Source organism: Dermacentor andersoni, chromosome 5, assembly GCF_023375885.2.
Source record: "Dermacentor andersoni chromosome 5, qqDerAnde1_hic_scaffold, whole genome shotgun sequence".
Classification (NCBI taxonomy): domain Eukaryota; kingdom Metazoa; phylum Arthropoda; class Arachnida; order Ixodida; family Ixodidae; genus Dermacentor; species Dermacentor andersoni.
The window spans coordinates 155,117,931-155,190,019 of record NC_092818.1 but is presented as its reverse complement, the minus strand read 5'-3'; the positions used below and the strand labels follow the sequence as shown (position 1 = coordinate 155,190,019).

General features: G+C 44.5%; 2 protein-coding genes and 1 long non-coding RNA gene across 3 annotated transcripts; 1 reads left to right on the top strand and 2 right to left on the bottom strand.

The window, feature by feature from the left end:
- Positions 1-20,414: 20,414 nt before the first annotated feature.
- On the top strand, positions 20,415-31,559 carry LOC126531424 (uncharacterized). Its single transcript, XM_050178943.3, has 4 exons — positions 20,415-20,555; positions 22,499-22,613; positions 28,533-28,832; positions 31,333-31,559. The coding sequence occupies exons 1-4, from the start codon at positions 20,452-20,454 to the stop codon at positions 31,501-31,503; spliced, it is 690 nt and encodes a 229-aa protein (XP_050034900.3). The 5' UTR covers positions 20,415-20,451; the 3' UTR covers positions 31,504-31,559.
- Positions 31,560-37,234: 5,675 nt separating this feature from the next.
- LOC129385111 (uncharacterized) lies at positions 37,235-50,735 on the bottom strand. The gene is made up of 5 exons (XM_055071158.2): positions 49,754-50,735; positions 44,932-45,047; positions 41,729-41,861; positions 40,336-40,635; positions 37,235-37,557 (listed from the first exon to the last, which is right to left on the bottom strand). Exons 1-5 carry the CDS (start codon positions 49,937-49,939, stop codon positions 37,393-37,395), a joined length of 900 nt encoding a protein of 299 aa, XP_054927133.2. The 5' UTR covers positions 49,940-50,735; the 3' UTR covers positions 37,235-37,392.
- Positions 50,736-54,893: 4,158 nt separating this feature from the next.
- Positions 54,894-57,817, bottom strand: LOC129385112 (uncharacterized). Its single transcript, XR_008612671.2, has 3 exons — positions 57,375-57,817; positions 55,952-55,975; positions 54,894-55,236 (listed from the first exon to the last, which is right to left on the bottom strand). It is a non-coding gene; the product is annotated as an uncharacterized lncRNA (long non-coding RNA).
- Between the last annotated feature and the right edge of the window lie 14,272 nt (positions 57,818-72,089).

Here is a 72,089-nt window from a genome sequence, read left to right as displayed (position 1 = left end):
GGACGAATGACTAGAAATCAATAATGCTATTTTATTTCAAGGTCTTTGTTAATTCTCGTGAGAAAATGGTCTTGCTCTCGCAGTGAAGGAACAGGCTTTTTGGCAATGGACTTTGTACGACTACACATGGTTTCGTGCCTTACGATAAATTTCTAGTAATGCTTAGTCTGATGAAAATCCTTTTCGCAAAAGATAATCTATAAAATGACAGCTCTTTTTCGTAATGAAATCTCAAAATGTTAAAAATAAATCGCAGATTGTCGAGCTTGGTTCGAACGTCCAAGGTTGGGACAGTTTGGATAGGGTAACCGAGATGGAAATTTATTAAGACAAGTGAAGGTGCCAATATCACTGGCTAAATAAGTCTCAATTTGTAAGAGTAAGCAGAATATTGAACCAGTTTTGAATTATTTCAATACATCTAATGTTCTTCTGGTGATTTGGTTTAAGATGTAGTAAATATACAAGCACTAAGCATGTTTTGAATCGTCGAACAAGAGCTAGCCGTATTGATACCAGAGAAATATGTAATAAAACGATTACAATATCACTGGAGTCACGGAATGTTCTGCTATCATAGGGCATTTGAGGAACTAGAGGAGCTTCTCAAAAATAATTCGGCAATCCTTTATTGGCACATTCTTGTGGTCATTCTATTCTTTCGCACTTGCTTTCTTTTACTAATAATTGTTCTTAGTGCCTTTTAATGTAGCAGAATGCATTCGGCAAAAACCTCTTAAATTGGCTCGTTAGGGATGAATTCAATGGTTGCGACCTAAAATGTTCGCTTAATTTGCTCGGATTACAAATACAACCTAAAAGATAATAGTCATTGCGAGACTCATAAGTAAAGAAGTCTAGCCTTGGTGTAACAGTCGTACGAAATCTGACACTGAGATATCTTCTTATAAAAAGTTAGTGCCTGATGTATCTGCGCACTGTTCGCCAGCTGTGTCAGCAATATTTTGATGCTATGTATTTTAGCAGACAGTATGGGCCTAATCAATCAATCTTGGCCTTAGTAGTGAAATAATTTTTAGTACTGAAATAATTTTAGTAGCCAATCTGGGTCTAATCAGGCTAAAGATCTGGGGTAAATGTGAAACATGAACACGATCGGAGCAATTTTTCAAAAGCTGTCATGGCGAGATATAGCGTTGGAGCATGAGCGCATAACCTTTTCTTGTATTTATTTATTTATTTATTTATTTATTTGAACATACTATCAGCCCTTTACAGGGCCAAGATAGGAATGAGTACAATAACGTATTACATACTGTACACCAACAAACACTAAACACACAGCAGTGCATATGATCAGGTATACACAAACAGTATTAAGAACAATTCGTGACACTTAGTACATCAGCTTGTGGTACTTAGTACAGCACTATAGGGTAACAAAAACTGAAATCACCAGCAAACTAAGAAGAGTATTGTTGAAGTTGGGCCCGAAACTGCTCGCAGTCTCTCGCGCTTACCACTCTCTCCGGCAGTTTATTCCATTCTCTCGCAGTTTGCAAAAAGAAAGAATATTTAAAACAATCCTTAGAAAATCTACCTTCTTTCACGTACTTTGAATGTTTATTCCTTACTACACGCGTCGTTGTCTCGGTTATGTAGCGTTCCTTGTTTACCAGCACCATATGATTCATAATGCTGTAAAAGAGGCTCAGCCTTTTCTGTTTCCTTCGCATTTTCAGCAAAGGAATGTTTGCCTTTTCATAAAGTGGTGACACCGAGTCTTGTCTTCGATATTTGGAAAAAATGAAGCGCAAGGCATGCCGTTGCACACCTTCTAATTTTAGTGCGTTCTTTTGGTCGTAAGGATCCCACACTTCGCACGCATATTCCATTATAGGACGAACTAGCATTTTGTATACAATAAGCTTAGATTCTGTGGATGCTTGTTTGAAAGTCCGCCGAATAAATCCTAATCTTTGATTTGCCTTGCCTACTATATTGTCAATGTGGGTATTCCAACTCATATTTGCAGTCAAAGTTACGCCCAAGTACTTGTATTCGGTCACTCGTGTTAGTGGGGTACCCAATAGGGAGTAGTTGAACTGTAAGGGGGCGTGTTTGTGCGATATTGTCATGCATACAGTTTTATCCAAGTTCAGTGACATTTGCCATTTTCTACACCATTCATGTATTTGATCTAAGTAAGAATTAAGTTTAAATTGGTCAGCTGCGGAGGTTACTTCAGTGAAAATAACGCAATCATCTGCAAATAATTTGACTTGAATCGATGGGTCTGCTATCAGGTCATTGATAAATATTAGGAATAGCAGGGGTCCCAGCACAGAGCCCTGCGGCACTCCGGAGACGACCTCACATATTGTAGACTGGCTTTCTTTAACACTAACGAACTGTCGGCGATTCATTAGAAAAGCTTCGATCCATTGGACGACTTTGCAGTTACCTAACACGACTCTTAACTTCAATAATAATTTCGTGTGACTAACCGTATCGAATGCCTTTCTAAAGTCTAGATAAATGATATCTACTTGGCCTCTTCGATCTAGCACTTCACAGATGAAATGCACTGTTTCCACAAGTTGGGTCACTGTCGAGAGGCCGCTACGAAAACCATGCTGAGACTCACTGAAGAAATTTTTGCTCGTCAGAAATTCTCTGATGTGTTTGGAGACAACGTGTTCAAGAATCTTACATGGCGTTGACGTTAGTGCAATAGGTCTGTAGTTGGAAACACATTTAAGATCTCCGCCTTTTGGTATTGGGATTATCTTACTTAATTTCCAATCGTCAGGTAGGGCCCCCGACGACAATGATTTTTGAAAGATAACTAAGAGGTATTTGGCCATCCACTCCGCATACCTCTTTAAAAATGCATTAGGAATTTCGTCAGGTCCAGATGATTTACATTGTTTTAGATTGAGCAATAGTTTAAATATACCTCGCTCGGAAAGCTGGAGTTCGCCTAGAGGAAGGAAGCAACGAGAAACACGAAAGTCGTCTACTTCGCCATTGTCTGTAGTAAAGACACTGGAGAAGAAGCTGTTAAGCTCCTTTGCAATATCTTCTTCATTAGTAATAAAGCCTTGAGTCGTACACAACTCAGAGATTGCCTTTTTATCTTTTGAAAAGTGCCTCCAGAACTTCTGGGGTGAGTCTTTAAGGAACTTTGGCATTGTAACATTAAAATACTTCTGTTTGGACTCTCTTATCTTATCCTTCAACACTTTTTTGAGCGCAATAATCTGTTCTAGCAGATCTAGATCGGGAACACGTTTGTACCTTGCTCTGCATCGTTGTATCCTCCTTTTCAAATGGATAATTTCGCGTGATATCCAGGGGTTATGCACACGTTTCTTTTTTACCCTCAAGGGCACAAACTGGGCTATGCATTTGTGTACAAGGGCTTTAAACCTTAGCCAAACTTTGTTTATATCCGTATTTTGTTGGAGACAAAGCTCCTTAAAGCATTCAAAAGAAATGTCCAATTCGTCAAGTATAGCAGTATCATCGGCCATATTGTATTCCCTGTAAGTCGAAACACGTCTGGATATATTTCCATTTTGCTGCAACGTCAGTGTTAAGCCAACGACGAAATGATCGGAAATTCCAGAAAAAATCTCAACTTTGTGTGGCTGGAGGAACAACTTTTCACTCAGAAATATAAGGTCAAGGACAGATTTGCTGGCTTGCTGTACACGAGTGTATTCATTGACAACTTGGTGAAGACTGTGCGAAAAACACATTTCGATTAGTGCGGTGGCAGACTCGCATTCCCTACTTCCGGGCAACATGCTGTCCCACAATACTCCAGGAACATTAAAATCACCTGCTACAATAACGTTCTTGTTTTGTACACGCAGGCAATGCATAAAATCATTCAGTCTCTCGATAGGTGCTGCACTTGTCCCAGGTGGGCGATACACTGCACCGATTACAACTTCGGTTACCCCCCAAAAAATTTTACACCAGGCTGTTTCTATATCTAAAGGATACTCAAATACTGTATACTGCAGTCTGCAATCAATGAAAATCGCCACACCCCCACCTCGGCTGCTACGGTCGTTCCTTATCACTTTGTACCCCGGCGGGCAGATTTCGTGATCATAAACTTCAGAGTAAAGCCATGTTTCCGTCACTACATCCGGCTCGTGTTCGGTCAAAACATACTCCAGTTCAACGCTTTTGTTTAAGAGGCTACGGGCGTTAATATTGAGCAAATGAAGCCTGCGCGTCTGGTGACGTCAGTCAGATGCTATCGCTCTAGTTGCAGTTGCGTTCGGGTCTGTCTTTTGCTGATACATTACATAACGTTGCTTTTTCACGTCATCCCAAGCGTAAGCGGTGCCGTCAATCTTCATCTTGTCGTAAACAAGAATAACTTTGTGCCCGCCCTCTCTATCCCCCAAAGCACTGTTCCAAAGGTTCCGTCGCTTCTGTCTAACATCTTTTGAATAGTCTTCATTAATAAAAATACCTGTCCCTTTCAGCTTCCGAGCACACCGAAGTACAGCCTGCCTTTCATCAAAATTAGTAAGACGCAAGAATATTGGCCTTGTTTTGCCTGAAGAATACTTTCCAATTCTGTACATGCGTTCTACACTCGTAACAGGAACATTTAGCTTCTCTAGAAAAATTCTGCCAACTACTTCACCTTTCAATTACTCTGACGTTTCATTTTCTGTCTCGGAGAGTCCCATTACGATGAGGTTATTGCTTCGACTGCGGTTTTCGAGAACTTCGAGTTTTTTCTGCATGCCATGCAAACACGTACGTAAGTTAGAAATTTCTATTTCTGATTGTTCTATTTTCTTAGTTAGCTCAGGAATACTAGACACAACAGTCTCAACCTTAGCAACTGTTGCCTTTAGGTCGGTCACATCAGTCTTCAACCCTTTGATTTCAGCCAGAATTTGTTCTAGTAACTGTCTTTCAGGACCCGGATTCGTTTCAACGTCCCCACAACACATCAATTGCATCATAACATCCAAACATTCACTGAAAATTGCACAAATGGCTTGTGGGCTCGGCAGCACTAGCAAACCAGGACAGTCGTCTTTGAAACAAGCATAAGAGCGTTTGTCACCAACCTGTGTGAAGAACAAAACTGAGTTTGTCAGTCCTTTCATCGCGGTGCCGCCAAGCCCACTGTCGCCGCAGCGATAGCCCATCGTCGAAGAAATCGCCCCATTCGGTGATATCGATGACCTCAGTGCTTCCCACGATGCAGTCAATGCCCGGGTGCGCATTGGCAAGGTAATACTTGTCACAAACCCAATACAAAGGGCATTGCCTTTCTCTCTCTCTTTATGTATATATACATTCACCACTTGAGCTAGAGTTGATGTACGGAGCATTTGTAGAACAACAGGCATAAGTTACCCATCTTACAATAAGTTCCCTATAGTCATATGCATCAGGTAGTATTAATGCAGTGCTGAATGTAAGGGGTGGTAGGTGCTTCACTATAGTAGGAAGATAAAGTTCACCTTGGTTTTTCTGAAATCTGCTTGTTCACTGCTAATTGGTGGAGTTGGAATTTTAGACCAAGTGCCTATAATGTACAGGGCTAATATTGCTCCTAGGCGATGTGTCGCCACATGGATAGCATCTCAGGACTAGAGCATTAAGACTGCTAAAGTTGGGCGTATTCTGCTTATGTAAAACTAATAGTCATGAGGACGTATTTGCCCTTATGTGCTTGCTTTTCTTGCTTGCGTTAGCTGTTGCAATAGCTCTAAATTAACCCGGAGGACGCTGCCGAATTTCTCCAGCGGAGCAAGCAACGATGTCCACCCGCCGGAGCGGAATGATGTTCTGCGTCGTTGGCAAGGATTTCCACGACAAAAGTATTTTTGCTCGTGGCTACTGCGACTACGCCGTGTATCCAGACCTCATTGCAATGAAGGGGACGTTCCGGTCGTTCTATGGAACAACGAGTTGGAACACGTTCATCGAGGTCTGTGGCCGTGCCCTGACCAGAAACGGTCATTTGCTGATTGTTATAAGCAGTGCTTCAGTGCACCTGTTTGCCTTTCGTGTACGCAATTAGGCCACCTTCGGCACTGTCAGTCATGGAAAATTAAAAGGCACCAGCGAGTGGTCTTTCTGAATCGTGGAGCACAATGGGATCACTTGTGCGTCGGCGAAAGAAAAGGTTAAAAAGAAATGCATTACTTTTAGTGCGAGCTATGAGGAAGAGATCGAGTGAAAGAACTCATTGGCACTGATGTGAAACCTGGGTTAGTTGGAGCGAAAGACAGGTGCGCAAGCGGTGAACTTAGGCCTGCCGCCAACCTAAGCTTTATAAATGTTCACCACAAAAATGACGCCACCGGAAGCGTCCAGCCGGGGGCGCCATGCACAAGCTAATCAACGAATAATTTTGCTTTCAAAATCATGCCGTAAGATATATCTATATATTATTGTTTTCCATGACAGACAGCGGACGGGACGAAACAAGCTGAAATGTTTGATTACCGCGAAAAGATACCTTATGTACATGCTAACGAACACCAAATGGTCGAAGTTGTTCCAGAGTACCCAACTACGGCCTGACTTATGATCATATTGGAATTACGGCACGTTAAAACCCCGGAATTCATTTTTTGTAATTTGGTTGATGCAGGATGTCGTTGTTTTCGAGGAACCGAAGTCTGATCTATAGGATAGGAGCAATTTTGTGTTCTGTCAGGTGCAAAGAAAAACAACAACTTGGCAATGAGTGGCCACTAACGCGGAATTTAAAGTAACGTATCAAGGACGCACCGCTACAGGCACGCTTGAACTGACGCTTCTATGTTGCGTGGTCAGGTTGAACAATAATTGACCACCTGACAAGCATAATTTACTCAATTGTGTTCTGCAGCAAGTATTTGCGACTACCAGTGTCGACGGAGCGATACCATGCGAAAAAAAAAAGAAGCACGCTTTTAGTGGGTATTGCAGGTACTGGTAATGCAGAGGCGAGTACTGCGAATAAATTGCCGGAACGAAAGCAGAAATTTATCTTAAAACGCCGGAATCAGGGGTAATGATGCTAGGATTACGCGATGCTTGCCGTCTAGCGTGCGCGTGTGGATACTTACACACCACATGCCTTACTGTATACTCTGCTCTTAGAGTGTACATCCTTGAATGTGCTGTTCCTATTTTACAGAAGGGAGTGTCACAAATGGCAGGATGTCGCCGATTACTCGAACCGCAGTGCATACATGGGCGTTACAGCGGAGGACAATTTTGAGCATTGCTCATACAAACATTCGTTTGGTTGTTTGACTGGGAACTTGGTAACGGGAAGGAGTACGTTACGACGGAACTGCTTGGCGGAGTCAATGACTAGGGGCTGCGGAGTTTTCGTTGTTTTTGTCATTTTGCTTCGCGGTACGTTTTCGGCGTCGCGTTTTGTGGCATAGCGATCATGTTCCTTATCGGCAACACGCTTGTTTTTGGCTTTGATGATGCGCCTCGGTCCCACCAAACGGAGGCAAATTCCACGCACTCACACTATTTGGGTTTTTACGCGCTCACCCCTAGCCAACCTTTCCCACCCACGCGCCCACGTTTTCCGCGGAGCTCCCCGCTACGCGACCCATGCGACTCACGTGACCATGTATTACACTTTCTCCGGGATCGGCCAATGTTTCAATTCGGCTATCTCCGGAATAGGCCCAGTTTTCATTTCACTAGCTCCTGGATCGGCTTAGTTTACGTCTGCACTCTCATCCGAGTTTGGTGCACCTTATACTCAGTGGAAAACCAACAGAACAGATACGCCAAACACCAGCGAAGAAGGCAAATAATGTTTTGTTTTATTAAAGGATATAGACATTTCGATGAGAATTCTGGGTAGCCTTTGTTGTTACACTGCGTAGTTACATAGAGAATTAAAAACCTAGAACCATATCACATGTCCAGACCAATCAGCTCCATTTATTAAAGAAAGTCATTTCCCAATCCAGGACTTCATAAATGGGCTGAACTGGCAAAGAAGCTGTCGCCAGAAGTCTTTAAAACTTTTTGCCTTCACTTAAAAGATGCTGGTGTTGAAAAAACGCATAATTCCGTCACTTTCTTTAAAGTGCAGTAAGAATGGAGCGTAATGAAATAAATGCAGTCTTGCACTGGTCTTACACTAGTAGCAACGCGGTTAGTACTAGTAGTACTGGTAGTAACTCTAGTAGCAGTGTACTGTCTTAACCTAGTAGCCGCTTTGCAAATGTCAGACAAAAAAGAATACAATAAAAAATAACTTAATCAATCAAACCCCTCCCCCTGCCCCCCTCCACGTAATCAAACCCCCTTATGGCCGAACTACAGCAGCACGGCGAAAGCTTGGCGAGAAAAGTAAGGACGCGTTTGCATCGGTGACAGTCATGAAGAGGCGGTATGAATCAAGCTATCTCCTCTTTCCTTGCACTGATATAGTACAGTAATGAAATGGTTACAAATGGAAGCAAGCACATTAGAGGACGGCCGTGGAAAGGGCGGGGAGCTGAAATGAGAAAATTTGTGGGCATACCACGGAGTTAGCCGACATATGACGGTGTAACTGGAGACTTCTTGGAGAGGCCTTCGTCCTGCATGGGGAATAAATTAGGTGGATAAGTGTTGCAAGAATATAATTCTAAGCGCCACTATGCTTCTGTCGTTAAGTCGCAATAGCAGTAGGTCGTGATAAAAAATATTTAGTGCCTAGTTTATAAACACTTCTGGCAGTCGCATGCACAGGTTGAAATATCTACGAAAGAAGCGCCTCCATAGGCTGAATGTTTAAAACCCTCCTTAATAGTTTTTTTTAGCTTCAATGGCATTACAAAGGCCACTTTGGACATCTACTTGGTCGAAAGCATGCACATCGTATGGTGTATAGCTTCCGCGAACAGTCACTGGAGTGTAGTGACGTTGATTTTGGCACGACTTTTTACATGCAGGGTGATCCTCCGTTAAAGGTAGCACTCTAATGTGCGGCTATCACTTTGCTGCACATTTGCCAGAGGGTAAGCTGAAAGTAATGGCTGAAGATGGTGTGAATGTCCTACACAGTGGTGTGTGTAGAAGGGAAGCAGCGCCATCAACCATCAGCCATTTGCTGCAGAGAAGACTGTAAGAAGTATTCTGTAAGAGTCCACCAAGGGGACTGTCCATTTCGGCCGTTGCTGATTGGATGCAGCTGTACAAGTAAGGAGGAGACGAGCGGCCCTAGCCGATAAGCAGCGGCCGAAATAAACAGTCCACTAGGTGGTCTCTTGCAGGATACCCCACAGGGCGATTGTACACTTGCGGGAGGGAAGACTTCGAAAGTTATCACAGTAGGCCGCATTGTACTTGCACAGAGCGTGAGCTAATTGCATCGCAGTTAATTCTACTACGGTTTGTTTTATCGTTGCAACATAATGTTAATAATTGAGATGAGAACGGCCCATGCGAATACTGCGACTGTGTAACCGAAAGAGCAGATGGACGGAGCACGCAAAACAACTTTCGAGCTGTCGACTACTGTAGAACGAAGAATGAGGTTACATGAACTACCTTTCTGACGCCCTAATGAGTAAGAGGTCAGCCAGCTTGTGCTATTCTTGTGCTAACTGCATATGAAGTCCCCGAAGGACTAGTTTACCTGTCGAAAAAAGCCACACACTGGTGATCACAAAGTTAAACGCGAGCCAACGGTATAAGGCCAGAGTGTCGCCAACCTCTTGGAATAGTTCACAACGAGACCACCCCGGATTTCGTCTTTTCCCCGAAAAGAAAAACAAACTAAAGAAAAGTGGGGAGACCCGTACCTACTGAAAGCAATAACGGGTTTAAAGCCAATTAAATATAAAAAATGAGGGGTGGTAACCCAAAGGACGAATTGAAGGTAAAAGCCAATTGGAAAAAGAAATAGTGGGCACGGTAACTGCAGGTGTCCCAATGTTCCTTCGGCGAGGACAGAAAACCCCGCATAAAGCGTTTATTCAAGTAATGTAGAAGGTGACTCGATGACGAGATGACAGAGACCAGGTGCCCGATGTGGGTATGGCCTGGGTCGGCCTGGGACTTCCGAAAGCAGGAAAGACTGGATGCCTGTGCTGAAAAACACTGTAAAACTTGAAAATTGAATCAGTGGTAACTTTACTGGTCCAATATGTATGGACCAGTAGAATGTACGTTGGCGATCAAAGGATAATTAATGAGACAATTCAGAATAGTATGAAATTTTAGTTGGATATAAATGTTTGTTCCCAATAGGAGAATAACAAGGTTGCGTGCTGAATGGGCCACTGAGTTATGGCTGTCCTTTATTGTGGGCAACTGCCCCCCCCCCCCCCCCCCCCCATCCACGCACGGACCAGCTGGGAAGCAGGGCGCACGTGGATGTACAGAGTGGTCGCCGTGGATGGTTTTTTTTTTTGAAGAGACTGGTAATACTGATTAGCCGAGTCGTGATATACGTCGAACTAGCCACTTACTGTAAACTGCACCTATTGTGTCTGTCTGTCTGGAAACAGCAGCTGCCCCTCCCATCCACATCCTGAAAAGCGGGAAGTTAGGACTCCGTGGCGTCCGAAAGTTGTTTTACAATAGAATGAAGAAAGAAAACAAAAGAGTAATGGAAAGAAGTAAGGGATTATCTAGGTGACACACCTATAAGGGTCCGAAGCATTTCCTGAGCTTTGTGCTAAGTGTGGGCTGATTTATGGTCTAGTACGATCAGACCTTATGCAATACATTTGAACAGGTACCCGACTGACACAGCACCGCGAAGCCACCCCAGAGCCCCGCGGCACCGCGACACGTGCGAAACCCCGGCCCCCTGGATGCGCACAGATTAATCGGGCAGGCAATTGTCGGCTGCTGAAGGTAATGACTTAAGCCAGCCCACGCAGGTGTGTAATAATGAGCTCGTTTTGTAGGCATTCGTGCGCCTGTTTGCTCTTGTCATCGGTTTCCTTCTAATGCCCGTCGGGTAGGCGCGCAGCGCGGACGCGACGGCAGGCCCGCCGCCCGCCCACACGAATGAATGGCGCTCGACACCCTGTCGAGATGGTGACAGCAAAGGTCAGCATGGGCCTATAAATTAATTGTAAAATGCGTGTTCCGACGCATTCTGGGTGGGCATTGCCGGAATGCTTTACGAGGGAGATCAGGCAGGAGCTGAAGCCCTGTCTGGTAAGACTTGCGACATAGCCACCATTAAGGTATGGAAGGGCATTCGGGTCGTCATCTGTCACACGTGTGTGAACCTGGATGAGACTACTGATGCCGAGTGCAAGACGAGTAGGGCGTACTCGTAATTGGCCTTTGACGTCGGAGCCGATTAGGCGCCCGCGTGCCCCTCCGAGTCGCTGGAGTAAGGGTCCGCCACGACCCCCAGCCGTCCGGGTACGTGCATCAAGGACTGGAAGAGGTTGGCAGCAGTATGAGCTGACCCATCCCTTTGCCGGAGCAAAGTTGACGGCCGTCCCAGTCGCTGGATTTAGTGTCAGCCACGACACTGGGCATGCACGTCTGGCCGTGCGTTGGCACCCGAGATGTTGACCGGCATACACCCTCGAAATGTAAAGTTGGGCATCCAAAACAGGAGCCTACTGCCTGTAGAACAAGATGCTCCAACCCAGCTGCACTTGGAACTGAGACGCATTCGATGGTATATGTGAGGAAATTAAATTGGTATTCTAATCATTCATAGAAACGTGGGGCAGACAGCGCAACCTACGACGCATCCACCCGCGGGCCGCCCCGCGGATAATCCGGCAACGAGCCGCCAATAAGGTGAGCCATTCGAATAAGAATTGCCCGGTTTCGCTTAGGCCCCAAAATATGCTTGTATGAGGTCGCGTCAAGACGGCCCCCCGGCACGCCCGCAAGCTGCCTCGCGAGTGCCGCCGTAATGTGGCATTCAGTCAGATAATGTTCAAAAGATTGGCAGACCAGCCCACAGGCGCACAAGTTATGGGGAGCGAGATTGAAACGTTTAAGGTAATATGGGAAGCGGCCGTGTCCAGTAATAATTTGAACTAAGGATTTATGAGGGGGAAAAAAGACAGGTATAGATTTAATTTCAGGTGTCCACAAGTATGTAGCCGTACTGGCGTTCTCCGTGGCCCATTCGCTTTGCCAGTCGTGTTCCATCTGCTTATAAAATTTTGTCCTAAGAGAACGGATAGATAGAGGAGCACTGCGCGATACGCCGTATCGCGCAGCACTCGCTGCCGCCTCATCCGCCAGTTCATTGCCTAGTACGCCTGAGGGACCCCGTACGTAGTATAATTTGATCTCTGTATATGTTGACAAATTGCTGAGCACTCTCTTAATATTAACGAGACCACCCCGGCTTTCCTACTCGCCTCCTCTTAAAAATTGACTAAGACACTGGTTTCCATTAAGGAAACACGAACCGGCATTGAAACGCCATATTCACTCCGGTTGTACTCCATTCAGATATAGGACTGATAGACTGCCACGCTTTACTGCAATTTTTAAGCGATCCCGGGCTTAGCTTCCAATAGACGCCTGGCTTAAGCACTAGCATTTAGCTTTGCGTAATATCAGTGTCGGCTCTAGGCGCATTTAAGTCGCATCTGTCGCTCTTACTTCGTAGGCTGTTGCGGTCGCCAAAAACACGGAGGTAGGCCTCGGTTTCACGCTTGCCGGCCTCGGGAAAACTGGCAGCACTGTCGAAGCCATCCCGAAAATGGGCACTCAGCTTACCCAACTTGTGCGCACCATGAACGCATCGGCCATGGGTGTGTTCGACTTCCAGTTCAAGACTGGAATCAATCTCCGCATGCTGTCAGCAATGTTCCAGGCAAGATCTTAGGCCATTCCATCACGGAGAGTTCAGTTTGTATCATATTGTTAACTTGGTTTCACGTGTAGCCGTGCTGCCACCGGAATTTGTAGAAGTTCGGAGTTGGTTTTGTATACGTAACCTCAGTGCTTAATGTCAGGGGGGAACCGGCCCCCTTTCTATTGTTTAAGGAGAGGATCGGACCCCCTTGGCAGGTCAACTGTAGCACTACGGCACCCATTTGATAAGCGCTGTAACTTATTTTATTATATATATATATATATATATATATATATATATATATATATATATATATATATATATATATATATATATATATATATATATATATATATATATATATATATATATATTAGCTATGTGCGTGAATGTGAGCGAGCTTTACCGGTCGCCGCCCTATGAGGGCCGCCCTTTCACTGTAGAGAGGCTAATTCAATTCAGTTATTTCAATTCAGCTTTATTCAACACCTGTCAGATGTTTGGAGCACGGACAGCTCGCATAACCATGCATAAGCCTTCCATAACCCTTTTTGTCACTTCCACACTACTTTCTGCGAGATATTGTACCAGGGATCTGCATTTTCTGCTTGTGCTCTCCCTTATGTAATACCTTGGAAAGGGGCCTGTTGCGTGTGTTTTACAACACACACAACAGCAACAAACACACACATACCACCCACCCACGCATACAGGGTTCAACAAATTGTGATGATGATGACTATGATGACGATAACTATCATGATAATGTTGGCTATTGTTGTAGTTGAATTCATATGCGCCAAACAGCACTGCCACACGTGCAGGCATGTTGGACTACTCTGCTGAGACCTTAGGCCAGATTTTTTACAATTTGCGTGCCTCCCGCTTTATAGGACCGATTCACTTTCGATCGTAAGAAATGCCGCCCTCGTGCGATATCATTAAACAGCTTTTGAAATTCAACAGCGGGAAAGATATTTTAGAAGTCACTGTTTCAGGACAAAATATAGAGTAAATGGCGATAATATTTACAAACAATACTTTCACCATGATCAATAAAGAAGGACGAGTGCATGGTGCCCGGCACCTTTTAAATGTTTACATGGATGTAATAGAGAGAGAGAGAGAGGCACAAGTTTAATGATATGCTAGAGGTAATAGGCCGTCATTATCTCCTGACATGATACTCCAGGAGGCTGGATGACCATTACGATATACGCAGTGATAAATACTTTTACAACACACACAACAGCAACAAACACACACATACCACCCACACACGCATACAGGGTGCTTCACGTAACTTGCACCAAGGATCTAAATGAGGTGGTTAACCGCAGAAGAATGAGATCAACGACATATAGTTCGCCGTGCTGCGGCGCTGCTTAGCGTACTTTCGATGTTCCGCTCAATTAGTTAATTAACTAATATCATTTCCGCAAAATTTTTAATATTCCATTTAGGGACAAGTGCGTATCGTCGCGTTATAGAAGCCATTCAGAAACGACTGATGCAATTTTTTTGTGGTTGGGCGATTTCTTTCTTTTTTTTTCCGTTTAAAGAAAGCTCGCGTTATGTGAAATAAAACTACGTGACTGTGCTTATGCGCTATTTTATACCAGTGTTCTCAACCGTGTTTTGAGCGTAATAACCGTGCGCACGGATCGTGGCGAAGTGAGCGGCCGTGGCTATGGCATCGGCTTCATAGTGCGTCGTTAGAATCTTTGACGGTGGCATAGGAAGCGCCGTCGCCCCTGATAAGCGATAGGCTTGATGCTTGGTTGAGGGCGCTGCAATACGATAGCGCATAGGGTGCCTCGATGTAGCGCGCTGCGGTACAGGGTGCAGGGACTGCCTTCGTGACCGCCATATTGTGGCGAGCGCAGATGCGGCGGGCAATGGAGCGTCGGCCGATATTCTTGTTTAGCATGCGCTTGCGCCTGCAAATTCAGGTGTATAAACGTCTTGCACATTTACTCGCAATCCTAAGCGCTCCTTGGACACAGAAATAAAATAGCGTGTGCTTGCATGCGTAGATCTCAGAGGAAATGACTGCCGTGCAGCTAGGTAGGCTTCAATTCTGTCTGTTTCTACAAATCGGCAACCAGTTGATGTTGAGTTATCCGCGTATGTAGAAAATTATTTGCCTTGTTGTGAATTATCTGCCTTGGTCGTGAAAGAGGCACCGAAAGGCTCCTAAAAGAAACACTTTATTAGGCTGACTTGCGCCTTCTAAGAACTGAACAACTTCGCGGTGGCCATAGGAGCTAACCTGCCCGGCTGTCATAGATGAACGGGATGCCCTCCGCTCTCGGCCAAGCTCAATTTAAAGCCGATAAGGAAACTTCGAGATAACATGCTAAAGACAACGACGAAATTCTGGAACCCGACATAGTCGTGCGCGGCTCGGATCAATCTCGCGTCACAGAAAAACTGATAAATCGGCGTGCCGGCCGCTATAAGAATGATGAAACAAACAAACGCAAGCTTCTTGGCATTATTCTAACCACACAATGCTGGTTCCTAAGAGCGGACAGGTACAATACTCTTATAAGAAGCAGCATAGGTGTTATGGCTTACCTCGCAGATCTTCTAGTTATCACTCGCATTCCAGTCCTTACTCCTCACTTTCGCATCCCATACTTTTCTCCGTTCCTTATGCCGTGGAAAGCGAAAACGGCGCATGCCTTTCTTTGTCGAGCCAGCACACAGCGGTGCACAACACCTTGGAATGCTGGTTCTTGCGGCTGAACACAGTTCAATCGCCCAGCACCTGGCGCAGAACACAGAAGCTTCGCAAACTCCCCAACAATGTTACTTTGCCAACGCTGGAAGGAACGGGCGTAGCAAGCGACTCGCCTCAATATGGCGACCGCGGAGCAAAATGGCGGCGCGGCGCAGGCCAAAAGGTGTCAGCACCCTGTACGGTGGTGCGCTACATCGAGGCACTTTAATAGCGCATGAGCGCAGTCACGCGGTTTTATTTCATATTTCGCGGGCTTTCTTTAAAGGACGAAAAAGGTCACCACGCAGAATGTTCGTGGCCACAAAAAATTGTATCCGTCGTTTCTGAACCCCCTCTACAATGTAACGAAATGCACTTGGCCATAAAGTGAGTAGTAAAAATGCTGAATAATTTATCCAAATTATTAAATTAATTAAGCGGTATATACAAAAAATAATTTGAAGAGAGCCACATGACGGTTAACCATATGTCCTTAGTTTCACACAACGGCGTTTAACCACTCTTTTAAAATCCTTCGTTCAAGTTACGTGAAGCACCTTGTATACACTGCAAATATATTTACAAAATTTCGTTAAGGTTTAAGCTTTAAAGAAACTTTGGCCCACAAGAACATCAGCAGTGATTCCGTGGCGTGTAAGGCGCAAGAGCTGCTTTGCCACGGGCCGAGAAGATGCCGCAGTTCTAAGCTAGAATTCCGTTGCAGGTGTCGTGAAGCCTTCACAGACTATCTATTTGACGAGTAGCGGCAGCAATCGCACAGAACATATTGTAGGTCTTCAGTGGTGCTACATTCAGAGCACAATGGCGAGTCCGTCAGTAGAATCTTGCACTTGAAGTAGTTCTTGTAGGTCACGTTGAGCCTGATGCAGTGAAGGCATGTTTGGTCATGCCTATTGAGGTCTCGTGGCATATAGGAGTGTCCAGATGGATAGAATTCAGTTAGCGATCAGTACTGATGGCTTGCATCTGTCCACAGAGATCGCTGTAATCGTCAAGCGTGTGGACATACCACTGTAGCCACATGGTTTCTCGGGACAGGCATCTGGATTATTTCTCGTAAAGTGTCGTGTCCATTAAGCTTTGGCAGCAAAGTCAAGTTGAACGTTGCCTTGTATACCGCACTGGGAAGGTAGCCACTGTGACACAACGCCCTGATGCCGTTCGCAGGTTTTGATGCATAGACGTCTGATGTCCGTGATGAGTTGTTCCTACGTGCGTTGCGTTCTTCACGGACTGTAGGGTTTCTCTTGAGTCTTGAAGATGATCCAGGACGCAGCACTCTGGTCTATGATGTAAACATAAGCTGCCGGCAGTGCAGCTACTTCAGTGGCTGTAGCTGAAGTGCGACGACTGAGAGTGGCAGAGATGGCAACACTCGCAGACGGAATCCACATATCAATCACAGATCATGTACGCCTAACAGAGCCATCAGTCTAAATATAACGGTGAGCCCCGTAGTTGCTGTTAATATGCTATAGAGCGAAATATGTCCGTGTTTGCCCGGGTATATTTCTCTTGCTTTGGAACACCCAGCCACTGAAGTGACAATTGACCAAGAAGGGAATTTCTATGGCGGCTCCGCCGGCATAGAAGGGCTTTGAGAATTATTCCGCAGTAAGCTCCGAACGACAGGACAAGTGCCTGAAGCAAGCGGATTACGTGGCACTCTGACAGCAAAGTGCATATGAACTCGAAGAAACTCCTGCTGCAGAAGCACTGGAACCGATAGGCGTCTGCTTTCTGAAATGGTTCCTGCACTTGATGTGTCTTTCGGTAGGCCGAGGCACACTCAAGGATTTTGCTTGCGTACCAGGGAACGCTTTCATGTTGGTTTAGGAAATACCCTGCGGGGTATTAAAGCTGTATCACAGGAAACCTTCATCGAGAGCCATATACATACGAAACCGAGCATTCACGCAGCAGCCAGCGCTGTCTTTTTTTTTTTTCATTTCATTTATTGAAGCCTTAAAGGCCCGGAGGCATTACATATGGCGGGGGCAAACAAAGTGTGAGGAACTCTTCATCACGCAAAGGAGGGAAAAGAGGAAGAAAAGATAGACGAAGAATAGAAAAGGAAACAACGCTCAGGAGGGAACCGAGCAAGCGGTACTATCGTCAAAATCACTGTAAAAAAGCTATAAAATACAACAAGATACATACTACATAAATACTGCTAAATACGTACTATGCATAAGAACGAATCACTATCAATTACTTAAAAGGGGTCAATAGCAAATGCACCTTTAACAAACCATTCTAGGTGCAGTGGTTGTTAGTTTCTCACGGAAAGTCGTGTGGTCGGCGGAAGAGACAATACAGTCGGGCAGAGTGTTCCACAGTGCTATTGCATTCGAAAAAAAAAAGAATCCTTCATCGAAGACGTACGGCACTGAATGTGCGTGATTGGACAGCTGTGGTTGAGACGGGGAGAGATTCTAGGCGGGGATTGTAGTAGACGGTGTCTGGCTATTGGGTGATAGTAGAAATAGTGAAGCACGCAGAGACGCGAGATGATACGACGTGATTGGAGACTGGGAAGATCGAGAGTTCAGTTATGCTGGTTTTAGTTGAGTAGTTTGACATGATAAAACGTGCAGCACGATTCTGAATGGCTTCTAATTCGTAGGTAAGATATGCTTGCGAGGGGTGCCAGATAGATGATGCGTGCTCCAGTTTCGGCCGAACGTATGTCTGATATGCAAGTTTTTTAATAGCGGGCGATGCATATTTCAGATCGCGACACAAAAAACCAAGTGTGCGCGAGTCGTTTGCGCATATTGTTTAATGTGAGTAACCCATGGTAATGACGATGTCAAGTAAACACCTAGATGCTTATAGCAGCCTGTTCGTGGTAGTGTAGTTGAGCTTATGTGGTACGCGTAATTTGTAATGCTGTGCTTACGCGAAAAGGGCATACATTGGCACTTATTAAGGTTAAGAGGCATGAACCCTTTTTCACACCATGAAACGATAGTGTCTATGTCTTTTTGTATGTCAATGGAATCAATAGGGTTATGGATGGCGTTGTTGATTGATAGCATACGGAATACAGCCGCGTATGATATTTTTTTTCCTTTAACATTACAACATGAGGTGTCCACGTCATTAGTCTGTCGTTGTCCCGCCCAGGAACTTACGACTTGACGAATACCGAATCGGAGAGTGCGCAACATTTCCCGTGTAGCACGACACACCACGCCAAGTGAAAGAAATGTCATATCTGGTGACATCGTTAGAGCTCTTGCGAATTGAAATTTTTCAATAGAATTGTTAGCCGTCTATGTAGGACACGTCTGTTGATAATAGCCGGTAGACAGCTTGCTCTTTCATCTCTAGGGTAAGCGACGAGCTCAACATTCTCAGTACACAGAACCGAAGACTCACAGTGAGGAGAGCCATAATAAAAACGCGATGCAGTATACTACTAGCCTTTCAATTTTTAGGAACTTAGCAGCTAGTATGCGACTTTAAATTTATTAAAGCACTTGCTGATTTCAGCTACTTGTATATTGAACTCGCAGACACGTAATCGCAGCAGAGAGTGTCCCGATCTCTTAAACTACCGGACCAGTTCCAAGCGTGGCGCAAAGCTCGTTATTTACCATATACTTCACCAGACAAATATCTTTCTTGATCAGGCGGACCCATAGATCAAGCACGCACACCCTATCAGCAAGCATACCGCGACGACGTGCCCCGCACTTACTCAATGCTCGACCGTCGGGAGGGCGGGGATTGGTGTGCTTGGTGGTAAGCCACTCACGCCAACGCATGCACCCGCATCTATCGCCTGCCACTGATGCCATGTCGGCCTTTAAATTCCGTTATAAAATTATTTCAGAGAGAGAGAGAGAGAGAGAGAAAGAACTTTATTGAGTCGAGCTCGACATCTTCTTAGACGGCGTCGATGGAAGTGGCTCCCTCTTCACGGGACCCATATGCTTCCCTAGCCGCCTGGCCCCTGGAAATCAGGACGAGCTGGTCTTCCGGGGCGGGGCTGGTTAGTAAGGTCCCCCATCGCTCGGTAAGGGTGGATGAGGGATGGGGTAGGGTAGTGGGGCAGGTAGGAGGTGGGGGGATTGCCTTGACGAAATCGCATACTCCAATGAGGTGTTGGAGCGTGCCTAACTGAGTCTTCCAGAAGTTACATTAGTTCTCTTACCTTTCCGGGTACATGTTGTTTTGAAGGTAAGGGTGCGGGAAGGATCTTGCCTGTACCTGCCTGTAGGTCGCTTGCTGTTCTCTGCTAAGCGATTTGTGAGGATCGGGGTAACGGCGCCTCTCTGTCTTGTAATGGTTTGTAATGTCCCTATAACTAATTATGGACTGTGGCTCACCTTCCTCTACCCGGTGTTCCATATCTCGGGCGAACTGCTGGGCAGGTTCGTTGTCCTCCAGCCCAGGGTAACCGGGTGCCATGTCCACAGCGCTAAAGTCGTGAATTGCATACGTGTTCTTATGCTGTATTGGCGTTTTCATTTTTTTTTCCACAACTCCATGTTGCTATGGATTACCTCATCTCAGTACTATAAACGCGGCAGTCACAGAGTCAATGGTAGCAATCATATCCTCGCCTTTTACGATTTGATGAACATGCAAAAAACCTCCTCGTGTAATGCGATACGTATCTGTATGCATAAAGGTGGAAATAAAACAGCCTTCTCGAGTTTGTTTTCTTCTCCTTTGGACGCAATAGCCTAAAAACGAACACAAACAAACACACAAACATACAAACAAAAACAAACAGGAAATCACATGCCAACAATTCAGTGGCTAACTGGAATAAATACAACGCGCACATTGAATGAGCGCACATTGCAACTGAGTGCTCATTCTGGAATACATTTTTATTATACTTCAGCTATATTCAGCAAGTGCAAATGGGAAACGACGGGCTCTCTTTGACACTTTTGACTGTATCTCTACGCAGGCCTTGTCGAATGCGGTCAATATGGCCCGGAATATGCGCGTGACCGAACCTATGACGTTCCTGGGCGTGTGGCTTTCCAGCTCTGAGGAAGTCAACAATTTCTTGGCGGAGGTGGTGAACATGCAGTAAGCCCGAGTATATTTTTGCAGCCTGCGGCTGAAAGAAAACGGAGCAAATGAGCACCGCGTGCAGGGCATTGCGAAAGCACGTTGCCTCTTACTTTGTCCTCGTAAAATCAAACAGTAATGGCTGCTCAAGAATGGCTGCTCGCCGTGATAGTTCATTGACTATGGCGTTCTGCAATAACGTTCTTTACTCCGCCACGGCGGCCGCATTCCGATCGGGGTGGTAAGTAAGTAGGTTCGCGTACAGTGGTTTGGTGTCATGTAAGAAAACGCGAGTTTGGCAAAATCAACCCCGAGCCATTGACTAAGGCCCATTACATAAACCAATGTGCAGGTTTGGGATGGTGAACGACATAATTTATTATTTAATGGACTGGATAAATTCTTGTGCATTTGTATCACTGGTGGTATATTTTGTCGAGGGTACTTATGGAGAATATTTATCTGTGTGTCGCCTTTTATTTCGCATAAGATAATTAGAAATTCCACTTTTTGGGACATAACTATATTGTTACAAGGTTTCGCATCAGAAAGCCTGGCAATGAAGCTGGCGGAGTACGCCTACTTCACTAAGAATGGTTAGTGTGTGTATGGTAGTCCATATTTACTAAATGCTTGACTACATTGCATATATTAGCGGTAACGCCAAAGGCAGTGCATTCAGGGGACATCTACAGAGCTCAAAACAGTTTTTTTTTTTCGCGCAGTCATCGTCTGTGCTTTTGCAACACGAAGACCAACTTTCATAAACAACTATATAAAAACAAACTATAAACGTCACATGATAATAAAACACTCATTCAAATGCACAGCGGCAAGTGTATGAAGAGTGACGCATGACGACTTGATATAATGCATGGCGTGTTAAAGCTGTCCTTATTGACAATAAAAACGTCAATTTAATATTGCCGGTTTAAGATAATTCTACGAAGCTGCCCAAGAAAATGCTGGATAAATTAGGTAGCATATAAAATTACTCAAGCCATAATTCGATGGTTACGATTACGTTATGCAAGCCGTTTGCACTTGTAAAACAATGTTGGATCAAACGATTGGCTCAAATGTACCTACAGAAATATTTATTTCATAATACTGTTTGAAATTGTTACACTTGCGTATATGTGCAACGACACCATCGAAGGTAATCAGTATTCAGGACTTAATAAAGATTTCAGACTTTCCGTGGAGGACGCATACTTGGGCATGTCCATATTCGGAAATATGATTACCATACTAACTTGTGTATAATAAAAGAGAGGGAACGCTTCGCCTTCGCCTTGACGTGTTCATGGTTTAGGCAAATTTGCACTTTGGCGTGGTTGGGATATGCCCCATACACGTCGTGCTTAGGTGTGTAGTACCTGTGAGTAAATACGTTAGGAAGGCACTAAAGACCTATTCATATTTAAATAAAAATCATTTTTTTTAGAACTCGACTTTGATTTATTTCACAGAAAAATGCAGAATAGTGCTAAAGCGAATGAAGGCCAAACTTTTTAAATGTGACGCTGTCGCATATCAGTGTGACGCGTCACGGATTTGCAAGTATCTTTCTCGTATTTTCGTCGTATATGTGCAGAAAAAGTTACAAAATGCTGGATGGGTCCAGTATTCGGTTCCTTTAAAACAAAATGTGGCCCTTTGCCGACAAACAGTTAACTTGAGCAGGCGCTATCAAAATCTATGACGTCAGGTGAGCTGGTGATGCAACTTTAGGTTGTTGAAGCTTTTTCTGGCTTAAAATAACTACGCCCCCGTCCCGTTAAGTGTCGCCGTCTTGCTATCTCCGAAGTGTATTTTCGTAATGTCAGTTACCTTATTACTAATCTTCCGTGTTAATAAAAGTTTGCTTAGTGGTAATTGACATCAACGGTTTAGACACTTTTGGTCGCCAGAAGCTAGTGTATTTTCACGTAACTGTTCTCATTTCCTTCTCTCTGTAGGCACGTGACGACGATCATCCTGCAGACTCACCTTTCAGTTGCATACAGAAGCAACGAAAGCTGTTTATCCTTGCCGATATCCTTGCTGAGCGGTTCACCAGGACTCCCTACCTTTGTGAGTTGTAGTAGTAGCAGTAGTAATAGTAGTTGTATAGTAGTAGTTAATAGTTGTATAGAAGTAGTTAGTAGTAGTTAGTAGTAGTAGTAGTAGTAGTAGTAGTAGTAGTAGTAGTAGAAGTAGTAGTAGTAGTAGTAGTAGTAGTAGTAGTAGAAGAAGAAGAAGAAGAAGAAGAAGAAGAAGTAGAAGAAGAAGAAGATGAAGAAGAAGAGGAAGACTATTTCTTTCTTGCATGCATACACAAGAGAAGGAACAGAAAGAAAAGGCGTTTTATACGCCTGGGAAGAACATCTGACGTATCATAACAGAACACCATGAGCGATAACGAAGTTATAGATATATTCCACTAAGAAAAGCAGCTAATGAGAGACAATTTTCGTACAGTAGTAAATAGGAGTGAAAACAACAACAACAACAATAACAGCAATAACAACAACAACAAGAAAGCTATGCACTCGTGGCTACTTATGACAAAAATAATAAAGGGTGCGTTTTTCTTAGCTGCGCCAAACTTTTTAAAGATTGCCTATGGCAGATAGCACAATTCTAACCCTTGATGTAAATTACTAGATAAAGTGACCATTACTTCTACAAGAAATAAAAATGTTACATTAACTAATAAACGTACTTACGCTATTCATTCTTAATTGCTTTGCGCCACATATTTCCATCTACGAATCAGAGCGCTGAGTTCGCACGGCGTATCCCCTTGGATCGAATTCTGCGGACAGCACAAGTTCTGAGATATTAATTTTCAAATTGTCCGTCGAAATGCGTTGGTGTTCCAGTTACTTTAGTGCTTCAATGCATCAACCAGCGGTTTCTTAAAAATGTAATTGGAACGCTAATGCATTTCGACGGGCACTTCGGAAGTTAATATCTTGGAACAGGTGTTGCGCAGAGAACTCGTTCCAAGCGGATACACCGCGCACTCTTAGTGGGAACAATTTGTAGATGGAAATAAATATGTGACGGAACTTAATTAATTCGATAGGTAATTCGCGTAATTCGAAACTGCCAAGAAGTGCGTAAATTGCATGGCCGCGCGTGGCCGCGCGCATTATCTTGAAAGTGAGATGGAGACGGCTCGTACCTTTGTGCGCGTTGTGTTCTCGCCGCGCTTGCGTTGAAACCGATGGACCGCACTAAGGTCACTTCGCTCGCTGCTGCTGCCACGCTTTCTCACACTAGCGTTTTTAGAGCGGGTGTCCGCATTCATGGAGCGGGATGTGTTCAGGTTTGCTCGTGCGCGCTGACGCCGTGCTTGTTAATTCAGTCAGTAAGCCAACGATTCCAAGCTTATACGGCCGATAAAACTACTATTCTTACTTGGTATAGCTCCGCCCTAATTTGCTGTCGCAATCGATGCTACGCCTTGCGGGCAAAACTGCGACTTTTTTTTTATGAACAATGCGTTTGCTATAACTTCTTTTTTTTACTTGTCGTCATCCATGCCAATACGCCTCAACAGTCTCTTGAATAAAAGAGCGAGTAGTAAAAATTTTTTTAGCCGCTGAGGAGTAAGGGAACAAATCCTGTACAGCCATCCCACCATTTGCGAAAGTTGATTAATGAGAGGATTAATGTGGACGTTTACGTTAAGTCTTCGCTGAACCAAACGCCAAGAGGTTTTTTTTTCTGGCTTGATAGTGTTCCCGTCAAATTTTATCTTTATGTCATGTTTAACATGTTTATTTACTGATCGAGATGAGATACGTCGTTTTCGTAGCATCTAAATGTACCTAGTTTTGTTTCATCCAGTTTGAGAGTGATGTCGTATACTCATCACATCTTTTTTTTTCGGGTGTTTCTTAGTATTCTGATTGATGTAAAGAATACGTCTGCATACTTAATAAGCTGGTGCGGAGGCTGGTGTACAGACAGTATTTTGCTCTACTATAACTTCAAAGTGGAAAATTTTCATTCACCCAACAGTAGTGCCAAGCTACAAAGGAAGCCCATCGCAGGTTTCTTATAAACAACCTTCATGGTTCATTAAAACCTTGTACTGGTCCAGGAGATTGAACTAGGGTGGTCGCTCGGGTCGTGCTGCTGTTTGGTGGATGACAGTTCCCCACTTTCGTGAACTCACCCGACCTTGCGGGTTTCCGCATATCGGATTTCTTTTACTGCAACGTTCGTGAATGAATATCTTTCTTATAATATTTATAAAGCTTTGTAACCAACCATGAATGTCAGTGTCTGTCATGTAGGTGCAGCTGTTTTCGAAGAAATGGTTGCAGCGAGATACGTGAACGCTAGGCACGTTGACTGCAAAAGGCCTCTCAAGCATTGAAGGGTTCCTTAATTGCGGGATAATTAAAAAATGTATCTTGGTTCACCGAAAGGGCGAATCATTGAAAGCGGTAGGAAAGTTTAGCGTTGCGCTGAGGCTCTTCGGAACGTGTTCAACAATAGGCGGGGGCGACATGTTGACGTGACACGTTCAATGCAAGAAAAGTGCTGCTTCACAGCAACAACTGCCTTGGCTGCCAGCAAGCGGCCCGCAACACTGGCCTGCACGATGAGGAACGCTGCCAGTGGCGGTACAGCTTACGCTCTTGGGTCGTGCACGAAATGAGACCGAAAGAAAAATCATTGGCGTTCGCATTTAGAAGTTACCGCTTAGAAGACCGCTTAATGCTCCGCGATGTGTGGTATGCAAACGGCGGCTCGGTTGCGACATCGCCGTTTGCGCGAACAACGCTCATGCCAGCAGCGGAAGGCAGAACGCTGCCTTGCTTCACTGCAGAACCAATTGAGCGGAGCGTGAGGCTGCGTCGACTTGGCTTTGTCGCACTTCGAGCTAAACGCACTCCGTGACCGTCGCGTCACTGAATACCCCGAACAATTAACGCGTGGGCTGCGCGAGCACCAGGTGCCGCGACAGTAATTCGGCGCCACAGCCAACGGCGTGAACGCGCCTCGAGGGACCGTATGATTGCTATTGCAATAAAAACAGTCGTGTGCGTCTCTGGATTCTTTCGCTTCGTTTCTTCAGGCGTCGTGACGTTACCAGGGTAATGCACGAGACGTCACTAGGGTAGAAGCCATTGCCTTGTACGCATGTACAGCTTGCACGTGACGTTACGTCCGCCGTTCCGTCCCTTCGGTTGCTGGGTTCTTGTTACCGTGCTTGGATCGGTCGTTCGTTCATTGTGGACTACACCCCGCCCGTGAATGGCGTGTGAGAATTTAGGCGTTCCGATGCCAAAAGGCAATATTACCGAGTCTTGTCATTTGTATTTCGATTGGCTGGTGGATTCTACCCCGGCAAGGTGCGAGACGAAGGTCGAAATGCGCGACGGCGTGGACCCATACAGGCTAGGAGTCGATGCAGGGCCACTGCAGATGCGGAGTTTCTCTCAGGCACGATGCAAGTAGATAATAATTATGCGGGCTTGCCAATGATTTACGTAACCCCGCGGCAAATGAAGGCCGATGTAATATTGGATGCACGCAATTACATCACAAGCCTCTGGGTGAAGGACATGTATAATTGCGGCCACAGTCGAAGTCTGCCACCGTACTGGGTGAGGTCAGCTAACACGAATGAATTCTCGCATACCAGGAACTGGAAACCACAGGTAGCTTATATCTCATTTGTATTTTCCGTTGAGGCGTATCCGATTTGCCACGCGAGCAGGAGAAGCTGCTGGCCGGAGTTTGTGTCCTACTGCACTCATGCACTCAGCAAAAGAGCTAAATGCGATGCAACTTCCTTATCTACCCTGTTTTTTGGTGCTTAGTTGATATAGGTGTCTGTCCACCGCTAAGCCCAAATCTGAGCCAATATACATAGAGTTTAGGTTGCACGTTCACGCAAATAATTGCATGTTTAGGTGACGCAATCGCTGTACCCGGCGACATAAAGCCGCTTCGAAATAAAGTCACCAAATCAACGCAACTATTAAAAACGTTGTAGAAGCAACGTTTTTGTTCCTTTCTAGGTACACAGATACATTACACAGGCAATAGCTTTACAAAGGGAGACAGTAAGACAAGCGGAGACAGCGAGCCGCGAACAATAGTCGAGAACTCCCATCGTGCAGCGTAGTCGACGACTCCTGCTCGGCGATATAGACCAGCAATGCACGTTTTCCGCGTTGGGCAGACGTGCTTTTCGTAGCGTAAAGCTACGCTACGCGGGTTGGAGCCGAGCTTCGCGTGCTTCTGCGCCTGCCATACTGCGCATGCGCGACAACCGCTTGACGTCACGAGAGGCACAGCTGCGTCGCCCTCGCTGCCGCCGACTGCGGCGCCTTCCAGAGGTGTGACGTCGCAGTCTCCGCAGACGCGACGGCGCCGTGTGCGCCCGCTGCTGCATTTACGATTGCGGCGCCACGCGGCACTGCGCATGCGCGAGGAGGGCGCACCGTGTGTATAAATGCTAAAGTCCCTTAAACTTCGTAAAGTAGCGACACTCTCCTCCTCCGCCTTCACTCCTCGTCTCTCCTCTCCTTCGCACTCCCTCCTCGACCGTGGCGCCGCCTACACTGCTCGAGCGTAGGAATAGCGCCAACGTGTGCTCCTAGCCACTCCGTAAACGCTTCTCGAGCAAAAATGGCGCTGATGCACGGCGCGAGGGCCCACGTGATGCTATTAGGCCAATAGCGACGCGGCGTCGGCCTCGGCCAGAGCGCGCGAGGAGGAGGCCGCCTTCTTCAACGCGTGGCAGCACTTTACGAAGTTTAAGGGGCTTTAATAAATGCGTTGGAGAGACGGTTGATGCAGCGCGCTCGACATGGAAGTTAAGGAGAGTCGAGCCGCTGCCAGTCGGCGCAAAAGACTGGAAAACCCTAAATTCTTCAGACCCCAAGGTTGTCGCTTGGCAGTTGGCCGTCGAGCGTCGAAAGAACGAGCGTGCCAAGGCAAAACGTGCGGTCGAGACACCAGAACAACGCGAAGAACGCCTAGCGAAAAGACGTCGCCAAGAAGCTCAACACCGTGCTATGGCCTCCCAACAGAAGCGGCAGGATCAAGAGAGTGTCACAGACGATCCCATGACTAGTTGGTGTACTGAACATGCTATGAAACTCGGTGAAAGTGCGAGTGCGTCTACACTCTTCCTCTCGGATTTTATGAACAATCCGTTTGGACACATTTGGGAAAAGGGCCATAGCCGGATAAGCTAAGCTCAGCAAGCAAGGCAAGATATTAACCAAGCATAACCGTACCTTTACGCTACGTATATCCTGGCATAGCTGAGCTAAGCCACTGCCAATTTTTCCCTTGCCTGTGATGAAGTGTCAACCGCACACACGGACGCTGTGAAGGTTGAAGTCCGTTCTAGTGATACGGGAAGCCGGCGGCACCGACGCTTTTCGGGAAGAATCCTCGTTCTTTCACACTGACAAGTTATTACTTTGGGCAAACTATGCCTACCTACGTCCAGTTTTCTTCGCAGCTGGGCCTCTTAAGAGTGCTTGTCTCTCTTGTCGGGCAAGCAAATATTGCGCATACATGCATTATTCCGCATGAAACAAGAAATGCGGTGCGATGCCGTACACAGTAGTCGAGTGGCTTCGCTTCGGTGGCTGATCAGATGGTACCCAGCAATGACGGACACGATCAAGAAAGCCGCAGGAAGTGAAGCGAGTGCAAGCTATGTATAGAAAGGACAATCCTTTCGATACGTATGCTATCGCGCCTTTGGCATATGGTCGCACGCCCGCTCTTTCTTACATGGCACAGTTGTCTAATACTTTGCTACCGCTATTAATGCTTCGCCTTTCGGGTTGAAATTGCGGCTTTCTTTCTTCAATGCATTTCTCTGCTTTCGTCTAGAGTAAATGGGCAGGCACAAGTACTGACCCCGCTCCTGTTTGGAATTCTAGCTTTTCTCGTTGCATTTCACGTTGCACACTACACGCTAAGAATGTGCAACCATCGATTTATGTGTGGGTGTCAACGCAGGAGATTGCCGAGCAAGCCGCCTCGGCTCTGCACGCTCAGGAGAACAAGTTCCGAGTCGTGTTTTCCTCAACTCTGGGCGTCATGACGTATGTCGGTTATCCGTTTTCTAAAGAGCCGGTGGTCCCCTTCCAGCCCTGCCGCCAAGCTTTCATGGGCAGCATTGACATCACTTGCAAGGACGCTGCGCCTCTCGCGACGAAGAGTTTAGTCAAGCTTCAATCCTATGCCTACATAAGCTTCGAATTTGGCACTTTCCCCTTTTTCGGCACCTATGAGACCGAAGAGACCTTGGTCGAAAAGGTAGGTAACTTTCCTCCCTATGAAGTTCCTTCTTTTTTGTTGCTCGTTTGGGCTCAGCACACAGAAAAGTTCGCGATCCATCAAATTCTGCAATGGCTCCTACGAGGTTTAGCGCGCAAATGTAGCGGCTGACGCGATCGAACGGTGCATTGAAGCCCATGCACCACTAATAGCTCAGGGCGACGAGACGGAGTTGTATTGTTTATTGCTATGAGGCGTGTGCTTGCTGTGATGGTGTGACGGCTGCAATATCGGTACATGTTACAAACCACGTTAAAGCCCCTGCGATTGCACATATGCCATGCACTGGTATTGGGAGGATAAACGTACCCAGTGGCGCCTTTTGGTTACGCTACATTTGGCAACAGCCTGGTTCACTCGGCCAAGGGGCGGCCCACGTAATGTGAAGGAAACAGCCAAGGAAAGCTTCGGTAAAAAGAAATAAAAAGAAATGCGGAGAGCCAACGCGCAAGTTCGCATTTATGTGAAGAGAGGCTTTCGTTGATCGGTTAGGTTATTGCTATAAAGCTAAATACGGTGCGTGCAGCTGACTTCATTGCCATCCTACATAGCGTGTAATCTCATGCGATGTTTCTGCACCGCACGAGTCGCGCATTTATTACCACGCAATGTTTATGTTTATGCGCTACACCGCTCACAAGTTATGCTGAAGTTCGAACACCAGTTCATGCAAATGCGCAGTGTAAGACGTCAGCTCTGTGATAACACAAGGAGCGTATATATGGAGGGTAGCCCAGGTAACTTGTTCCAAAACCTAAAGATATGCGTGTGCCAAGTAGCTCGACAGAACAAAGGCAATGTCTTTTGCAGTCAGGCTATTTTAATATTTTGCCGAATTACATAAGAATTAGTCTTTATTAATTAATTAGCTTCTGAAATATATTCAGACCAAAATCGTCAATCTGAAAACTGTAGGCCGTCAAGAAAAATTCGCGGTTCATCTCTCTTTTGCTTTATAGGGGCTACATAAAACTTTGTTTTCCAAGCCTGAACGGAAGCCCACAATAGCAGGCAAAAAGTGACGCACGTGTAGTCGCGCGGCACTTCTTGTGTTTTGCGCGCTTTCTTGAACGCTTGCAAAACTATTTTCTGTGACACTTATTGAGCAACAAAAGCATATATATATATATATATATATATATATATATATATAGTGCGAGTGACGGTGTTATGCTCTGGACCCCCGTCAGTTGCGCTTCGCTGCTCAAAAAGGCAGGGCGTGTGTTGACTGAGCTCCTGAACAACGCTTTGCCATGTGGCGGACGTGGCCTAAACCATGGATCTGGGACCTCAAAGGGATCGACGTAATGCTTGCGCGCTTCCATGAAATTTAGCGCTAAATCGCAGCTGAATGTTTTCCTCTGTCGGCCTGCCTGCGGCTTCCTGCGGAGGAGATCATGTGTCTGCTCTCATCTGCGCCACAATGTACAGGGTGTCCCACATAAATTGAGCCAAGAATTTAAATATTAAAGGCGCGTCGGAAGCGAATTGAACCGAACGCATACTATTTGCAATAGGCTATAGTAACTCAGACAATTTTTTGGTTTCCTTGCGACTGCAGCTTCAATATATGTAAATTTAAAGGCTGAAGCGCAGGCTGTGAACAAGTAGCACAGCAGTTGAATACGTTCATAAGATTTCTGTTGCATTAGAACGCTTAGATTCATCTGAGGGCGAATAATTTGCAGCAAGTGATCCCTGGTAGGGCACGGGAAAAGGAAGAAAAACGTTCGCTCTCCGGTAATCGATAGTAGATGTAAGCATGACATGGCTACCAGCAAAGCAGATTGGTTGGGGAATTACGACTATTACTCACCATCATCTCGCAACCCCTCTCGGCGCGCCTGACGCTTCCCTCCTAGTTGCGCAGTGGAACTCACGGACCGCTGGCGTTGAAAAGTACAGGCAACTCTGTCTCAGCGCCAAAAGATTACAATTAACTGTATGGTGCACTGTGTCTGGCTTTTGAACGTCGCTATTGGAAATGACATAAAACTTCAGCGCACTAGAAGTTACAGCCTGAGTGATATTGTGAACAAACATTAGGATGAACTCGGAAGCAATATTTTTTGTAACTTGTTTGGGCAGCAACTAGCGCATGTAATGCGGTCCTGTACAAAGGGTTGGGGGCCAGAGACCGCATTTTAATGTTTTGACTGGTTGCCCAAATGATCTTGTTTTGTTCTCGCAATGTTGCTCGGAAGTTCTCGTCTGAGTGCCCGTGTAACGGCTCTGGCTCAAGGTCACTTGAAGGTCACCGACAACGGGAAATAAAGCATTTCATGCTTAATGTGGTTGCAATTAGGGCACTTTTCGACAACTGAATCTATAGAAAAAGCTTAAAACTGCGTCAAGTAATACCATCATTAACTTATCCGTTCTTGGATGCCAAAAATTACCCGTGTGCACATGCACTCAGTGAAACACTGTTCTTGAGAAAACATGACAGCCTATATTCCTATGTCCACCGCTTCTGCAGCTGAACATGTACATTGAACACGTCTCAGACGGCTGGGCACTATTCGAGGTGGATCGTGACTCCTGGCTGGTGTGCGGCTACAAAAAGGAAGATGATTACCCTCGCCTATCAGCTGTCCAGCAACGAGCGCGCCTTCGACAAGCAGTAAACGCTAGTACTAAATCCCCATAAATAAATATTAAATAATGAATAAAGGGGTGCTATATGCATCTCTATATTATGGCTAACCTTGCAGTTACTTCGTCTTGTGAGTACGTTTATCTTCGGAAAGCCGTGGAAGTTCTGCTATCTGACGAGCTTCACGTCTGATCGCATGGCCGGTTGCAACAGCGGTAATAATGAAAAAGGTAGTTAATTAAGCGTTACGAACTAATAGATAAACTAGATTAAGAGCACTTCAATAAGTACTCGAAGTTCCTTAAGGTTGCCGCTAACAACATGTATTTACTTTAATCACGATAGGATTATTCGGTTAACAATCAAAACTTGGTGCATGATTAGTTGGAGCACCGTGTATAATAGCCACACTGCTGTCTATGCGGTAGCCTAGAGCAATGAATGCAGCTGCCCCGAACTGCTGCCAGTGAAAGTGCATCCGCGTCCCGAAGAGGTCGTTGCTTATTCACTCGTGGAGCCTGGCGACGAAGCTAGTAAACACGCGTGGTCGAGCGCCTCGTCAGGTGCACTATGACCCGTGGTACTAATATGACTCCGTGCCCTCACCCTGGGCTGAGCGCCGTTTGCGCACTTTGCATTGCAAATGAGCCTTTCTCGTCGAATGCTTTACTTTACCGCCCCACAATTACCTCGACCCTGTCACGCTGCTCTAGGCACACTGCTACTTCATGACAATACTTCTGAAAGTCCTTTTAATGCACCGCTGGCCACAGCCGCTTGCTTGCTTCGCGCAGCCCCCGGCAATACGTCTCCCCAAGATTCACTTTTGAAAACGGGGGGCAATGTAAGCGCAATTAACACAAGTTTTGTGGTAAATATGCACATGCATGTCCTTTTCATTTTCTACCTTCATCTATACGATCTGTGTGCTTACGTTTTGTTGCCTGCATAGTGTGAAATAATAATATTGTGAGACACAGTTATTCCCGAGCTTCGTAGTTTCATTTTCTGAGCTCGCAATTTCAGTTGAGCCACGCAGAAATGAAGAAGGAGAATCCTTATCTTAAAATTCAGTCACCTCAGAAAAAGAAAAGGGAAAGACAATATGAAGCATATTGCACATGCAGGGAATGAACAACGGAACAACGGAAAAACTTCTACAAAACGTCCTTGATGACCACCGCGTAGTTAACTTTGAAGACGCCCGGGCACGAATTCAGGAACAGGCCCTTGTGTGGGATCCCTTGATGGCCACTGTGTACCTGCGGCGCGAACGTGCATTTAGACACGTTGCATAACTTTGTGACTGCGGCGAAATCCATTTTATTAATATAAGACCACGTGCTTTCTTTCCCATGCACCAAATTTTTGACGATTGCCTATAGCAATTAGAAGAATTGTAACCAGTGAGCTGAAATACTCGATGAGGCGGCTATCACTTCTACGATAACTCAAGAAGCTCGTGAATAATTAACGTAATTACACTAATTACCTTTTAGATAATGTGCAGAATTTTTTTAATTTGCGAGTTGTGCTGGTGGGTTCGCAAAGTGTATCCACTTGAATTCTCAGAACTACGCCTGTTTGGAGGTATTTTCTAAAAGTGCAACGAAATTCTTTGGTGTTCCAGAAATTTTGTGCTTCATTGCTTAAAATAGCATTTTCTTAGAAAGGTAAGCGGAACCGCAGTGCACTTCCACCGTACCTTTGACGGCGCATATCTCAAACCGGGGCCATTCTCAGTATTCGTTCCAAATCGATATACTATACAAACACAGTAGCTACAATTCGTAGATTGAGATATATGCCGTAAAGTAAATAATTATAAAAATAGTGTAATTATGTTTATAATTTAATTAAGCATTTCAATTTCTCGCAGAATTAATGGCAGTCTCCTCGAGTAATTTAGCTCAAGGGTTCGAATGGTACTATCTGGCCGTTTGTGTAATTCGATACAGTTAGAAGGTCAGGTAGAACGCTTAAAGTGCACACTATTTGACCTTCAGGAACGCCGAAATCAACAAAAATCATGTGGGAGAAACCTGGACAGTTTGCAGTCCGTAGTTAATATTACAAGTGCCGAAACAATCCCAAGTCGAGCCTTTCATTAGCATTCTTAGTGAACTTCACACACTATATCTACTTGTGTATGTATAATAATATCTGTGTATTTATCTATGTAGGTTTTTATCAAAACGTTTTCCCGCCTTCCTATACACCGTTTCATACATCAGATGCAAGGGTATGGAAACTAGAGATACCTTTTGCAGTGACTGCCTTCGCACTTGCAAATATTTCGATGTTCTTCATAGTAATTGTGTGGAGCTGTCCTTTATATAGGCTCAGAATTTAAAGCAACAGAGGTTTTAATGCTTAGAAACAAAGCAACTGTTTTATACAGCCGCAAAGGCGTTGTTTTAGGTCAGTTAGCTCTCCATTGTTATTCTTTTCAGGTTTTTCATTTGCATCCTGACGTGGCAGCTTCACGTGTTTGCTCGCGTGATGAAATTCCGTTGGCGTGCAGCGAAGCACTGACAGAACGCGCGAAGTGATAAATTTTCGTGACCAAACTACTTGTGCAGCTTCCACAGCGTTGCACCTGATGTCTGAAACGGAAAATAGGTCACATAGGTCACTGGGGGGGGGGGGGGGGGGGGGGCGTATGGGGCTGCTGTGTCGAGGTAACAGAGTTCGAGGCCAGCCATCGGACCACCTTGGCTCACTGAGTATGTGGCAATGCGCACATACGTGCCTGTCTTCAACGGACTTCTTTCACTCCGACATGAGTCGCTTATATGCGGGACTAGGTAGGTACCGCTCTTCGAAGAAAATCTTTGACACCAAGTTGTTTTAGGTCAGTTAGCTCTCCATCGTTATTATTTTCAGCATTTTCATTTGCAGCCTGACGCGGTAGCTTCACGTGTTTGCTCGCGTGGTGAAATTCCGTTGGTCCCCCTTTCACCCAAGAGGAAATGATGCTCATTAGGGCCCAGGACCAGACCTCTCAAATCCTGGCAGTCCAGAGGGCTCGCGAGAGGGCCGTCAGGTTTCACCTGATGGTCCCCGAGTGGGCTTAGCCAGGTGATGTCGAGTTTGCTCGCGTCTATTTTGGACCAAATAAAGTTGTTTCACTTACTCGCTCACTCACTCCCTCACTCCTCACTCACTCACTCACTCACTCACTCACTCACTCACTCACTCACTCACTCACTCACTCACTCACTCACTCACTCACTCACTCACTCACTCACTCACTCACTCACTCACTCACTCACTCACTCACTCACTCACTCACTCACACCAAGTAGGAGCACTGGATTGGGCCACTCTGTCGGTGCTGGTCTTCATTGAACCTTCTTGTGGCCAACTTGGGACACTGGATATGTACCAGTAGGTGTTTCCTGCTCCTCAATTCAGTGTTTACAAGTGTCACAAGTGTTCCTTAAGGACAGCAACACAACGTATTAGCAGGCAGCGCCACAAATGCACTGGTACGTGCCACTCTTCAGTGATCCTCTCACCGACTTGAGTATCTGAGTATGTGCCACTGAGTGCGTCGCAAACGAGGACACAATTCTCAGAGATCACACGCACCAGCACGCCGTGCTTCTCATTTCAAAGGCCACACGCGGACTTGTTGGCAGTGCCACTAGATGTCGCAGAGTGTTCGAAAAGATGTGCGAGAGAGGAGCTCGGTTGCTGCGTGACTCGTTTCTGAGCGTTCGCACGCACCAAAACGCCCTCGATTTCGGATTCCACGCGCAGTCTTCGCGGTGGTGGCGCTAGATGGCGCTGAGCGTTCTTTGGGAAGCGCGGAAGAGAAATCTTGCTGCTGTACACGCCTCGTGCACCACTCGTTTCGACGAAGGCAATACGTTGTGCGGCTATATTGATTCGATTATGATTGAAACGAATTATCGTCGACAGTCATCGTGAGATGGGTTCTGCCGAATGTTCTTTTTTTTTATAATTGCGAAATACGGTTACATTACAGAGACTGAATTAAAGAACTAATTATGATAATAAAGATATTCAGACAATTTGGCGGTTATAGAATGATTCTGAATACACGATCACCGATTTGATTAATTATCCTGTTAATTATTCAGCTTAACATGATCCCCTCTTTGTATCACAGATATAATTTGGAATATAATCTCATATGGCCATGCAGATGGCTGAAGCACAATAACGAAGCCTCGAAGGAGAGAATATTTTGAACATTTCAACAAATAGCTGATTTTCGAAATGAAAGTTGCAATATTTTCTTTTGATTTGTAAATTGATGGCAGCTTAATAGAAATAGCCGATGTTTTCAGGTTCTTGTCAGGAATAACATAGAGAGGACGGTTCGAGCCCAGACCTGTACGAGTAAAGCTTTAATGGCGCAATACGGAAGAATAATCTTCTAATGGAGATTTCCAGCTTACGTGTGGGATGCCATTTGTTATTTTCTGAAACTATGAAATGCGTAAATTCCGGTGCTGGGATTTTCAGTTCTGTAAAACCTTGGAATAGAGAAAATTTTCCTACACCCTATAGTTGTTGGCAGTCAAATTGCCTATGCTTCTTTCTCTGTTTTCCCCCAACAGCCTGTTCTAGGTACATCACCTATTTTGAGTAGGCGACTTGTTTGAGGCTGGTCATGATCATTGTCATGTACGCCTCTCTTTTGCCGTAGATGCTGTCTTCATGAGCATTAAAACGACGAATTGCGCACCAACATTTGGCCAATCCCCCATTGTGGGTATAAGCCATAGTATAAAGCCATCATCGTCATCATCATCATCATCATACTGCCAACTTGCCATATTTTTATGCGATGCACATGCATATTGCCATCTTCCTCTGCTAGAGTTGGCCTCCTTCTAGAATTGGCCTCCTTCTAGAGTTGGCCTCCACCACTAAGATTCTGCGTGCAACACGAAACATTGAAATGATTGCCTAGCGTAGTTGTTGCGCGATATATGTGCGCTTAGCTCCCCCAAATGTCAAATGCACATGCCCGCCGCTCTAGATGAGTGGCATTGGCGTTGCGATTCTAAGTATGATGTCACAGGTTCGATTCCTAGCCGCAGCGGCCGCATTTCGACGAGTGCGAAATGTGAAAACGCTGGTGTATTTACATTTCTGGTTGTTAAAATTAATCCCGTGTCCCCCACTACGGCATGCTGCATAATCATGTCAGGGTTTTCGCACGTAAAAACCCCAGATTGCTGTTATGACGTGGGCTCAAAGCCCAGTGGTGGTGGTCACGGAGAACGTTTTATGTTTCTTTACCCTACGGCGATGGTGAAGCTGGGAATGGCGAGGTGGACTCACGACAAGCATACTTCAATGAGAACGATCATCGTCAGTGTAACGGAATGGACGGACGGAAGGATGAAAAAGGTAAACCCGCCTTCGACGATGAAGCTGCTGTCGTAGTAAAACGTAAATGAGGGCAGAAAAGGATCAAATGGAGGGATAAGATGTTTTTCAGCTGTGGCGACCCTGGTGCCGGCAGAATGCAAGAACGATCGTGTACTTGCATTTGGTTTGATGAGGTGCCCGTCATAACACAGTCTGCCGTTTCGGGGCGTAAAATACCAAAACTTAAGTTTTGAGTGTCATTGTTAGCCGGGTTTGGTTGACGCAGATAACTCTGAATCTCCGAATGAGACCTTTTTCTTCCGCTCTACTTGAAGACAATGACCACGAGATGTTTCAATTTTCTCAAGCGCAGCATCAAGAAGCACGCGCACATTTATCTGTAGGAAGGCACGTGCAAGAGGAAAAGTTTGTCGTACTCTTTAATTATTTCAGCACACCTGTCCGTTGCTCATAGAGTGGACACAGTTGTCGTCACTAGCCTCTCTCCCGAAGATGGTAAACGTAGGCGCTTGGAGCTGCGAGTCCTAGATCCCAAACGCACTGTCCTTGCAGGTTCTTGTTGTCGCCCGACTATCTGCCGTGGCTTGCCGTCAGTGTTGACGAGGTATTATAGCGCGCATTTACCGCAATCAGTTCCAGGCGAATGTAGTCATTCTCAAGGCAGGACTTCCACACGTCTCGCTGGACCTCGAAGATCGCCCATCCATCAGAAAAGGTCTGAACATACCTGCCGAGCTGCAGAAATGTTTTGTAAAAAAAAGCAAAAGTCAGCTTGATGAACTTCTAAAGTGTGTTCACGTATGAAAGGAGGCTTTTTGAACTAGGGAGGGAGAGGTTTTTTTCATGTATTGAAGTTTTAATAAGCCTGTAATTTTTCAATGTAGTGCAGTGATTAATGTTGCAGGGATCATTTTTCGGTACTTTTAGGAAGGTCGGGTCGTTAAAAGGAAAGAAGCGCGAAAGGTGGTTATGCGTCACACTATCTTATCTTCGAACGACCAGCTTCATGCCTTTGGTTTCACCACAAAACATACGAAGACAAAAATAAAAGGTCGCACCACAACACAAGCACTGGCTAGCAAAGAATAAGATGAAGCTAGCGGTTCGAACCTGGGATATCTGTTAGCAAAGTTCAAGTCAGCAGGGTCGACGTTATTTCATATCGCTATAAAACAAAGGCAACAGCAGCCGTGGGATGTCAGGAACGCGTATTAAAGTATGCATTCTGAAGCACTTCCGCGAGAGCAGAGGCACCATTGACACGAGACACCTAGTGAATTTAGCGATTGGTGTCATATGAACTAGTGATACCAGAGTCATATTTGGGTCATATAACATTCGGGGAAAGTGTAATGACTGGGGTCAGTGTGCAGTGTGGGAGACGCTCTTCAATAAGAAGTGCCAGTACCGGCGTTAAGGCCCTCTGTGTAGGACAAGCCAAAAAGTAAGCTGCCCCGAAATAATACATTGAACTTCGTGGCTGAATCGCACCTTGCCGCGCACAGCTGGTGCCGTATAGGCAATTTATGGGAGTCGATACATTCATCACGATACGCAGGTTGTCACGAAAGCTTTCAATACATTAGAATACTATCATTCAACATAGCAGACAGGTACATCACAGGGAGCGCAGTTCTTAACGTTGCTGTTCGTGAACCATTTGGAGGCCATTCTAACATGGGTTCGGATAGCCCGTCGTCTGGCATTAAGAGGGGCTGCTGGGCAGTATCCTTAAGAAAGGCGCTTTTCTTTTTCAATAATGGTACTAAAATACTTCATATATTAAAGAATATGTCCTCAAAATGTAATACCTAAACGAGCTACAGAAATGCTTCAGACATGGCAGCAAAGTTACAATGCCCCTATAAAAATCCGTTTGGCTTCACAGCGATTTCACACAACTCCATCCTCAAAAGAACTGGATACATTGAAAGAGTAGTATTTTCCGGTTGAGATTTGTCTCTTTATAACAAATTTTAGCTATTGATAGTTTGAAACAGTTACCGAAAATGGAATGGTACTATGGTGGCAACGCGCTTGTATGTGAGGCAGCAATTTTGTTAATCGTAGTTTAAATACTCAGAAATTGTTGATACAGACCGAGTTGTCGTGTCAAACGGAAACGCGTCACTTCTCATCAACGCTGAAGAAAAAGTGCAGATTGTGCAGAAACTGGTATTCACCCTGATTCAACAAGGTAGTCATGCCGTAGTTACGAGGGCAAGCTCAGTGAAGATAGCTGGTGTCTCACTGAAGTACTCAAAAGTAATCTGAAGAGAAAAGCTGGAATTGAATTGAATTCTGGGGTTTCACGTGCCAAAATCCCGATTTGATTATGGGGCACGCCGTAGTGGGGGACTTCGGATGAATTTTGACCACCACGTTATCTTTAACATGCTTCCAATGCACGGGACAAGGGCGTTTATGCATTTCGCCACCGATGGAACGGAGGCCGCCGCGGCAGGGATTTCATCCCGTGACCTCGTGCTTAGCAGCACAACACCATAGCCGCTAAGCCACCGCGGCAAATGTGAAAGCTAGATTAACTACTAGGAAGGACTTTGCAAACGAATGAGAAGCAAATAATGTTGGAAGTTACGTCCCTCTTGAAATTTAGGCTTGATGGTTGACAACTGAACTCTCGAACGCGATTTTCGGGAAACGTTGCTTTCTGATGACAAAAAGAACGTTATCTCCGACTAACAGAATTTTCACTTCCGGAGTAAGTCTACGTGCTTTGAATATTCCAATGCATCTACTGAACTCAAGCAATTAGGTAACTTTCGGTAGATGTTTTAATGTAATACCATGTTCCTTGAACAATTGCCTTTAGAAGGGAATGTCAATGTTGACAAATGTATTTTGAAGCGAATTATTATGTTAATGTTATTTTTAGTTAAGTAAAAGGCCCATTCTGTGAGCAATATCTGACGAAAATTTCAATGGCCTAATTGCATCAGTTATATTTTATACAAGTTTCTTGATGAAAACACTAAAATTGATAGATACAAACGTGTACAATTGCGAAACATCCCAATATTTGTAGATAAAAGTTAGCATGGAGGATGAGAAAAAAATTTGTTTGCGGTCTTATTTCTATGCCATAAGGCATCCTTCCTCTAAATAAAAAAAAAGAAAATGCATTTACTAAGCACCTACAAGTTTTAACAAGGTTTCGTTTTGACGATCATAAGAAAATTGCAAAAGTTGTTGACCTTCCGCCTGTGTCTACCTTAACGAATATTTACACCATCTATGTGTAAGAGTAGGGGAAAAAATAAGGTATAGCAATACTCTTAACCAATACTATTCTATGTTTAAATGTTTGACGTATTCAATAACATAAAGTTTGCATCTAGCCGAGTTTCCTGCATTATCTGAGCGACCAGGCCTTTCAACATATTTCTTTTAGGTTCCGCCTTAATGTAATATATAGGCCAAAATAACGTACATCTAGGCACATTATGAATGCAAACAATATTTCACTGGCCAAAACAATGCCTACGCAGTCACCTTTTCTGTTAATGACTCATCGGACTCGTACGCCGCGAAGTAGCGGTGGCCGCCGTTCCGGAAGGTGACGTAGGCGTACTTGTTCCTGTGGTCATAGATTTTCCGTCCGTTGGTAAGCGTGGCGTTGCACGTGTCTTCGTAGTCCGTCATGAAGGAGCGTTCGCACAGATCGTACGGCTTCATCGGTGCGTCAGGCTTCGCAGCACCCACGAACACCATGACGGCCATCGTGGAAGACAACAACACGCGTAACTTGTCGCCATTCATCCGCAAAGTGTACACAACATCCACAGCGCCGTCCTGCGTTTGCAAATTGGAAATGAAAGCACATTGAAACCATTATAGGCCCAGTTCAGTAAAGAAAAACAATTTTTGTGAGTGTTCGTTTGCCCACCGGAATGAATAAATTTTCTGCGCGTAATTTCGAAGCCCTTTGTCCCGCATAAGGTTTGATTGTTTAGCCTTGCATAAGCTTGCATTCATTTGTTCTGCGATAGGATTACGGAGAGCAACAATATGATAATCCCTTTGACAGATCAACAGTCGGACCCGCCACGGTGCGACAGTGGCTATTGCGTTGTGCTCCTGAACACGAGGTCGGGGGTTCGATTCCTGGGCGCGACGACAGCATTTCGACGGCAGACGAAATTCAAAACCGATCGTGTACTTTGGTTTAGGTCCATTTTGAAGAACCACAGATTGTCGAAATCCATCCGGAGCCCCAGTGGTACTTTGGGGTGTTAAACCCTATGAACCAACAAATAAATAAATTATTTAATTGATTATTAATCACCAGTCCGCGGTCAAGGAAAGCTTCTAAATGAAGAGCGCAGGTTTCGACAAGGGTACTTGTCCCCTTGTCTGGAGCGACATGCCAAGCCTATAGTCACGTTGGCTCCAGGCACAGGCGCCCACTGATGGTCCCTTTTTTTGCGAGTGCTTATTTCAGTCACCTTTTTGTTCGCGCATAGTTCGACAGAGTATTTACTGTGATCTGTCCCAAATGCGCAAATAAGGTGACGATGGGGCTGCAGTTTGTAACGATTTCACTTAATTTTAAATTCTTTCAGCGCTTAATCAATGACTGCCTGCGAAGCGGCGCTCTCTAAATTGCCGGGATCGGCCGCTTGACGGCACGTATCACAAGAAATTATAAGAACAAGAACGAGTATATTGTTACAAATTTTCCTGCTGATGATTTTGTTAATTTAGCCGTTCTGATACGTTCACCGCGCGCTTACATTAGCTGAGTGCGTTTTGAATGTTTTCGCCTTCATAACATCACTGATAATTTATTTGATGCACCAATTGCATTTTAGCTATGTATGGATCATTGCCTATGGACGACTTTTTCGAAAGTGGGCAGGTGGAGCTACAGGAACAAATAGCTTACGAAGTCTTGGTGCGGTGAGTGGGAACGGATCGCTGATACCGGAAAAACGCGGCAATGGTCTGTTGAAGAGACATGCGGCCGTGCTTCAGGGTCACCGTGTAGGTGGGTCTGTACAATGATCGTGGTGAGGTACCTAGAGCGAAATTGAAAAAAAAAAAAAAAAGAAATGTGGTTTGCAAAAACAAGAAATCCGCCCTAAATACTATAGTGTCTCTACAAAAATTATTGCAGAATTATTCCAACCGTGAAATTAAAACCTTTGTGGATTCTGACTATGCTAAGTCCTTCGCGAAGTTAACGTGCCAACGAGTTAACGATCATCAGTGGTCAACGAACTAGCGGTTCTGATGAGAGCGTTCCTTCCCATAATTACTTCTAGCATAAAGTATAATCGACAATGTTGCCATAAGCGATAATGAAGGTGGTATGTAGACTTGCCTCAACAAATTTTTTTTTAGTGTGTTTGACGAACTTGAGTAAACTCAAAAGGAGGGGTCAAACAAGAGATGTCCCTATAGCCAACGTTTCGACAAGTCAACTTGCCTTCGCTTTAACGAAAAATAGTTATCTTGTCGAGACGTTAGCTTCACTTTGAGGTATCCCTTGATCGGCCACTGTTTATCAGTCCAATAATCCATATATATTTACCTCTACCTTGCTTCTAGCATAAGGGAATCAATGCACGTTCAGATTTTAGAATCATGCGACCGCAAGGGCGGCATTACGATCATCAAAGAACGATATATTGATTAATTATGCGCTGCAGTTTGATTCATCACTCATTATTACGAATTTGGTCGTATTGCGCAGGTAAATACACGTTTTCTTGCCAAAGTATTTCTTTCGGTGTACTTTTGTCTGTTTCGACGCTAAGAGAACGAAATCCCCTACAGCTCCTCAAGGACACAAGCCGTGAAGATGCTTTAAGACAAACATCGAAGAAAGTTATGGCATTCTTTTCAATAGCAAGCGCCACCCACCGAGACAATAGAGCCAACTGTTCTGAGTGATAAAAGAATGTCAGATCATAAGGAAACATTGAATAAGTAAAGCTGGTAACTTAGAAAACATAAACGTCGCGCCAACGAAACAGACGCAACCGAGACAACGGGAAATAAGATAACCTAGCGATCACCTCATCGCCTTTACTGTTTGTGTCACACCGGAACTCTTTTATTTGAGACAGTGCCGGCTAGCCTGACTCTTTCAAATTTTACGGGAAATAGGGCAGCTTGCAGAGATGGCGGAGAGACTGTAAAAATAGCAATTTCGAAATTAAAGTTAGATCACAATGAAACATTGAGAGAACACATGAGACATTACTACTCATCGATGAAAGTTTTTTTCTACTATTTGGGTCATTTAGGCAATTAACACGCAAGTAATTCGATATGTACTATGGGACCCGCACAAGCGTTATCTTTTAAATCGGAAACTCGTGAGTTCAAGATAGCCTTCACAGACACAGTTGAATTTTCGTATACGCTAACGGGGCAGTGAAGACGGCTTTATAAAATCGTGAATATTTCATTAAGCCGATGAAGCAGATCGGAGTGACGTAAGCGGGCACGACGTAGGAGAAGAACTGGTGTCAGTAGCGCGTGCATAATATTGAATAGCGTCCAGAGGGCGCTGTGCGTCATAGTAGCCTATACTCCGTTTCATACGTCAAGTGCAACACTGTGGAAGCTACGCAAGAAGTCCGTTCACCAAAGTTTATTACTCCGCGCGTTTCCGTCTATGCTTCGCAGCGTGCCAGCGGCGTTTGCTCGCGCGAGCATGCACGTGAAGCTGCCGCGACGGGCTGCAATTAAAAAATAACGAAAAGCAAATTCATTTAAAACAACGTGTTAGCAGCCGCATAAGTATACATGGATTGTTTCTATGGGTAAACTCTCTATTTTTCATTCAGAACTTCGCTCGTATAAAGAACATTTTCACAAAGATTGGGTCAAGAAATACCGAACTATTTCTAAATGCGAACGCAGCAACTGTAAAAAGTACCTCTAGCCTCCACAGCGTTGCACCTGATGTATGAAACGGAGTATAGTGAGCTTTCATACGCAGCCTAAGAACAGCGCCATTTGAGAGTGCGTGTGCATCTAAAGGTGAGATGGTTGTGCGACTTTTAATGCATCAGCATTAGGAGGGTCATATTGGAACGCCCGCCCGCCCGCCCGCCCGCCCGCCCGCTTGCCCGCTTGCCCGCACGCACGCACGCACGCGCGCACGCACGCACGCACGCACGCACGCACGCACGCACGCACGCACGCATGCACACACGCACACACGCACACACACACACACACACGCACACGCACACGCACACGCACACGCACACACACGCACACACGCACACGCACACACACGCAAAAGTGTCATCGTGAATATTAACTGCGTGTTTCCAACTTTGCTTCTTCCGCTTGCTAGACTGTGGTTTGGCGCTGCAGTCAACTGAGGAAAGTACCAGAGCAACGTGTCTGCAATGGCCTATGGAGGCGTGGCAATCTTCGGTTAAAGCGTGCGACAGGTTCGCAGGACTTTTTTTTTTTCGTCGTATTTCCGTGTATGTCGGCTATATTTGTTTTTTATTTTAATATTTTTGGTGATGGGATGAGACGGGGGTGCAGGAGCTCGAGTGGCCAACACGAAGCAACATGGCTGCGCGGGCACTTATGCAAGCGTGTGTGACTTCGTGTGGCGTCGCTGTTCTTTGACACCGGAAACTTTTTCTGTGCGACGCGGGGCTAGGTCAGCGTTCACATGTTGACTGTGTCGAGGATTATGTGTCGCATCTCCTACTCGCCCCTGCAAAGTGTTCACCCTGTTTTGCCAGGTAAGTGCATTTACCTACTGCTTAAGAAAGTTTTCGCAGCTATACAGCATGGCGGGACTTATAGGTAACAAACAACTCGCCTGACCCAGCAAGCAGCCGCCTGTAAAGATTACTTAGCGTCCTTACCGACGAAGCAAGCTTGAGTGCAAATGTGTTCCGGCAAGCAGCCCTTGGAGGAAAATATTTAGCCCAAATGTTTTTATAGTTATGCGTCGTTTCAGTTTTCGTTTATGTTACGAATTCGCCAGTAACATTTTTTTGGGGGAGATAAACTGTACGTGATCGCTTTGTCACTTACGCAACTGATGAGGGATGGCGACGCGCAACACTCTAATGAAGGCGCAATAAAGAATGAGAATGTTCTTACTCCATATTGTGCACTTCATTAACAAAGTCAATTCTCGATTGCTTGTTGATCAGCACCGCCCCCAGGAAAGTCATCCACTCTATGTAGCTCTGTTGTTTCAAGGCAGCGTTCATGACCTGCACGACACAAGAACAAAGGCCGCACAGACAGAACCGATAACTTGGCGGGACAAAATCCTGAATAATTGGAAAGCAACCGCTGCTACCTAAACATCAGTATAAGAACTAAGAAATCCGACAGCGCCGACACGTTGCTGCTATGCATGAAAGTAGAAATGCTATCGGCGCTCATGCAATTGACTGATAGCGGCGTTGCTCCGAAAACGTTTCTTTAAGGGAGGCTTCAACGCAATATTGACATTGACGTCGAAAAATAAATCAGGAGCGCGGACGACAAAGTTCGCCAACTTACGGGACTAATAACATACCTGCCTGTTGTGCATGCTCTGCATCGATGGCGCGGTCGCTGTCGTTTAGGCTATTGCAGTCATTTACGTTGTTTGTATGATATGTAGGCGTGATCCTCGCATTTTCAATTGCCTGCTTGGACAAGGAGCCTTTCTCTTCCTTCGCGAGGACGCGCGTGTGGAATGTGAAGGCTCATTTTTGCTGTGCAAAAGCGTTGCTTCAGCCGCAGCTTTCCTAAACAAATAAGTCCGAAATAAGTGAAGGTATTCATCGTTTCCCTTTCTCGCAAGCCGTCCAACATTCTTCTCAAGGACGTTGCATTGCACCAGCGGATGACAGAATGTACTATCATGAGCAATATGAGCGGGAATACGCGAACGTGGGGCAAATAACATCTAAACCGAGTTAAAGCGATACACGTGGATGGGGCTGTCGAAAACAGAGGGGAAAGGGGGACGCTCTTTTTATTAATTCTTTTATTTCAATACTTTCAGGGCCCACAGAGCGTTACGGAAGGGAGTGGTAACAATAAATAGAAAAATAAAAACGCAAAGCAAATATTAGGTAACATATTCAAGCGTTCTTTCTTAAGGTCGATGGGGTCCGTAATAGATACACTGGAGGTGGCAAGTGGTTCCAGTCATTATAAGTTTGAGGAATGAAAAAATGAAAGTGTTGGGGTTAGTGTGACAACGATGAACAAACACTTTATAGCAATGATCAATACGAGATGATATCAATGAAGAGTGGGAAAGTAATTCTTGCTTAAGACCAGGGTTATGGTAGTAAATGTTGTGAAATAAGTAGACGTGCTATATTCCCGCGTAAGAAAAGGGACAGAAGCCGTAACGCTGTTTCCGTAGATCATACAGTGGAAAGACGGGAGTAGTTCGAAAAATATCAAATGTGCGCTACCATATTGTACAGCTTCAAAGTGGCTAACAAAACTTTCAGTAAATGGATCCCACACAGTTGATGCATATTCTAGTGTGGAACGAACAAAATTTTTATAAAAAAGGAGTTTAAGAGAAGAAGGGGCCATTGAAAAATTACCGCGCAGGTACCAAAGCATGCGTTTAACATTACTGATAATATAATTAATGTGTAGTTGCCAAGAGATTTGAATTAATATGGACCCGTAAGTATTAGTAAGTAGTTACTTCTCCGAGAGGGGAACCATTTATGTTATACTTACAGGCGTTAGTGGATAGTTTGAGTTATTATCATTAGTTTGTTCGTCGCGTTGAGTTTCATTTTCCATGTGTTACACCTATCAGAAATATTACCAAGGTGAGTCTGTAGTAGTGATGTGTCATTATCAGAGGAAATCACGTGATATACAACACAGCCGTCTGCAAAAAACCTAATAGAGGAGTTAATACAATCGGGTAAATCGTTTACGTAAATTAGAACAACAAGGGGCCCAAGGACAGAACCTCTTCCGCTAACTGTTGGCATTCCTATACCGGACCTGCATTCGTACAAAACGGTAGCTTACGGCATTTCACTGGCCGCCGATAGCCGATAAGACGGTTACGTACACGGTCACTCACACCGAGTCATTTTTTTTTTCAGTCATGCTTTACCTTTTTATCTTTTTTTTTTTTCTGAGAGCACAGCTCTTAGGCGCCCGTTCTTGAGTTTAGCGTAAGGTATATTCAGACATACCACCATAGGATCTGATGTACATCTTATGGAGCACATCGTGTCACACGTTCCAGACAGACGGACAGGTTTCCCATGAAAGTACCTCTTGAATGTTTACGCTTAAAAACAGCGCTGCAATTGGCCATGCTTCGGTGCACAAAGTTACCTGTAACCGCGTCATCAAACAGCTTTATCAATGCTCGCTGGCGATGCGCAGCTCTGCACTTTGTATAAAGAGACGCGTGGTGGGCGTGCCAGCAGTTATTAGAACAGCGTCCTCCTTTATACTTTGCTTCCAATGGCGGCCGCCACGTATCGCCCATAGCAGGGTTCGAGGCTATCTGACACGCGCTCCTGTGTTCCCGCTCATATTGCTTACGATAGTACGCAGCCTGCGCAAATGCAGGGATGAAGTCAGCAGTTTAGAGCCTCCGAAATGCATATATTTCATCAAGTGGCTACCACATTGTTCGCCTTCTGTCTGTAGCAGTTCTGTTGTGAAATATTCGGCCGGATTCACAGCCGTCAAACGCCCCGTCCCGTCACGGCACCGGCGTCCGTCACGAAACGGTAGTTTCTTGCCAGTTCACCCTCAAAAATAGCACACCACTGACCTTGATTGGTGCTGCTAAGGTCGCTTGTGGCCCCCCCCCCCCCTTTTTTTTTTTTAGTAAGACCGGCGATAAAACACTGTTTCATGATGAACGCCGGAGCCGTGACGGGGACGGGGCGGGTCGTTTAACGGCTGTGTGAATCCCGCCTTGTAAGTGGATGACAAGAGGACGCGAAAGTAGGGGTCGTCCATTAGCTCCACACCGTGTGCGATGTCGCGATCAGCAAGACGCTCGCCCGCAGGGGTGGCTTGCACGAACATTCAATAAAGAAAATAATAAAGAATTTAAAAACGCTTTCTAGGGCGGACTAGGTGTTGTCTAGAGTACATTCAAGAACACGTTCTCAAATTCGTTATTATTTTCGTTATTGAATGTTCGTGCAAGCTGCCCCAGATCATTACTGTAATGAAACTAATATACAACGCTAACGGTCTTGCCAGTACATTGTTTAGGAGAGAGAGAGAGAAATAGGAAAAGGAGGAAGGCTAATAAAATGGGAATATCTGGCCATCTGCCCTGCACTGGGGGGTCGGAAAGGAGAAATGCTGCAGGCAAAGAAAGGGAGAGCGCACCACTCAAGCACGCATTACACAGGGACATAATAAAAATAAAAGACACGCTTATTCTTCTCTTTATATGCTGGAACTTTTGAATTGAATTCATTTTTTTTGCATTTCATACAAAAAGAAGGAATTCATGGAGCAGGTGTGAAAAGACATACTTAATCATACACGAATGAACTACTCTGTCAATATTGCCGACGTAGCTCTTCCGCATGTTTTGGCATCAAATATAGTGCCGCACTTTAAGCGTCCGAAGAATATAATCATCGTACTTGAAATTTCCAAAAGATGCGTGAACGCATTTATTATTACGGAAAAGAATCTAAAAGCTTCTACTCAACTGAACATTTCCAAAGCCGAAATAATTTTATGGCTGCTTTCTGGCAGTTCCTGACCTCCCGTGGTACCTCAGTGCCAATGGCCATGCGTTGATGAGCTCGACGTTGCGGGTGCGATTACCGTCACATGTATATGGGGGCAAAATGCAAAACCATTGCGTACTTAGATTTAGGTGCACTTGAAGGACCCCAGGTGGTCAAAATTATTCCGGAGTTCCCCATTGCAGCGTGCCTCCTAATCAAATATGGGATTTTATAGATCAAACCCAAGAATTTGATTTTAATGATTTCCCATGTCCTGTTGTTTAAGCCGAGCTACTGATGAAGTGCACATCTCTTTAATCTTATGCTTCCTTGTGGAGAGGCATTTCGAGGAGAGCTTAAAGCAAATCTCGAATTCGCGGGCGTAGAGAAACTTTTGTGGTTTGACGAGCATCCGGGGCCACGGGTCTGGACGCTGTCCTGAATTTGCTGATCAACCCTTCGTAAAGTCCGTGCACATGATGGAAACTGTTGCAGTTTTTGTTGCAGTATGTTTATTGTCCCAACAGTAATTGCTATACAGGGTGTTTCATCGAACACTTTCAAAAATGTTTAAAGGTAGTCTGTGGCAGATAGCTCGGTTCTAGTTTATGAGCCGGTCTACTCGAAGCGGCAAATATTACTTGCACAAAAATTAAAATGCAAAATCGTCTAATTAACAAGAAATCATGAATTAACTTTCTGGCTAATTATATTATGACCCATATTGCAATTTAGAAATTCTAGCAGTGGACATCGCAAAGCGGATCCACTTGCAACGAATTCTCAGGAAGCCACTATAGTTTAGATGTACAAATTCCCGAACTTTTCGGAGAAATCATTGGCGTTTCAGTTACTTGTATGCTTCAGTGCATGAAACGACGTTTTCTAAACAAATTAACTGGAACGCCAATGCATTTCTCCGCAAAGTTCAGGAATATATATCTCGAAACTAGTGTCATCTTGAAAATTCTTTCCTAGTGGATCCGCCTGGCGAACTCCACGGCTACAATTTGTAAATTGCAATATGGCCATAATGTAATTAGTTCAAAATTTTGTTAATAAATAGATTCTTTTGGATCTCAATTTTTTGTGCAAGTATTGCCCGCCGCTTCGAGTGGACCAGCTCATGAACTAGAATTGTGACATCTGCCACAGGCAACTTTTAAAGATTTTTGAATGTGTTCGCTGAAACACCCTGTATGTTTTCTAAAGGTATCAAGAGGTCGTACCTTAAAGGCGGTGGCTAGCGTGTTTGTGCTGACGCCAAGATGTCGCGCAAAGTTGAGCACACCCATGGCAGATATGTTCATCCTCCGCACAAGCTGGGAAAGCTCGCGGCTCATGCCAGCCAGAGATGCCACCGTGCTGGCGGAATTGCCGAGGTCACGCAGGGAGAAGCTCACGCCGGCTCCCATGTTAGGTTGAAGTGCAATGGCCTGCACCCCAAAAAAAAAAAAAAAAAAAAAAAAAACCAGCGGCGTTTAATTGCCCGATGATTTCAGTGCCTTGTCGCACTCTCGCAAGGCGTGAGGCATGAATTTTTCTTTGCTCTCCGCTGTACATAAAAAAAGGCGACGAGATCACTTTCCTTACAGCGACCATCCTTATAGTAAACGTTCGCATTCGAGACTTGCGGAAGATTGTAGGCAACCTTATAAGGGCGCATCAAATATGATTGAAATGATAAATAGGAAAATGATCTGGGAGATCAAAGAAGACATTTTTAATGAATTCCATGTTGGATTCCATAACCATAATGCGTCCTTTTCTAAAAAAAAAAAGCGAAATGAAAAATTTGCGGATCCCACGCATTGTGTAAATCGACGTAACCGAAACTTTGTGTGCTGATTGCTTTGACTGACAATAATTAGCGACGGTGTTGGCGTCGAATGTCTAATTTCTTCAGCGATTAGTTCAATACGAGAATGGTGAGTTTTTGTACCTTGCGTGCACCACTGCTGTTTGCCTCCGCATAGTCCACAGACCACACAAGGCATGTTTCCTTGAGGCGTTGTTGTGGCGTCATTGTGCATAATCTCTGAGAGCAGAGCATTATCATTGCCTTACGTCGCACATCGCATCGTGGCAGAAGCGTTAAACATTAATTGGACTGTGGGTCTGTACGTAATTCAATTAATTATTGTAAAATTGTATGTATACATTGTACACATACATTTGCGGTCTGCGCTACGTTTGGCTGCGTCGCAAAGATACTCTCGTTCCGCGCGACGCTTCTTTCAAACCTGCGTGTCTTCGACGCCGAGTGTACGCTTTGGAGCCATTTTTCTGACGCGTGTTTACGGGCTCCTTCTGCATACGTGACCAGCACGCTGTTGAGACTGCCGGACGCTGTTGAGCGTTCAGCGCTCTCTTCAGGCTATGGGCGATTATAAGGGTTACACTATCGCATCCAAGCACGCGACGTCCACAGCCCAGCAGATGCATTTTTTTCGCACAGGAAAGCAAGCATAGCACGTCCTATACGTGGCCGGGATGTGCGGTGGCGAGTGCCATCTGGTGGTGTGGCAAGAAACCCAGCGGCACGTGCGTCGAGACCATCGCAGCGCTCGGAAAGTCAGGATTAGACGCAGATAAAGCTTCGCTTTAAAACATTCCTGACAGACGACCGTTCATAGGCTCTCTTGTAAGGGCTTTGCTTGTCATTGTGGCCCATACTGTGCAGTTCCTCTTGATACACGCTTAGCATCAAGCTACTCAAACTTATCATAACTTGCGATATTCGGACTTTCTTGCGCGACGTAACGGAAGAAAAACGGCGAATGTGAAAACACTGATTAGGCAACAATTTACATGCCGCGCCGTCAAGCCGATATTTGCCTGCAGTGACAAATAAGCGCTCCTGAGAGCGCTAAACAAAGCTTGTGCGCTCCTGACAACACTGCAGCATCATTGGCAACTGTGGCATTTGTGTCCTAACCTTCTTGAAGGCCCTCCAAGATGACTGACCGTGGCGTGGAGAGAACTCGGAGCCGATGACTTCGAGGTCAGGATAAATGGCGTAGTCACACCAGCCACCGCTAAAGAGCGACACACTCGCAAAGGTCTCACCGACTACGCAGACCGTAATGCCGGGCCGTTGAGTGGACACTGTTGACGCCGCTGCAACATCAGTAGCAGAAAACAATCTGTCCAAAGCCCACACACGTCATGTGAGTTAGAGCGCATGGTTCACGTGGGTGCCGGCAACTCCAACAATGTGCAGTAAAATTTAAGCCGACAGGCTTTACACAAGGATAAAGGAAATCGAGGGGTTCGTTTATTTGTTGGTTGCGGCCACATGAACCAAGCGGAATATGAAGCCAGGGAAAGCATAGGGAAAACAAACTGTTATTTTGAATTGAAATATCCAAATAATCAGGAAAAAAGGAAGGTAGAACAGGAACAGACAACTCGCCGCCGGCAGGAGCCGAACTCGCATCTTCCGTTTTACGTGTGCGATACGCTACTAATTCAGCTCCGACGACGGCGATTCTCCCATCTATTTGTTGGATATTAATGAGATCTGGCCTTGAGAATGTCATCCAGTTAGTGCACACGCTCAGAATAGCAGAATAGCCACCGCGGTGCTTAATATATACTAGAACGCGCGTAACACGAAATGTGTTTTGAAAATTGTAGCAGCTCAAACACGTTCATCCACAAAGTAATAAGAACGAGACACAAGCACTGTACATGCAAACACATGCATCCACTTTGTGGATGCATGTTTTTGCGCTGTTACAATATTCAAATCAAGTATGCACCAAGTCGCCCAGAAAGAAGTTTTAATAATAATTAACGGAATATATGTTTGGGTCGCACCTGCATGGGGCAAGTTGTCTTGTTACCCTCTGCCACTACAGTTGATCTTATTGTAATTGCTCTAAAAACTATATGGACGCTCCAGACAAATTTTTGCCGTCGCCGTGAAGCGCGGTACAAATTTCGAGTGCGATAAGATCCCACTGCGACCCGCGCTATCCTCGCACGCTTTCCCTCGCACTCACAGCGCATGCCTAGGTGCGAGGGAAAGCGTGCGAGGTTGAGTCGAGAAGGATGCCTCCGAGATCGCTGGCTGGTGCCTGCATGTGTGCTGTTTTCCCCTGCGCCTTGCGCTCGTGGTCGCCTAATATGAAGTTTTGGAGACGCGACTAAGTGAGAGGAAGCACCGAGCGTTCGCTCCCTTCTGCCTGCGCTCCTCACCACGCCAGTGTTCACGGTCATCGAGTGAGATCTCTCTCTCTCTCTCTCCCCCTCTCTCTCTTTCTCTCTCTCTTGTTTTTTACTGTGCGCACGTGGCAACACGTTCGTGAATTTTTGTTTTCTAAACGAATGTTCAATTTACACGGCTGAGAAAACTACGAACGGTACTTCATGTATAGTCTAATGCTTTGCTATCGCTATCAATCATTTGCCTTTCGGGCAAGCCTGCGAGTTTTCTTTGTACAACTCACCGTTAGCATTTCCTGTAATTTACCTGGCATTATGGTCTGTTTGCTTCATGCACGGTTGTAACTAAGCTGACACGTAGATTTTCACACATGCGTCGACCGAAACAAATCAGCTAATAAGTGGCAATGGTTATCGCAATGCTGCGCAATCCACAGAAATTTAGTTCTTGAAATCTGAAGCCAGGTATATAATTTGGTCTCCTAGAAACACGTTTGGCTGCAAGCGTTTAGTTCTAATTTTTTTAAAGTATTTGAGCCATATGTGCGGATACGCATGAGCTAAAAGCCGTTTCGCTTGTATGCTACCCAAATTAATAAATGTGCCGGTATTTACCAAAACGGAGCGGTCATCCTTCAGCTTCTGCTTCTCGATAATCTGTAACAGTACTGTTAAATCCGATAAGCGGATTTTTAGATGTCATAAACACTTAATGCGACTAACCGGTGTCTTCTACTCCTTTGTGCGTAGAAATACAATCTTAGAGCAAAACGCACAAAGAACGCCGAAAATGGAGACAGTTATGGCAGTAATTGTAATGGCAAGTAAAAAGTTAGCACCTTGAAATCAAGAATAATGACCTTCACAGAGCATGTGAAACGAACGAATATCTTCGAAATCGATATCAGACTTCATCTTCTTTTGTCCTAGTTCCACGTTCACACCTTTCTGTGGGATTAGGTCTCAGGGTCTTCTATGCCATACAATCCGCAGGCATTACACGAAGGTGATGCAACAAAGAATTCATTCGAGAAATGAACTACAGGGTGGAAACAAAACAGGGATAATGTCAAGTACATAGGACAACTTCAAGTTACAAGCGCTGACTGTGCACATGCGCCTATAACATTTCATGGCTACCTTGGGTGCTATGAAAACGATTAAAAAACAGCTGCCTGGTTTAGGTAACAAATATTATCCTCAAAGTCAGATCAACCAGTTTCTACATTATTGCCATAAATAAAAGCGTCCGTCATTATACACTGACGCTTATTGCTGCGTAGCGTAGGGTCCGAACGTTTGTGCTATTATATCCTATTATATCCAGCCGCTATTTTTACTGATTCTCATATTTACATATTGTCCGTCTTCTGACGAGCAATAGGTATTAATAACACTATTAAGACTATTATAATAGCGTATAATACCACAATAACACTATTATGCAATGTCGCTGAAGTATCCAAGGCTTTGGCTTAGCAGCTATGACGTTGCGTTGAAGCACGAGGTCGCGGGATCAATTGCCGGCAGCAGCGGCCGCATTTCGATGGGGACGAAATGCAACAACGCTCGTGTGTACTTTGATTTCGGTGCACGTTCGAGAACCCCATGTGGATGAAATTAGTTTAGAGGACACTACGGCATGCCTCATAATCATATCTTGGTTTTGGCCTTAAGCCCCACAATTTAGTTTAATTTTTTTTTAGCTGCAGAAGGCGTTCGTGACTTGCTCACGTGGGGCGACGAGACCCGGAGAACCGCCCGATCGTCCAGCACGCAGTTCCTCTGAAGCAGCGCTGCCAGGTGAATCTGGGTCAATAGGAGGCGGCCAATTACAAAAGAAAGCGTGAATAGGCCGCGCATTCTTTTTAAAAGAATGCGCCAAAAATATAGCAGGTCAGATTTAGGAGTTGAACCTCCTTATGAAGACTACATTTGTCTCAGCCAACGTTTCGCGTGCATTTTTTTCAAGGGCGCGATCTCCAGTTCTAAAAAGCTTCCTGAAGTCCTTTTAAATGTGGTATCCACATGTAGTCCCAACGTTATAACCTTCTGCTTGAAAGTGATGGTGGTAGTATCGCTAGGGTTACGCGTTTTGCTTCCGACGAGAAGTACTCGTTTAAATCAGTGTACTATTCTGGGTGACCAGGAACGTTTACCGCTCGAACAAAAAAAGAAAGCTTGAAGTTGGTGATTTTTATTCAGTGTGTATTCATCATTATCAGGAAAATGCTAACCTGATGTCTAGCATGCGTTACAGGCGACTGGATTATTTTAGAGGCCACTATACGCCGAAACAAGAAGCCAGGATGGCTTAATAACAGGAGGAAACATTCACCTTCTTCTACACCAGCTCGCGGTTGAGGGTTCGAACCGCTCCTGCGATCAAAGGCTGGGCTTCCCGGCTGCTGTGACACTGGATCACTTGGCCGCTCGGGCACTGGGACACCGATTAGCGGCACCACGGTAGCGCCGTCTAATCCATCGGGCACACTCCCTGTGTCCCTGTAGCCAGCACCTCTACGAAAAGGTCCTTCGTCTTCTGTTAGAGCATGGAAAAGATGGAATCATGAGTGTTCTTGGCTTGTGCAAATTGCTGTTTAGGCTACTCGTGCCATGCGTCGACAGCCCATATACATATATATATATATATATATATATATATATATATATATATATATATATATATATATATATATATTATAGTATAGTGTAATTTCTCATGCGTCAGTGAGGCTGTCATGAGATCATAATTTGCAGATGGCTGGTTCTAAAACATGTGGGCGAACGAATACCGCTGCGTATCATTTTTACACTTTTAAACATTGCTTCCTCAACATCGAGTGTTCTAGTGCGAAATTATAAGTTACTACCAATGATATTCGAACATTCACACCTGATGCGTCGGCGTTGTCGTTAGTGGGGCGTAAATGCGCTGGCTGAATTCGATGTCGTTTACTATAGGTGCTTTAGGATAAGGCTACATTAGAACAGTCTGAATTAAGAAAGCTTTTCGTTCTTAACAGCTGCTTGGCATAAGCCTAGTGGATCGTTTCGCGATATGTCCACTGGATTCCCCGGCACCCCTTCCCGTTCTTTAGCATGCGAGCTCCATTCTGAATACGAACCCAGGCGCTCGAGCTGGTTCAGGTCCGTGAGTCCTTGAATCCTGAGCACGTATGTTCAATTACGCGTTTATAACCTTGTGCCTGCATTTCTGCAATGGCAAGGTTTAGGAGTTCATGATGCCCACTTACCTTTAGTAACTTCAGTGGCATCCCCTGGAAGAATAACAAAATAACAAAATGAAGCCGTTATTATATATGAAGGGTGACGACTTCAAGCATGGTAATAGACGCAAAATATACGTGCTTCAGCCCGTAAGTGTAGTGTCCAATTATCATCTAAGCTTCTGTTCGGATTACCATTTCATGAAGATGCAACGTGTAAGCACATCGTTCGAATAATGTAAATAATGCATTGCCTTTGCCAGCGAAATATCATACTTTATTTTAAACGTTGCAGGTAATTAGTGGATATTTTAAGTTTCCTTGGAAACAGTGCGATTACATGAATTGGAATTAGTTTCCTCGTGGTCGGTCACCAACATGAAGAAAGTGTTGTTAAGTTTATTACGAGAAACTTACTTTACAACAATATCGCTCTGAAGGACGTCATAATTGAATTCTGCATGGGGTTTTACGTGCCGAATCCAAGATCTAGTCATCTAGTGTATGTTAAAACGACGATGGCATTTGTACGCCGGCGAAGAAATGTTAAATCGTTATGAACTCGGACGATAATGAAACTAGTCTAACGTCGCAGTTTATACGTAGCGAAAACGGCTACGAAAGTGGGGCTGTCCCGGAGATAGGCGCTTCAGAGCGCCAGCTGTGGCTAAAGCACGAGCAAGTGGCACGCGGCGCACGCGCCAAGCATTGCAGAGCTTACTGGCTTTCGAACGAGAGGAGTATGCACGCGCTCGTGGCCTAATGGTTAGAGCACCGGGCTTGGCAGCCGACGTTCGATGCCACCCCATAGGTCACACATAAGTTTCTTTTTATGAAAGCGAGGCGAAAGAAGAACATACCTGCCGCAAAGTGACAAGAATGAGGCTGGAACGCTTCGGATTGAATATTTGGAATGTCTTCATATGAGAGTCCTTATTATTATATGTATGACTCAACTGCTACACAACAAGAAACAACTACAGAAATCAACACAAATTACACAATAAATTATTTTTTGAGAACACTGAATGTTAATATTGTTGTGCAAGTGTTTTGTTGAAGCCCGTTATTTCACCAATTGCCCAGCAATCTATCAATGGTAAATCAACAGTCATTTTTGTACGGGGAACTGATACCATCCAGGCAATTCAGTCGAAGTAGGCACGCCTGGCAAGCTCACCGGCTACAATCCGTAAATTTCAATACGTGCCGTAAAGTAATCGAGAAGGTTACTAATGAATTCCAGGTAATTAGGCGAAGGTGTGATTCGATTTCTCGTTCTAGTAACGTGCGCCCCTCTGAATAATCCAGGTGAACGACTACAATTACGTTAATGGCAACAGGCAATTTTTAAAAATTCAGGAAAAATTACAAATGGCTACCCCGTATAACGTTTGGTATACTAGCTAGTGTATATAGGGATGCAGTGAGTTTGTTAACGAACACGCACCGGTGGCGAAGGCTAGCACAGTTCCGATGAAGATGACCAGGGCGGCGAGACCGCACACGACTACCGTTGCCCACGTCCCTTCTCTGCATAATAAAAAAAAGCACACAAATAACACCAGTGAAAGAATCACGAAAAAAGAATTCAAGTAAGCAAGCTAGACTCATTCACGCATAAAATGCAATACAGGTGTAAAATATCTTTAGCTAAAGTTATGCGATCGGACCAGCAGTGTTTTTTTTTACGTAATTGCGATGTTAGTCCATGATTAAGTTAAAATTAGTAGCTCCGTTCTGCTGCTATCGCGCTCCATTGTTAAAAGTACCAATTTCAATTAGTTTTTTTTTCCTCCAACTTAATGAGGTAGGACGCTGAGACTTTTCACAGCAGAAAAGTCGTGGAATATACCACTTCGTAGGTGAAGCCACTGATATCCAGCTGCTGTGTCCCAGGGCAGTTAACTGAACAAAAAAGAATGCAAAAGAAGAAGAAAGAAAGAAAAGACGCAGTTTCGCCCGCAAGGCGAAGCATCGAGTGCGATAGTAAATGAGTGCACAGCTATACGAAGTAAGGATTACAGTTTTATCGGTCGTGTAAACTTTGAAACATTTGCTTTGTAATCGAATTAACAAGCTTGGTGTCAGCGCGCACAAGCAAACATGAAAACGTCACACTCGATGAGCACGCACACTCGCTGTCAAAATGCTGGTGTGAGCAAGCGCAGCAGCAGCAGCGAGCGAAGTTACCTTCGCGTTGTCTATCGCCTGAACGCGAAAGCGGTGAGAACACAGCCCGCACAAAGGTACTGATATGCGCGCTGCGAGTTCACTTCCAAGATTCGGCGCGCGCGACAGTACAAAGTACGCACTTATTGGAGGAGTTGAAGCCGCCCCCACTCCCTCCCGCGTTGCCTCCCCGCTTGCCTCCATATACGGCGTGCGAGATTGAGCCGCGATCATCAGTTCCCCTTGCGCTCGGCCGCTAAATGTGCAGTTGCTGCCGGAGCACAACGCCCCCCCCCCCTTCCTCCCCCCCATCCCCCCCTCCAGTTATCCTTGCGCTCGGCCGCTAAATGTGCAGTTGCTGCCGGAGCACAACGCCCCCCCCCCCCTTCCTCCCTCCCACCCCCCCCCCCCCCCTCGGCATCTCGCGCGACGGAAAACGGCGCGTATGCTCTCCGCTTTCTTCGTTCGCGCACGCAAGATTGAGCCGCTGTCGTCTGCTTCCCTCGCGTGCTTTCGCTCACACATACAGCATACGACGTGCTGGCGGCGACGGTGTTGGACTTAAGAGGAAGCTTTCGCTCAGGGGCTCCTATCTAAATCCATGTAAAAGCAGAGTGCGTTTTTCTCGCCAACCACTGCACAAAATTTGACGAGGTTTGTTGCATTAAAAAAAAAAACTTAAAATCTAGTGACTGTTGGTTTGGAATTTTTGAGTTATGTTAATTTTTTATTAAAAATGGCAAAATTTGAAACTTTTCAGAAAACGAAACTATCAAGTTTACAACTCTGTAACTCAGCATTGAATAATGATATCACAACTCTGTGAATTGTATCTAATAGTACATCAAAAGCGGACAAAATTAATGTGCTAAACATGAATCTAATAAAATTTAGTAATGTGTAAATACAGCTTTTGCATAACCTTTGTACACAACGTAATAAATTCACGTAAGATATAAATTGACATATTGAATTTGTCCGCTTTGAATGATCTAATAGATGCCGTTTACAGAACCACGATATGTTTTTGATGCAGAGCTATTAATTTGTAAACTTCGTGTTTCTATTTTTTTCAAACTTGCGAATTTTTGAAAATGTTTTCAACAAAATTCAGGCCCTAAATCGAAATTCTGCTACCAACAGTCACTACAATTTAACTTTTTCTCTCAAATACAACAAATTTTATTAAAATCGGCCCATGCGTTATTTCATGAAAACGTTCTTGCGTTTTACATGTATTTGAATAGGCCGCGTCGGAGTTGGGCCCGAGCTAAAGCTTCCTCTTAATGTCGGACTTAATGTTGGTGTTGGACTTAACCCCCTTGGACTTAATGCGGAACATCACGGCGACGGCAATGTGAAAAGTGCGGTTGAAGTCTCTGTATATTTGCTATCGCAATAAAAGAACGCGAACTCATTGTGGGAATGTGCATAAGAAATTACGGTTCCTTTTAGTGGCTGTTATAATTTCCATGTCTACAGCAGACTCGCGTCTTACACCTGAGGATGCCCAAAAAAAGGTTACCTGAGAATAGCTGGAAACAAATATTGTATGCTGTACTCTGAAACTCGCACAGACCGTCTCCTTAGCATTAACGTCTCCTAGGTGGAAGCTACTTAACATTCATAGACATCTAAAAACCAAGTAGCAGTGCAATGTCCACGCGTGATACTTAGATACCTTAAGTTTTCTGTCTGAGCTTGACTCCATTATCAGTTTTATTCAGAAAGTTGTGCTTTAACAGATGCTCAGCATGGAAATGACAAGATACGTTATGACAGCGTTATGTACTTACCTGTCTGTATCGTCTAAAAAAAGGTAAAAGATATATAAAAGATAAATACATAAAATGCTTAAATAGACAAAAGGTACGTTTGTGTAAACATCGGCCATGCAGAGAGTCTGTCATCAACGTGCAGTTTAGCAATAACATGTGCCTATTCTGTCGCATCGAAAAGTTGCGTTTTTTTGACACAAGTTTTCAAAAGTCGAAACCAACGAAGATAGGTTTCATACTCACTGATCAATGTCGTATACAGGCTGTCTTTGGAACCACACGCTATGAGCGGTGCTTTTTGTATATCTTGTATATCGCGAAAAGCTTTAAATATGTAGGAGCGGAACGAATTTTCTCGCGAACATATTCGACATCTCGCAGGCTTGCTTTATAATGTCGTTAGGACAATGTTTGCAAAGGAATATTCGTAGAATATGCTGCTGCCTAATCGCGTGTATAGTACACACTACATTTGAACCGGGAACCATAACTTTCGCGTTACTTGGGGCGAGTGATCAACATCTTCAGTGCTTCTATAAGAGCAGAAAATGTCGACCAAACAGTGTGTGATATTCTTTTCAGTGAGTTGCAGAAAGAACATCCCTCTCTCTGTGTGTGTGTGTTTATATATATATATATATATATATATATATATATATATAGATGGTGTTCGACTTAACTTGAGCCGAGAATAGAAAAATAAAAGGCGCGTCGGAAGGGGATCGAACCGAACGCATACTATTCGCAATAGCCTTTAGTAACTCAGACATTTGTTTATTTTCCCCATAACTGACTAATTAGGTTTAATTAGCCAACTATTTAATTATTGGCTAAGGACCCCAAGTATGATACGCAGACTTGTAGAGCCCCCCCCCCCCCCCCCCCTTCCGGAAACCAAGGACCGAGTTGCTTCCTTTACGATACGTCTCACGTAGTCCTTTTTTCCGGGTTGCAAAGAAAGCCCGCGAAATATGAAAAAAGCAACGTGAAGGAGCGTTTGCGCAGTGGTATTGTGCTGCTCTTCAGCGTATAATTGTATGCCCTGATCCTTTGGAACAATAAAGGTGAAATTTAGTAAATTATCTAGCGCATGTGTTATTCATTTTAGAATGTGCCAATGTTGTTCGAAACTCTAACATTAAGTATATATTTTCATACTTGGGTACACAAATATACACCGGAGACCGTTTTTGCAGCACCGAGCCAAATAAAAACAGCGTTGTATTTTTTTTTCTTACCCGGTGTAGGCGCATCGCGTGACCCTGTATGCACACAAGTAGAAAGTGAAATAAATGCACAAACATCATGGTTATGGTAGGGAACACTGTGCTCTTGTAACAGCCGGGCTCTTTTTGAATAAAGAATGTGCACAGATTGACAAAACCGTTCTGTAGCAACGTTGGACTCAGCCTGACCCACGCAATAACTAATGCAACGAAGAGCGAATTGGCTATGCTATGTCGGACGTCAGGAAGCACAGATACCCTACATACACCTTCAGAAACCAAACCATTCAGTGGAACAGCGCTCTATTTTTCACAAGCAAAATATGAGGCATCTGTGGAGGGAAGCTGGAGAAAAATTGTGGGCTGTCAAGAGAGCAACTTTGTTCTCTTCTGCTTAATTTAGAGCGCAGCTCTTAAGCGTACGTTCCGGTGTTAAGCGTCGGCACGCCTCGGCCTGGGCGTCGGCGGCGTAACCGAGCGAAAGAGCAGAGCGAAGGATGAGAGAGTGAACGCGGAGCGCAGCGGTGGATGAAAAGCGAAGAAAGAGCAAGTAGAAAAGTGGAGGAGGAGGGCATGGCGAAAGTGTGAGAAAAGCGTAACACCGTTCTGCGGCGACGGCAGCAGAAATGGCGCCATAGTAGCGCGTGCCGCCTGTTCACCGATGGCATGCAGAGAATGCGTGTAATGATACTACACGTGAAAACAAAGCGCTGCATGAGCGGAGGTCTGTTTGCGGCGGCTGCTCCAAATCGCGCCCCCGCGTCACCCACGCGCTGCCTCTCGCGATCTCCCAATCAGCGAGGCAGTCGCACCACACTTCGCTCAGTTTGTAACCTGCCGCAGGAGACAAGTTGTCCGCAATAGCCAATATATCGAGAAATGAAAACACGTACGAAGCTGCACTCAAATTTCGCATTAGGAGGTATCGTTATCGTCTGTGAAACTTTTTTTAAACCTATGGCAAAGAAATAAAGGCATCGAATGCTATAGAGCCTGTAAACCGCTACCTGTTCAGTTTTACTTGTTTCTCATTTTCTGAGAATGCCCCTTCTTTCCGATTTCGTACTTCTACTCCAACATATTATTTTTAATGTTTTATATTTAAATACATGCCTGCCTTCCTGTGCGTTTTTTTACAGTGGGTTCTTTTCTCTCACATGTAATAAAAGAAAGAGTCACAATTATAAACAAACAAAAAATCAGTTATTATCGATCTTCTCGTTAATTAGCTTATCAATTTCTAATAATGGCGCGTATATTTTCTCTTTTTCATAAACAATGTAACAACTGTTGGCATAGCTTCTTTCACTGTTTTAGTAAATGGCGTAATTTGCAATGTGAAGAAAAGTGCACTATGTCTACGCCAATGAATAAAAAAAGGAATACAAGGAAAGGAATGTGTGTCGTGCTTCTCCCATTTTTGTGCTTATCTTTGCGCGCTGTTATAACTCTCGAGTCATACGAACTCGCCGAGCGGCCACTCTGGGGCAACTCGAAATTTACGCAATAGACTATCTAGTGCATGAACAAATTTTCCAATGTATTCATATAGGCACAACCTTCAAAATATTAACAATGCGAGGCCACGTACGCAGCGGGGCTTACATTGACACAGATATCAAACTATGCTGTTATGAAGAGCAGCTGAAATATTGTGGTCGAACCAAAATAGGCACTAAGCAACTCCTTGCGAACAAATCTAATTTTCGATCCAATCTCGCAAAGCCTAATTTATTAGAGACCTTATTCACATCGAAATTTGTTGTTGCAGTGTGCAGTGCTGTCCAGACAACCGCGCACAATATATATATTTTCGATCATTGTTACAAGTGGCTGACGATCTTACCACGTGCACAAATCGTTTTCGAGACCATGACCCTTCATTCTTTGTCAACGATCCTTGTTGTGTACTTAAAACATGTTTTTGTCATCAAATACTGCGTTGCAACCAACCTGCTCGCAGCTAGACAATAATTAGGCAGTACGTCAGCGCTTTTAGGGAAGGCGTATAAATATTCCGTCACATCTCGCGGATATAGAACTTGGGAAATGCTTGGGTAAGCAGAATGATGCTAATATCGGTTCAGAATTCTATGGCCTGCTATTCCTATCATCTGTTTCAAAATTCTAGCACATGATTAACAACCTCTTCTGGGATATGCTTGCCTGGTCTGCAACCCCCACTCTTCCAGTTTAAGACCTATTCTTGAGCGTATTCAAAGAATAGCTGAATTTGTTTCCAATCCCTATATTTCTCGTACTGCTACATTAATGAAAACTACATCAGGCTAGACCTTTCTTGAGCGAACAGCAACTCAGGGGACAAAATTTCTCGTTTTGTGCAAAATATAATCTGAAAACATCGCGACAGAGAGACAACACTAAACACTACCTTCTGCCTCCACATATTGTGCCTCGTCGTCGCGACCGTGACGGCAAGATTCCGTCTGTACAGTGCTGCACCAATGTGTTTAAATACGAATTTGTTTCCACACGTCATTTATAGATGAAACAATCTGCCTAAAATGTTACTGACTGCATGCCACATGCATTGCTTTCCGAATACAACTTTGCCGTCCAGGTTACGCTCACGCTTACTTTATTTTGTTTCTTTGTTTGTTTTTCCTTGTTTTATTCTTTTTTTTTTGTTCTTCTTGGTCAATTCTAATATGTACCACATTGTTCCTGCAGTAATGCCATGTTGGTGCTGCAGGAAATTGTGAATCAGAAATAAACAAATAGCAGTCAAACAGGGAATGTCAATGAAGCCAGCGATTTGACAAGGGGAGGTATTCGAGAGGCCGCTCTGAGGAAGACTAGTCCCCTTGTCGAAACGTTGGCTTCAGCAACATACATTGCTCTACTAGTGTTAATCACTTCAAGCCTCCAACTTCCTTTGAACTGCTCTCTGGTTTGGGGTTGCGCATGTGAAGATACATAAAACACATGACTTACGCAATATCGATCTTCCAGACTGCGTGTAAGCTACCAGAAAAAAAAAGGACAAATTGAAGGTAGTTGGAATTTTCACGAATCATTTGACAGCCGTACCGCAGCGTGTTACTACAGGTAAATCGATTTAAAGGCTTGAATAGATTACTTACAGAGGGTTGACAGGTTTGACTGTGCATAACCTGCCAGAAAAAGTAGAAACAGATGAGAGTAATATTCCAGAGCTATAACATGTACTTTCAGAATCAGGAAAAAGATGCGTCGGAAGTGCTTCAGCCATAAAAGCACAGAAAAAGATGACTCAACCATGTGGACGCTTCAGAATGTCCATAATCAGCCAGAAACATTCAGTAGGAGGCATTTGTTTTATGTGGTTAAAACAAGTGAAACATTTCGCTTTCACACTTTTCATGTCACCCCATCTACATGCTCGCGGTCACAGATAAACACTTATCCACCTATACAAAACAGGAAATTATAGTCTCACTCCTCACTATGAGCTAATGTTGCCGCCGTAATGCTATGTAAACCTAACTTATGCTCATGCAGCATGGTACTGCTTCGTCAGTCAACTACAACGCTGTGTATGCAGCATACAAATGTTAATCTGCTACCAAACCAGTGGAGCTTCGTGTACTTCAAAGTAGATCGCAAATAGACGAATAATGTCGCATGTAGAGATTCCAGCGTGGAGCATTTTTCATGTGTTGTGTGACCATTAGTGTTACCAGATCTCGCATGAAGAGCCGGTTACAACGAGTTCTAACAGTCCCCCGTGGAGGAATGGTCCAAATGCACTAAAGAGGTAATATGGAAGTCTATATGAAAGTCGGCGTGCTTTATTTCGCGCTGATAACCCTTCCGTAATATTTCCAAAATATTTTATTGCTGACCACCTAACTCAATTACAAAACCTAGGGTACGCAATTTGATCCTCATAGTCATTGACTTTCCGCAGTATAATATATGTGCACCGACACCAGGCAACGCCATACCGGAAGGAAATTCATAGTTGTCGACACTAATTAGCCAGGACGGCTTTGTAAGGTAGATTTGGTGGGTCCAAATGAATTGATCCGGGTCATAATTGAAGCTGGTGTCAGGCTACACGTAGGACCTACAGGTCAACTCACAGACGTCATGAGACATGTCTTAGAACCCACGACAATGTTAGATATATGGCTATCCATTGTTCCCTCATAGGTTCGACCTGTTTCACAGCATTAAATCGTTCCCGATGTTGCAGACAACAGCTTCTTCTGGAATTCAAGTGTTTGAATGCACGAATAACCAATCTTAAAGATGCCTTTGTCGCGTACTAAACTGCCCGTGGTAACACTAACGTCAGCAAGCACTGCAATTTAAATAGCCTTCACTGCTATGTGCTAGGGACACGAAAGGTCACTGCTGTCCGGCAAAAATGCAGGTTTCGGGTCATTGAAGGAGGTTTGCATTTAATTAGCTTGTACCACTCAACTTCTAACTACGCAATAAACTACGGTTATGCACCCAGCATTAGGCATTCATGTGTAGCCAGGTATCGCCAAACGTATGCGCCCTAGTCAAACCATTGGTCACTCTAATTACGGCGGCCCAAAATTTATTATGTGAAACATTACGGGTGCGCGCTCGAGAGTAGAATGAATGATAACGGTGGTTGTTCACTCACGGTCAGTCATTGTTTTTCTGGTAATACGCGGCGGAGCAGACAGTCGAGACGGAAGGCGTGTAAACAAGCTTCTTCCTGCAGCAGCAAGCTCGAGAAGTGCGAGCGCGTGGAGCACTTGCTTGGTGGATGATGATGATAGCCTCAAAGAAGAAAACCAATATTCACATACGGTGACAACATCCAATCCCTCATAGTGGGTATAAGCCAGTATTGGGAGATAAGACAAGACGAGACATAACTTCTAGAGAAAGGTTAACGTGCTACCCCCCCCCCCCCCTACCCCCTATTTGTTTCTTTTTTCTTTTGCGTCCTGTGCAAGTAAATGAAGCATGATTATTTAGCACATCTTGGCGGTGCCTCCAACCCCTTTCGGCATGTTCTGGCCTCGGCGGTTCCAACCCACGGTGCACCCGGATCACTGCTTTTGAGAGGCGAAAGAAAAAGGTCTTTAATGAAATACACAAAATTCTGCCAGCGTATATGTGGCCTACTGCATGATATTCTGCAGTGATCGGGGACTGAACAGCCCGAGGAGGAAGAGGAGGAGGGCGGGAAGACATATATATATATATATGCAGAGTGTCCCAACTATCATGCATCAATACTTAAATATATGGAAATGCCATGTAGCTTGGCAGAACCAAGGTAATTTTGTTTGCCGTCGCTTGGAGATACGCAGATTATTTTAATTCCGCCTAATTACACAATGAGTCTTAATGAATTAATCAACTGCTCGAATATTATAATTACAATAACAGTGTCAATGAGCAAATTGTAGGGCAACGCAAAAAAAAAAAAAAAAAAAAAAAAAGCTCCCTATACAGCTTTCTGTGGCTCGATACGTGCTACGTAAAAGTATTTGCCGGGCGCAAAAGAAGCCCGCGAGTACACGCGAAATGCATCGAGCAGCCAGACGCGCGGGAATCTTTTGCATTCGCGGGCCTCTCTTGCGCTCGGCAAATACTTTTACGCAGCACGTATCGAGCCACAGAAAGCTGTATAGGGAGTTTTTCGTGTTGCGCTACAATTTGCTCATTGACACTTTTATTGTAACTATAATATTTCAGGAGTTGAGTAATTCATTAGGACTCATTGTGTAATTAGGCGGAATTAAAAAAGATTATCTGCGTATCTCCAAGTGACGGCAAACAACATTACCTTGCTTCTTTCCAGCTACATGGGGTGCTTGACAGTTGGGACACCGTGTATATAGTGTGTCCCACGTAAGTGTGCTAAAATTTTTAAAATATGCGAGTGCCACTTAGCCGGACAGAACGAAGTTAATGTTTCCTGCCATCGCTTCGACCAATTAAGACTGCTTTTTGTGTTTTGCCTAATTACATGAATACTTACTATTACTGAATTAACTTCTCAAATATTAATATCACAGCGCTATAGTCCATTCACATGCTGAGTTGCTGACATATACTATAGTAAATGCGAAATTGTTTATTGCGGCCCAAAATATCTTGCTGGGTAGAGGGTAGAATGGATGTACCTAAATACGACGTTAAAGTACACTAATATAGACTAAATACTCGAAAAATACAATAAAAGCAAGACCCATATCAAAGGCTGACTTCTAACTAAGTAATACTTAAAAAGTGTCCCCTTTGTTGTCGTTAATACCATATCGAATGCCAAGATAAGCAGAGAATATTTTGTTGCCAAATAGTATTCTACCTTACAATATTGCTAATATCGCGACCACGGGAACTGAAGTCACTTATTGCTTTTCACAACTACTCAACTAAGTATAACTTGTGATAAGGTTCACCGGGCGCAGTTTACACTCTGTGTTGTATCACATAGCAAGAATGAAGCAAGTAGTTCTAACAAGTGCAAATTTATCACTGCAGTGGCCTCTCGCATTTCGCTGCTTCTTGTTTGCTTTTTCCTATCCGCACTGCATTGTTTGCAGGCATGACAGAGGCTATATGAATGCTCCAGGAATCTTTATTCCGTGTAATCTGGTGCGCCATGATACTTTGAAACGAATAGTGCCAAGATGAGCCGTGTTGCTTGACCCTGTAGCAAGATGGAAGGTGACACGTCATGTTCATTAATTCGCACTCCAATTTTTCCGTACTTAAGTGAAACTGATCAATTTTCGATACTTCAGTCAAACTACAAGAAATATTGCGAAAGCTTTTTTACACACATATATATATATATATATATATATATATATATATATATATATAGCTTAGAATTAAATAAACTAAATGTGATGAACGCACATCGCATTCCAGTCACAGGGAGTGGGGAAAAATAAAGCAAATGCGGCAATTGTTTGCGCAAGTAACCATAAAAGAGGACCTGTGTGCCAGATGCAATGCCACCGCCTTATTTCCGGGCCCTGTTCCCGAGGTCTTGTTGCCATTCGAAGGGCACAAAAATATCCGCGTGATCAAAGCAGCACCGAAAACGCGGGATAAAAAAAAAGAAGAGGCAGGACAAAAAAAAAAAATACAGAAAAACACGCATCACAAACCTGTGGTGTCACGAACGCAGCTGTTCGTATACGGAAGTAAAGCTGCCCGTTAACTGTACCAACTTGCTGCTGTTGGCATTGCTTTTGCGATTCAGGTGAACTGCATAGATTCAGCCAGTTAAGCTGCATACAGACACCACCATATGTGCGGCTCGCTTGGCACCATAGAGAGGCGAGGTACAGTATCTTCTACTGCCTTTTTTCTCTATATAGGAACAGGACTTCGTTACTACATTTCTTTTCAAAGGGTCCGCATGAAATAGCCTTGTCCACAGGCCCAGGTATTTATTGCGAAGAGCGTTTACGCAGTGGAAAATGGGCAGGTTGTGTTTTCTCGTTGTTTTTCGTTATGCTATTCGTTCGTTCCGCGTCGTCGCGCTTTGACTAGAGCAGAACAGGACGAGGCGTTAAACAAGTATATGATCTGGGATCAAGCCAGTGATACTACGTTCTTGAACCGAACACTGTAGCCATGCACTACGCCACCGCCGCTTTGAGCAGTAGTGAAAGTAATACTTGACTGTGGACTGACAAACGCTGACATTACTTCATCGTGGCCTACCGCGCATAGCGTTCACCGAAAGGAAGTGTTTGCGACGTTAGAGCAAGTGCGCCACGGCAAACGTTGCCAGCGCTTGACAAGCTGGTTCGCATTGCACGGCACATTCATTTGGCCACATTCGCAAGTTCATAAAATAAATTCGCAATAAGAAAAAAAAGGGGGGGGGGGCGTGGTATCCGCGAGTACAGGCGAGCGCAGTTGGACACTTCAAGCAGTACTGTCTAACCGTATAACTTGTGGCATAGAGTTTTCTACAACTACATCGACTTCTGGCGCTAGCCTCTACGGGAACTGCTGGCGCGCCATTTGAGCCACTATAAGAATGGTTGGTAGTATGTGAATTTTTCAGAATTTCGTACTTGTATATTCAAAAAGCTTCGTAAACTTTTCGGTGTCATTATTTTCAGCAGAACAATGGGTTATAAATGCATTCATTCGCAATCATGCATGTCCACAAAAACTTATCGTCTGGCTTAACCAAGCAAATAAGTCACAAAATGCTCTAGAATCGAAAACCTTATGTTACCTGTTTTAAGATCTTCCCTGTTTGTTTCTGTATAATTCATATAAGAACAAACTGGACTATGGAACAGGGCATATGTGATTTCAAGATGGGGATTTGTTTTGAAAACTGCCGCATCGCGGCGTTGTGTAAGTTCTTAAGAGCTAATAATGCGTGCGCATACACGGACTAAATATAAATTTAAGGCATTCAGTCTATCACGCATACAGAACTCATCAAAGTGTGCATGAACTGGAAGTCGTAAGTCACATATAAGTGCAATTCTTGTCACAAATTGTAGCACGAACTGTTGAATAATCATTGATCAACAAAAAATTACCCGTGGCTACAGGCAATCGCTAGACAAATCTGCGACATAAGCTAAGTCACCATGTGGAGTACCTGTTAGATATTTAGGGTCGTATTAGTAAATCGGCGCAGTTTAACGAATGCTGCAGGTCTGGGCCTAAAAAGTTGAAAACACTTATGCAGTGGAAACACCGTCACAAGATGGATGTGAGCATAAATCGCAACTTGGAAATATTAAGTGATATGAAGTGACAATATATGAAGCGGAGATTGCGAAGCATCGGAACTGACAAACGGGCTAGTTGGTGATGAATTATTAAGAGTACGGTAGCGCCAAGGCAAGATGTCGACAAGGAAGCGCCCGCCCTGTTTCCTTCCTTGCCTTCGTCGTGCCTTGCGTAACCACACTTATAAGGAACTGGTGCGAAGCATATCTTACATCGGCAAGCTGCTTTTCTCGAATATACCAAACCATTTCATCTCTTCCATTCTTGGCAATAATTGATTGGAGCTACCGCGTATTACCAAAGGAAGAGCTCTTTATCATAATGCACAATAAAGTGCTTATAACCAAAATTCTCGTCTCAGGTGACTGCAGGCGAAACTGCGAGCATGAATGACCAATCACCTCCACCTGAAGTTGTCCTGGACTGCCGCGAGCTGCAGCAACAGACGCGGTCAAAACAAAAAATTGACCCGGTACTCTTCAAGGCTCTTAGTGAACGCGACGACGCGCTGAGCCGCCGCATGGTCGGCTGGTCTTGCGTGTTCATGACGGTCGGAACGTGCTTGCTTGCCGGCGGAGGAATAATTATCGCGCTCTCGCTCACATTGGGGACCAGCATTGACAGCCTCAGCGAAAAGTTCAACTTACCCATGACGGCTCAAGGCGCCGCACTCCTTAGCACGGGAATCACTTTCATTCTTGTAGCACTCGTCAAGAACTGCCGCCATGACCACGCTTGATCCAAGTGCTGATGTCGACGGAACAACCATGTACGATGATCTTGTCGTGATGTAACCTTCTTCCATTTCTACCAAAAAAAAAGAAAAGAAGTGCTTCGGACAAATGCACAGGAAGCACTGGTAGCTCAGGGGCACTCGTTGACACACATAATGCGGTGCGTTGTTTACAGCGAAAACCATGAATGATCATGGAATTAACAACAGTCTGCAGGCTGAGTCACAGATGAACATTGCAAACATAAGCTTTACGCATACGTATTATTCCTTTAATCATTCGTGATCGTAATTCAAAGCAGTAGAGACCAAAGGTTCTTTTTTTTTTGAAGCTTTGTTTTCGCGGTGAGATGAGAAGTTATGAAAACATTACGCAACATCTATTTGTTTTTACACTTGACCTATGATGCTTGAGGAGCGGCAAATAGTTAACGAAATGATTGAACAAACCAGATAGGCTATGCTCGGTGACGAGTTTGCGCTAGAGCTCCACGTTAAGGGTGCAGTTCTTGATGTTCATCTTTTTAACCTTTGAGGCTGCCAAATACAAAGATGTGAAGTTTTCTGGTGTTTAGCTCAGTCGTAATGGTAGTCCACTGCTTATGAAGGGCTAAGACGGCCTTACATATACATTTCTGTTTCTAACCAAATAATTCGTTTGAAACCGATTTCACGTGCATATGTGTTGCGTAATAGGTTGATGTACAATTAACAATAAAACATTTCTGGCCGAGTCAAGTGCGTATTCAGCAGTATTTTTTTGTGCAGCAAGGAACCTTCGACCTTCCTTTTTGTACAGTAAGTTTAGCATTCTTAGGTATCCTTATGAGTGGAGGTGCGGCTTAGAATTATGCCAACAAAATTTGCTTTCAACCAGATGTAATTCATCTGAAAGAAATACACATAAGGCTCAGGGTTTTTCTTCTTTTGTTCTTTCTCGGATCGGAGGCTCTGATGCTTCTTTACAGCCATGAATGAAACATGAAGCTACAGTATCTGTGATAAGCGCAGGATATACGTATCACAGTCGGGGCAGGAATAGTGCGTATATCTGAAAAGAGATCAAAGTACTTGTACGGGAGACGGCTGAAAATGATTTGACGCGGTGTGACGGCGTCAAAGGTTCCCTGAAAACGCGCACTATACTGTACCTTGTGTCACAGTTATTCTCAGTGCAATTTCTAAATTCCGTTGGCAAGACTACCATAGATGAATAACTTGATCGTCTTGACTAAGCTATCCACAAATATGCTTTTGTTGAACAGCTCGACATCAATATACATCGTTATTATGAAAGGCGTTATATTCCATTGACAGAGTTTTCCACGCCTGTTTGTTTCTAATTCGCTCAAGAGAACGGAGGAGCACTAGGAATTATTCATACGTGATCTCTTTCAAGTGCATTATGCTCCCAATTTCTGCCACAGTCATCGGTGTCCTCCAGCTATCATCTGATAGGAATCTGCACAAGAAACAAATAAGTTATAGTCAATGGCACATTGAGCTGGCTAAAATTAAAGACTGTACGTTTTTCTTTGTAG

What these genes read in the sequence shown, in the direction of transcription:
- LOC126531424 (XM_050178943.3), top strand. Translation starts at nt 20,452, where the DNA reads ATGGCCCGGAATATGCGCGTGACCGAACCTATGACGTTCCTGGGCGTG. An exon ending in CACCAGGACTCCCTACCTTT is followed by an intron (nt 22,614 to 28,532) that starts GTGAGTTGTAGT and finishes GTGTCAACGCAG; the next exon opens with GAGATTGCCGAGCAAGCCGC. An exon ending in AAGAGACCTTGGTCGAAAAG is followed by an intron (nt 28,833 to 31,332) that starts GTAGGTAACTTT and finishes CCGCTTCTGCAG; the next exon opens with CTGAACATGTACATTGAACA.
- LOC129385111 (XM_055071158.2), bottom strand. Translation starts at nt 49,939, where the DNA reads ATGGGAGCCGGCGTGAGCTTCTCCCTGCGTGACCTCGGCAATTCCGCC. An exon ending in AATGAAGTGCACAATATGGA is followed by an intron (nt 41,862 to 44,931) that starts GTAAGAACATTC and finishes ATTTCGCTCTAG; the next exon opens with GTACCTCACCACGATCATTG. An exon ending in ACTCACCGCACCAAGACTTC is followed by an intron (nt 40,636 to 41,728) that starts GTAAGCTATTTG and finishes TTGCAAACGCAG; the next exon opens with GACGGCGCTGTGGATGTTGT.